The 62,161-nt window shown below is 56.8% G+C and overlaps 6 protein-coding genes across 6 annotated transcripts; 5 read left to right on the top strand and 1 right to left on the bottom strand.

The window, feature by feature from the left end:
- Positions 1–3,861: 3,861 nt before the first annotated feature.
- Positions 3,862–5,503, bottom strand: VOLCADRAFT_47673 (uncharacterized protein; the record flags this gene model as incomplete). Its single annotated transcript, XM_002951562.1, has 4 exons — positions 3,862–3,954; positions 4,166–4,252; positions 4,869–4,982; positions 5,402–5,503. Coding segments are annotated over 4 exons (396 nt in total), but the record flags the coding sequence as incomplete, so codon positions are not given.
- A 4,780-nt stretch (positions 5,504–10,283) lies between these two features.
- VOLCADRAFT_92108 (uncharacterized protein) lies at positions 10,284–31,733 on the top strand (the record flags this gene model as incomplete). The annotated part of the gene is made up of 38 exons (XM_002951476.1): positions 10,284–10,360; positions 11,354–11,544; positions 11,974–12,507; positions 12,812–13,062; positions 13,603–13,848; positions 14,125–14,328; positions 14,632–14,742; positions 14,897–15,622; positions 16,311–16,363; positions 16,770–16,945; positions 17,264–17,400; positions 17,743–17,850; positions 18,439–18,522; positions 19,057–19,176; positions 19,452–19,673; positions 20,195–20,247; positions 20,555–20,771; positions 20,943–21,110; positions 21,328–21,370; positions 21,710–21,854; positions 22,194–22,329; positions 22,985–23,040; positions 23,511–23,724; positions 24,049–24,115; positions 24,569–24,959; positions 25,282–25,568; positions 26,207–26,345; positions 26,736–26,885; positions 27,331–27,507; positions 27,948–28,075; positions 28,367–28,431; positions 28,908–28,972; positions 29,075–29,147; positions 29,619–29,739; positions 30,111–30,236; positions 30,734–30,798; positions 31,227–31,315; positions 31,601–31,733. 38 exons carry the CDS (start codon positions 10,284–10,286, stop codon positions 31,731–31,733), a joined length of 6,348 nt encoding a protein of 2,115 aa, XP_002951522.1.
- Positions 31,734–34,065: 2,332 nt separating this feature from the next.
- Positions 34,066–37,961, top strand: VOLCADRAFT_92109 (uncharacterized protein; the record flags this gene model as incomplete). Its single annotated transcript, XM_002951477.1, has 11 exons — positions 34,066–34,375; positions 34,454–34,680; positions 34,841–34,958; positions 35,163–35,485; positions 35,594–35,803; positions 36,001–36,262; positions 36,450–36,598; positions 36,710–36,978; positions 37,125–37,191; positions 37,306–37,464; positions 37,632–37,961. The coding sequence occupies 11 exons, from the start codon at positions 34,066–34,068 to the stop codon at positions 37,959–37,961; spliced, it is 2,424 nt and encodes an 807-aa protein (XP_002951523.1).
- Positions 37,962–42,872: 4,911 nt separating this feature from the next.
- On the top strand, positions 42,873–46,800 carry VOLCADRAFT_92110 (uncharacterized protein; the record flags this gene model as incomplete). Its single annotated transcript, XM_002951478.1, has 10 exons — positions 42,873–43,281; positions 43,539–43,648; positions 43,783–43,900; positions 44,060–44,382; positions 44,491–44,700; positions 44,890–45,151; positions 45,339–45,816; positions 45,963–46,029; positions 46,144–46,302; positions 46,471–46,800. The coding sequence occupies 10 exons, from the start codon at positions 42,873–42,875 to the stop codon at positions 46,798–46,800; spliced, it is 2,466 nt and encodes an 821-aa protein (XP_002951524.1).
- A 2,230-nt stretch (positions 46,801–49,030) lies between these two features.
- On the top strand, positions 49,031–56,362 carry VOLCADRAFT_105142 (uncharacterized protein; the record flags this gene model as incomplete). The annotated part of the gene is made up of 14 exons (XM_002951479.1): positions 49,031–49,049; positions 49,154–49,224; positions 49,311–49,567; positions 49,776–49,982; positions 50,101–50,305; positions 50,472–50,614; positions 51,300–51,349; positions 53,425–53,515; positions 53,652–53,691; positions 53,829–53,882; positions 54,448–54,494; positions 54,837–54,966; positions 55,472–55,602; positions 56,263–56,362. The coding sequence occupies 14 exons, from the start codon at positions 49,031–49,033 to the stop codon at positions 56,360–56,362; spliced, it is 1,545 nt and encodes a 514-aa protein (XP_002951525.1).
- Positions 56,363–57,440: 1,078 nt separating this feature from the next.
- Positions 57,441–60,259, top strand: VOLCADRAFT_92112 (uncharacterized protein; the record flags this gene model as incomplete). Its single annotated transcript, XM_002951480.1, has 5 exons — positions 57,441–57,596; positions 57,663–58,355; positions 58,817–58,990; positions 59,302–59,374; positions 59,664–60,259. The coding sequence occupies 5 exons, from the start codon at positions 57,441–57,443 to the stop codon at positions 60,257–60,259; spliced, it is 1,692 nt and encodes a 563-aa protein (XP_002951526.1).
- Between the last annotated feature and the right edge of the window lie 1,902 nt (positions 60,260–62,161).

Raw genomic sequence — 62,161 nt, forward strand, 5'->3', positions numbered from 1 at the left:
AGTGGCCTTGACTACAGTGGCCTTCGCGGCCTTGACTTCCTAGGTGTATAAACACCTCGTCAAGACAGCACCTCGGCGGGCTTTTCTCTAGCCGCTTGAGATCAGCACGGCAATTATTCTACGGAAGTCCCATCGAGATTCCAATGTGATGGGGGCATGGGGCGCAACCCTGACCTGCTCCTCCACGGTCCTGCACAAATATTCGTGGCCTTCAGGGTAAAAGCTACAGCCAGCGGTCCTGTAGACCAGTCCATGCTGTGTAGTGCTCTACCACCAACCCCGACAGCCCAGTCCGTCAGTAAACGATTAGGATGCACGGACTAAAGGCGCATGCACAAGCTACATCAGGTCGCAAGGGCCTAAGAAAGCCGCTCGTCCCAGCACAGCTGCACAGCTCGCGAGGAAACACGTCGCAGCAAGTAAAAATGTGGCCCTATCCAAGCATCCCACACGCCACAGCATGAGATCCTTCGCAGGCAATGCTGGATTCGCCCAAGGTGCCCAGACAGCTGCTCAGACATGATATGCATCAAGAGCCAGGCCCCCAGCGGCAAATTGCACCCTTCACATGACATCCTCCTGCCATACCACCAGATAACAGCCGTCAAGATGCGCATGGCAGGCGCCGTAACACGTGCATCCAAACCATGTGTCATATCCTCCCCAAGGCACCTGCGCATGGCGCCAGCGCCTTCCCTCAGTCAGGCCCGGGATGCAGCGCGCCAGAACCTCGCCACATTTCCCTAACGTAATGAAACCCCATCCCTAACTCCCATCTCTAGCGCAGCACCGACTTCCACAACACCACAGCCAACGGCACTGGATGCGCCCATACCGCTTCTTGCACATGAGGGGCTTAGGGAAATAAATCCGCCGACTTATGATCCAACCGTGAGGGGTTGTTTAAATCGGGGAAGAGGGAACACCGGCGCTGCAAGACGACGGGACGGATGCGCAGAGCGCACGGTGCCCTCCGGGACGCGGCGCAAGGACGGGAGGGCCCGGTAGATGGAGCGAGGTAAGGCAGCCGCGGGTGATTTAGCACACACAGCACCTGTCTCCTGACGAGAGGTGTGTCCCGAGCACTAGCATCGGAGCCCTCCACGGAACACACAAGCAGATCGTTCGCATCGCGAGTCCCCTGGGCCTGCTTCAACTTCGACCATGAAGCTCGCAACTAAAGTATCAGCATCATCATCTGCACCATCAGCACACCACCACCACCATCCACAGTACGATCACCAACATCATCGCCGCGTGCACCGCATCGATACACCCACAACCGCATGCCAACCTGGCAAAATGTATAGCAGCACAGAAAATAAAAGGCAAAGTGAGGTGAGGGCCGACATAGTCTTTGCCCGGGGCAATTACTGAGCAATGCCTAACCCCAAGCAGGAACTGCCCTATGAGGCACACAGGCCGCGGCCATTTCGCGTAAGGACCGATCGTAGCAGGGGATGCCGAATGGATGAAAAACGCTGCTCAAGCAGTAGGCTGAGCGCAGGATGCACCCTCGGGGGAGGCGTACAGAATGCGCTCAGCCGCCTGCCGGCCAGGCTAGGTTGCGGTCTGCCAGCACATCCGCTGGTTGGTATCTCCCCTTACAACACCTTTCCGAACCCCCCTCACAGTCCCCGCCACAACTGCGATTGCAATGCTAGCCACTACCTTCCGACTCCGATTGCAGTCCATTGAGCACGTCAGTCTCGTTAAAAATATGTTTGAATGCCGTACTGCCGCCGTCGGACCACGAAATGGGACATCGCACAAGCCGCGGCACCTAGCGGGAGAAGCTCTGTTCCGGTACCACGGCACTGCCCGGTGTTGCGCAGCCGCAGCCCCTTGCTTGCATAAGCCACTGGATGCATCAGTGTTAGGCGCGAAAACAAGGTACGGCGGGAAAAAAGGATGCGGCAGGCACGGAAGAACAGAGGAGAGGAGCCTGGAGGTATGCCATACCCTGCCGTTTTGCGTGCACGAGGCCGGGTGGTGGCGGCTAGGGGCTCACAATGCCCAGTGAAGTGCCTTCTCCCCAGTTGTGTCACAAGGCGTGGCACTCCTGAACGCACCCCTTTTGAAATAAACATTTTGCAGTACTACGGGGGTACTGACCTAGTACAACATATACACGGCGTACCACACACTAAGGCGCACGTAAGGATGAAGTGAAGTCTCAGACGGCCGGAAGCCAAAAAATGTCCGTACTTTGTGTGTTGTAGTAGGATTAGTTAAGCCCCGCCCCTTCTTTCACAACGGGGGCACCTGCCAGAGAGGAACGCTGTATGGAGCATGTGATGCGAAGCGGCAGGCCGCCTACACACTCATGCACCACGCCAGCGCGCGCCTCTTTTTTCGCTTTTCTACGGTCGTCCACCGAATGCAAGCCTGCAAGCCCCTGCGCGCGTACACCACGGTACTCAAAACACCAAACATCGATGCTCTACACGATCGCGCGGAGCCTGCACCCTTGAGAAATGAGGGGCCGCCTCCTCCATAATATCGCGACGCGTCCCTCTCCGTATTATGCAAAACCTCTCTCCAGCAAACGACAAAAACACGCGAGCCTGCTGCTCAAGCCACGCAGCCAACTCTGCAACGCAGGGCTCCCAAACCAAGCAAGCAAAATGCGCTCTCCATCACATGTCCATACGCGCGCTATCGCTCAATTCGCTCGCGATACGATCTCATCCACATCACAGAAGCAGCGACCCACGCCGGCCCCCAAAGCTCCAGCGAGCGGACCTGATCGGCTAATGATGACGGGTACCCTCGGCGGGAACCAGGACATGCCCCTTTCCGCCCCTGCCTATGGCTGCAACATGCAGAAACAAGCTCAATGCACACCATGCGCCCTAAAAAGACGTTCACCTGCGCATACTCATCGCCAGCTGCCTCATTGAGCCCCACCCTCCAGCTGACATCATGTGGCCGCATGGCCTAGCCTTCCTCCTGATGCACCACCACTGCTACTCACCGCTTCTTTTTCTTTCACACCATATACAGGCTTAATATTGTGCACCCCAAAGCCTCAGGCCAGGCCAAAACCTCCTCTCGATCATTACTCACGCTCTGCTCGTGCCATCATAGCCCCGCATTGCCGCACAATTTGTGTCGCCTTGCGCAGATAACGCCACAGCCGTGAGTGACGGACAGCGGCACGTGATAGACGCACGCGAAAAAATGGCTGAAAACTTGCTCTCTTCGTCGCAAGCGACGTGCGCGCGTGCGCGTGCGTGAACAAAACACCCTTCGGTTTCATTATATTCCAAACAATCATCCCACGAAGTAGAAACGCTGGCATTCGATCGGGCCATCCGCACCTTCCTACAAGCCGGCGCGCACCCTTCGAACTGACCACAAATACGCGCCAAGCCAAACCCAGCAAAACACTCGCACAGACAGCAACCAACCGGCAACGGCTCCTACACCCGTCCAATCTTCCATTTGCACACGGCCGCACGACGCCTAACCATCAACATCACCGGATGCAGCACCATCCCCCGAAGTCGAGCTCCGAGGACCCGCCGACTCCGCCTCCATCTCAACCTCTGCATCCACTGCCATGTCCGATGCGTCCCATTGGACCGCCCCGCGGGGCTGCGCATTCCCAGACCAGTCGTCGCCGTCCGAGCCGTCCAGCTCCTGACTGCTCCTTCCAACTGCCACACCGTCCTCAGATCCTGCTGCGGCCACTGAGCCGTCAGCGCCGCCGCCGTCGCCGCAACCAGCAGCGCCATCGAGGCTTCCATCCCCAGCCGCGGCCGCGGCTGCCGCCGCAGCTGCGAGCTTCTCCTTCGCCCGCTCCTTGTCTTTGGATGCCTTCCTGCGGCTCTGCAGCGCCGCAGCCACGGCGGCCTCCTCCTCGGGTGTCAAGGGAGCCAACAACTCCGACAGGGGATCCGGGTTGGATGCGAAAATACGAGCTGCGCGTTCAAATTCGCGCCGCAGAACCTGCGATGATGTTTAAACCATCGGTTGCGATTAAACAGTTCGTAAGGGCGGCTCTCGGCTCTTGCAACGGGGAAGTCGATGATGGCAGTTGTTGGGATATTAGAGGAGGAAAGACGCATAGCCAACGGGCAGAGGGTGGCCCCATGTTCCTTGTAACACCCCAAGCCACCCGCAAGCGAGGCTGCGGAGTCACAGCGGGACACTGACTGACCTGCACGGCCGCCTTGTCGATGGTGCGGCCCAGGTCGTGGCTGAGCTCAAAGGGGTCCTCAATGCACATCAGGTGCCGCTCGTTACCCTGCAGCGGTTATGAGTAGAAGATTTTACACGTGAGCTTGCGCGAGGAAGTTTGCCGTGGCATGTTAGCGGAGGATTACGGTGGCAGTGGCTGACACAATTACATAGAAAACGGAAGGCCCTGGTGGTGCTCGCATTCCCTTCCTCGTAAAGAAGGCTTAGCGCACCCAAAGTAGGCCGGCCCCTTCTGCATCTGAGGGTGCTCGCACGCACAATCCCTTGCCACCTTACCAGGGCACAACACAATATAGCGGTTTTTCTTTCCGATAACGCCCTCGTCCTGAGGCTGATCTGAGCCCGCGATATGTACACATGCTGAGGGGGGTCAGAACCACCGTCCCATGGCGGGGTGCAGGCCAGCTGTACCATTTCCGTTACTTCCCAACACCCAATAACACTCACCAACACGGTCGCCTAGGTTGACACCACCAGTGTACCAATTCCAACCACGAGTTGGTCTTAACCTTTACGCCGCCACGAGTGCACACACAAGCACAGAAGGCACATCTATGGTATACAGGCGGAAAGACGCAGCAATACGCACGCACCTACTCGCTGTGCATCCTGACCAAAACAGTGTCCCGCCCCCGTAGAGTCGCTGATGACTAAAAACATACCTGCCGCTTGGTCCAATCCTTGGCAGCCTTGGGCATCGTGCCACCCGTGCGCACACACACCACGGAACCGTTGTAGTCGTGGCGCCAAGCCCAATGGTCGAAAAATGCCACCAACTGCGCAGCGTGTGTGTTGGGAGCATAACAGGTGTGCCATGAAGGCCAACACCGCCGATGGTTACACCGATAAAAACACCGGAAGCACAAGCAAAGTGCGGTCCCAGGGGATGGAACAACAAAGCTCTGTGGATGCCCACCACACGCCGAGTGCGAACGAACGAACCGCAAGACGAGGGAAGGCAATCAGAAGGATGACTGTATAAATAAAATTGGAAGGCTGGAAAGCTGCGCACGCGTGCGTTACGAGCTATAGCTGTGGCCGAGGGCCTTCCGCAAGGGGTCATTGACATTTGTCACATCTTACCGTTGTGCGCATGTCGGGTGCAGATTCCTGGGTGCAGGTTCCTGTCCGTTTCTGGCTCTCCATTTCCAACCATACCCAATCTTAGCCAATCCTGAATACCCAACCCACGCACCAGCTCTGCGAGAGTCTCCTTGTTGCTTGCACCAAAATTCTTGACATCCTCGATGCGGTCGTTGTACGAGCAGCGCCAGGGTCCAACCGTCGTGTCGTAAGTATGGGGCTCGCGCTGCTGCAGCACTGGTAGGATGGCTGGCTGTCGCTGCTGCAGTAGCCATATGCACAACAACACGTAGGCATACGACGACAGGGAGCCCCTGCAGGCAATGAGCAGCAACAGCAATGACAACCACAAATCGACCCCAGCTACGCTAAAACGGCAACACAAGCGGCTGCTGCAGCATCGACAACAGCAGTAACACACGTAGCCCAGCAGCGAGGGTAAGATTAGCTGATGAGGCTACGAAAGCACAGTAGGTTTAGGAATCCTCCAAACCCCGGGGGACTCCGGGTTTGGCTGCTGCACTGCACCTGTAGGCGTCGTTGACGCTTCGTGTCCTGGCCCAGTGCTTCACCAGGCGGACCAGTTGGCGCAGCCGGGGGTCGATGTCGCAGTAGAGGCCCAGCAGGCGTGTATTGGAGATCCCCAGCAGGTTGTTTACAGTCACATCCACGCGGATCTGGGGGCAGAGAGACGGTTAGGAAACAGGCAGAACACGGAAGGAAGCGAGCATAGTGAATGAGAACAAAGCCATTCCTCCTGCAGAACGTTTCAGCGGTGATGGTTGACCGCTGGGTCACGGTGACAGAACATCAGGTGCTTTTCTGTATGTGGGGACGACACGCCCGCGCAATTTCACGTGGAAAAGCCTTTAGCCAGCGGGCCGTGCGGCTCCAGGACCCCACCCCCAGCCAGATGAAATCCGGCCTTTTGTTCGTGTGGCCCCAGCACACAATACCACAGGGTTACAATGACGCCGGTCAGCGACGAGTCGCATGCGCTCGCCCTGACTTCTCTGCTGCTCAAGGTGGAGCACAAGACAACATTTTGGCAATTGTGTACTTCACATACGCATCCACAAGATGTCCACCTGCGTGCTGGTCACCGTCATCTTCACAATGGGCGTCCGCGCCTTGGGCAGCGCAGACACCGCAGTCATCGCCCGTTGAGGCGGCGCAGCCGCCATATCTGCGTCCGCCTCCGTCATGGCCAGCAGGCCTGCTGCTGCCCGCCCCGCAGACCCCGTAGTGCCGCCCACTGCGCCGCCGCCGCCCCGAGCGGCTGCTGCGGCCACGCCTCCTGAGGCCGCGTCCGCAGGGCCCTCACCAGCCGCCGCCCCGGCCGCGACTGTATCCAGTTGGGATGCAGGAGCTGCAGTGGGCGACGCGGCGCTTGCTGCCGGCACCCCCGAGGCGAGCTCGCCAAGCTCTGAAACCATGGCAGCCTTGGCAGCGTGATCGTCCCAGGCCATATCCGGCACTTCGATGGTGATGTCAATCTCGTCGCTACCGGCGATGCTCAGGCCGTTGGCAGCCGAGCCTAGGACGGTTTTTAAGGTTGTGGCGATGGCAGCGGTATAACAATGTAGGCAAGGAGCCCAGGCAAGGAACCCGAACGAAGACGCGAAACGGAAACAACAACATTAGTGACGCGAACCTGCGAACCTATGTGCTGGAGGCGGCGCGATGGCCATAATCCACGACGGATGACAACCACGCACGCCAACCGCACAACCCTCACATCGCCACTCTTAAGCAATGCGACGAACTTTAGAAAAATGAAAGCGAACCAACGTCTGGCATGGCTAGGGGAAATCCTCATGAGAAGACCAAAACAGGTTCAAAAAGACGAGAATGAAGCTTACAGAACGAGGTAGCTGAAGCACACGAGGCAAGACATATCGACGAAGGATCAGCGCAGGGGGCTCACCAATCAGGTGCACCTTGACATGAGGCCAGCGCGTCTCCACCAGCTCCTGAACAGCCAACACAGCCACCCGATGCGCCGCCAGCTCATCCTCCCCTGGAGTCAGCTGCCGTACGAGGTCCTGCAGGTGCATCTCCAGGAACGACATCTCCGCGACGCAATGCGCAATGATGGCAGGCGCCCGCGAATTGCCAGGCCTGCAGAGCAGGGGGTCGTACCAGAACTTTGCACGATGTGACAGGATTGCTCCTGATTGATTGGCAACTTTAAGCTATCACGACGTATTTCACTTTTAATTCAGTCCACCAGCCTGACACCAAGAACAGCAAGACACCAATTTCGCATTTGTGCAGCACAGGGGGTGGTCAGCTGCCACCAGCAGACGCAAGCGTTTCGCGGCGGCTCATCCTCATCGCTGAGGCGTAGTTACCTACTTGCGCTCGCGTTGCTCTGCCGACCGGCCCTTGCCCTCCGTCTTTTCCCGGCCACCCGGTCGCACGCGCACAGCTACTGGGCTGTCCCGGTTAGAACCCGCAGTGCCGGATGTCCCGCCGCTGCCAGCTTCACCGCCCCCGGCGGCACCGGTTGCTACCGGCGCCCCGCCGCGAGGCGCTTTGCCTGACATCTGTACCGCTCCAACTCCGACTCCAGCTGCGGCGCCTGTGGCCTTGGCACCGGCGCCCCGAATCCCACCATAAGGGGCCCCAGAAGGGTGCATGCCCGGCCCACCGGAATGGCCGTACGGTTGTTGTGCATGGCCGTACCCGGCAGTCCCGCCTCCGTGGTAATGGGCTCCGTGGGGGTGCGAGAAGGTGCCATGGGCATGCGCTGCCATATGGGGGTGCGCATGCATGCCCATATGCGGGCCACCCATGTGTCCATGTGGGGCAAACGTGTGTAAGTGGGGATGCCCTATTCCCATGCCCATGGGCATGGATGGGCCGTGGGGCATCATCATTGGGCCCATGTGGACTGGCTGGTGCGGGAGTGCCCCGTGGGCTTCCATGCTGTGTGGAGAGCTCACAAGGGGCGTCATCACCTACGGGCAGCGGTTGGGACGGGAAAAGGGAAGCCACCGATAGCATGAAAGTTCGCAAGTGCCATGGGCATACATGTTAGCAGGTAGTCGGGGATTAGAGATATAGGTTATAAGGACGCAAGTACGGCGAGAAAAAAATTATGGGTCGGGCCGTTGGATTTAGAAGGCAGGCAATGACAACCGATGACCTGGCCATAAGGGGCGGGTTGTTGAGGACCGACAGGTGTGCGCTATGACGAACGCCGTGGGCGTTTCCTTCTCATGGAACATGAAACGGCAGTCGAAGTTTCATCTGGTTGAAGTAAAAGACGTGTGCAGCAACCTTGTGCCGAGCTACGACCAGGACCGAACAAGCATGGCAAGCAACGACAAGCAGTAGCATGGTAGCGCACCACTAGCGGACGGCGTGTGTCAACAAGTAAGACAACAGGTGCCACCTAGCCTCCCCTGCCAGGGCAAACCGCTTTCGTGCAGATCCACAGATGCGGACCCGGACCCTAACCTACCTGTGACATGACAAGCCCAGGGGCCATTATGCCGTATACCGCGTACGGCACTTGCGGCATGCTGTAAGGACCTGTGGCACCCTCGTGGACCATGGGACCCTGCATTATCTGCTGTGCCGTACCGTACGGGCTTGGATGTTTGGGGCCTTGACTGGCACCGCCACCTGCACCTCCGGAGTGGGCTCCGGAACCGCCGGCGCTACGGCTGCCACGCCAGCCGCTGCCGCCGCTGCCCTCCCGTGATGTCCCCGACACACCGCTCCCGCCGACACTGGGCCGACTCTTTAGGGCGCTGGTATTGCTGCCGCCGCTGCCTGCGCTACTACTGGTGGCGTGATGCACCCCCAATACCACGGCTCCAGGAGGCACCTGCGCCATGTAATACGGTTGGGCCGAGTAGGCCACCGGTGGAGAGGTGGGCGGCTGCTGTACAGCCCCAGCGGGCGCGCTCGCAGCCAGCGTGGGCGGTGGGTGCTGTGGCACCTGAAAGTTGGAACCCGCGGCGGGTTGCATACCGTGATTGTGCTGGAATGGCACACCACCATAACCAGCTTGGTGTCCGCCGGTGACGGGCGGTTGCGGGTTACGAGATCCTGCTTGCTGGGGGACGCTGGCACCTACGGAAGACGAAAAGCCGTCAACGGCCCGAGTATGGACCACTGCACCGCTGCCGTTGCTGACAGTCCCGCTTCTTGGGAGGCTTTGCTGCGATGCTGCTTCAGCTCGCCGGTTCGAAGAATTCGACTGCGGCCGCGTGCCTTGGCTTGAACCCTTGACCGAGCCGCTGGGCTCCGTGCTCACGCCAGGTATGGAGTCCTTGCTGGACGCAGTTTCAAGTGGCGACCCCCGCGATCCATACCCATCGATGGGCTTGAGAGGCTGCGAAGAGGTTGAGGTTGGGGTGGGTAAGCTGTGGACGCCCCCAGGCAGAAGCGATGGCGACGGAAGGACGAGACTGTCGAGTTGACGAATTCCCGGGCCGCTTGAATTTGCTGGAGAATCTGCCAACTGACTCATTGCAGAACCGTAACATGTGTCCTGGCCGGGAATAATAAGCCGATTGCTCACAACTACTTTGAGGAGCTGTGTCGCCGGTGTCGATGGCTGTGGCGTGGCAAGCAAGCCGTTAGGTATTAAATCACTTGGCGCATGGACGATGCTGCTTGTTGGATTTATAGTAGACAGAGAGGGCATTGATGGACCATCCGGCAGAGATGTTGTTCCAATAACCCATGCGGCTGGAAAGGTAGAGAAAGGCGTGGGATTAGATGTAGAATGCTGAAAGGCACTAACTGCTACATGTTGGACAGGGATTTCGGGGGTTGCCTTCCTGCTTGCGGAACTGCCACCAGACGGCGCTCCAGGGTCCTGCTCCGACCGCCACATTCAGATAATTACAAGCTTAATACGCCTCAAAGCTGGTGTAAGCCGAACGGGAGTCCCGTGCCCCAATGTTGATTGGACAGACTCGAAGACATAAAAGGATGGCGCCTATGCACTATTTCTTGCAGGATAAATCATTCCCATGCTTCAAAACTGCATCGATTCAGACATGAAACAGGCTGGACAGGGCGACAATGGAAGGGTGCTCCCTCGTCGCAGGTGAGCATCATGGCCCCTGCCGCAACATGATGCATCCCATGTAGAAGCTTACGCAATAAATGTATGTCTTGCATAGAACAACATGCAGGACACCGGAAGCAGTTTGACCTTTCCGTAAATTTTGTACAGCACAATTAACCGCCTGAGACTCGTCTTTGCTCGCCCATGTCATTACATCTGATGCTTACTATGATAAGGCTAAACGGAAGACATTTTTATTAATTAATACATAGAGAGTTCGCGTTGCGGATTTTTGCGGCTACACGGCTTGAAACCCGAGGCAATTATTCATTAGTGTTGGCCACGAGAAGTGAGCCTTCGCAAGCGGCATGTCAGCCGTTGATACTCTTTTAGAAGTCATAGGTGGTGCGCTCCCACGGGCAGAGGCCCAGCGACTTTTGCAACAATTCAACGGAGACATATCTGCAGCGATTACAGCTTACTTTTCAGCTTCCCACAACCACCGGGGAAAGCCATCAGCGGAGGCTCACAATGCAAACCCATCTTTGGCTACGTTACGTGATGTTCTTGGATCCTGCGTCCCCGAGGCACAGCTTGTGGAACTACTGCGCATGTAAGTCCGTAGTCATGTGCAGGTGCTATGATACCCAATATTTTCTCTGAGGATAGGGATAAAAAAATTGAACGATTTGCGCAGCACGTGCGGTGCCTGCTATGGCCACAAATTACGAATCTCATTTTCCGTGATCGAGGCAAGTTTAGAGGTGCTGAGCACGGTCCTACTTCCTTAAGGCGCATATAATTTTAAGTACGAACATGGTTGTTCTTGGGCTGTCCACAACCTTGCTCTTCCTATCCGTGCACTTACAAACGTATAAAGATGCCTAGATAGATTGCTTTTGATGGGCAAAGTGATAGTAAGTGCTTGCCGCATCTTGCTGACCGCCTTTTACACTTACGACCGCCGCTGCGGCTCTTTCCCACCTTCATCCGGGCCACGTGAAAGCTGCTACGGACGGCGCCGCTGTGCAGGTCAGGAGGTCTGGTCGAGGCGGCCGTAAATCTCTATATGGAGAACCCAAACTCTGGTAGGGCGTCGGTGGATGCTGGAGGCAGTGCAGGCGCAGCAGCCGGCAGCGCCAACGCTGCGGCAGGTGCTAGAGGTAGCGGCTCGGGACACAAACGAGCTGCGGGTCGCGAAGGCCGCACAACAGCACAACATGGTGAGAGGCGCTCCTGTGAGTGGCACCATCGGGATGACACGGTGTCAGGGCAGGGAAGGTCCGGGTACGTGGCCATTTCCTGGAGTCTGTCAAGCGGAGCTGGGGTCCTGTCTACTGCACACGAGAACGGCATCGCCCACATCGTCAAGGCGTATATCAAAACGCATCATTCTTGAACCGCATAATCGCAGTGCTGAGCTCTGATGGCAACACTGCCCATTAGGTGTCAACCGCTCCGTCCTGCAAAAGGCGGGGCACCGGTGAGAGGTATAGCAGAGAAGGATGGGCTTGTTGAATTGGGACGCAGCCCAAACCAGGCGCAGACATGAACACCCTGATTGTGTTCCCACGAAAGATCATTGGGACTCCATAGAATGCATCCATAAGGTTCATGTGGGTTATCTCTTGACTGGCGACATCGCCATGCAGGTCCCGAGGTTATTGTCCTCGCTGAGAGCGACGGCGAGGGACAGGAGCCTCAAAGGGGATGTAGGCGCATCACGTTGGGTGGTGGGGCCCACAGCACCGGGCACAATGGAAATCCTATGATTGGCATTAGAGCACCTGTTGTTGGAGCTTCCGCCGCGGCCGGTGGCAGTGCAGAAGTGGCCCGTGCAGCCGGTGGTTCAGGTGCCGCGCCTGGAGCTCGGAATTCAAGCGTAGGCCCTACAACCTCGGCAGGCAACGGGGCTGGCCACGCGGTGGCGGGCGGCTCGCAGCCAGCACAGGGCAACCCTGTTGGAAATGGCGGAGCAGCCCTGAACCCAAGGTCCTCGCAAATCCGGCTTATGCCTGTGCCCTCCAAGCCGAAGATATCTGCCGGCGGCAGCAATGCCAGCGACAACCAAGGGACTCCGAACGGTTTGCCGCCACTGCCGCCAACGGCGACGGCGGCTCCATCACAACAGCACCAGCAGCAGGAGGGGCCACAGCGGGTGTCGCGAGTTCCTGCACAAGCTGCAGGTGCGTTTCTACGGGGTTTGGGTGTCGTTAAACAGCGCCGTGGATCGCCCTCCACGCAGGGGTGACAGCTGAACAGTGATGTGAGCCATGCGTCTTATTAGGTCGTTAGGTGCAGCCAGGCTCTCGTAAGTCAGTTGACATATGCCAGTGTCCTATGGCTTTGCACTCGATGCGATACTCTGATGTCGGCTTTTCCGCTTAAGTCATGACGAGGCATAGATGCGGTGGCAGCGGCCCTTCTTGCAGCTACGTGTCCATGGGATGACTTGCGTCGGCTGGCTTAGCTGACTCTTTTGCATAACAGGTGCAACTTTGACTGGCACGGTGTCTATAGGCGCAGGAGGATCGAATGCGGCCGGGGCGGCTGCAGCAGGGGCAGGGCCATCTGGTGCGGCAGCTGGCGCGCCTGCTGGTGGGTCGGCGGCTGCTGGGGCGGCCGGCACAGCGACGGCGGCTGGAGGGGCCGCGATGGGCAGGGTGGAGGCAAGCAGGCAGGCCACCAGGCCCGACCCAAATCAGCCGCTGCTTCTGGGCAACCTCATTGCAGACGTGAAGGTATGGAATAGCGACGCCCATTCTATCACACCACCGCAACCGGGGCCGCAGGAGAGTGGTCTAGGGTTATTTTCGCGATGGCGATTGCATGGTGCTGTCAAATAGCCTTGCCGCTGCTCCACCATGCCATTGCGTCCTCCTCTCCTTCCGCCGAAATTCTACGCACTAGGCTTCCGGGGATTTAGACTTACAGTGGCGTCGGGTGTGGGGAGGGCTGCAGCTCCTGAAATGCCTTTTTCGGACATAGTCCAGGCGTTCACACAGGCGGCCTGGATAAGACAGCCTTGGCACCTTCTATCCTGGCAACAGGCAGTGGCCGTGCAACCTGCGTTGCTGCTGCTGCTGCAGGCGGCCTTGTCCTGTGCGTGCTTTTTCTCCTCGCCCAAGCCTAAGCCCCGATGCAACGTGCGCGCATGCTCCTTGCACAAATCCTATGGATTGGCCCACGGCCCGCTTTCGGCTGGTATATCCTTCCCTTCCATGACCCCTATCCCTGCTACCTGGCCTTGCCGCGCCCTCCTTGTCCGCTTCCGTCTTCAGCGGACGCAGGGGCCCTATCCGGTAGCGCCCCTCCTGCCGCTGCCGGAGCATAGGCGGCCAGATGGGTCGCTCTTCCTAGCGGATCAAGATGCGGTACCAGACCGCTCGCCGCCAGTACAGCAGCTCAACTCGTTGAAGTGGCCCATGCTTCTGGGCAAGGTGGTCACGCCGCTGGAGTTGGGCATGTGCAAAACCGTTGAGGGCCGGGAGAGCGTGCTGAATATGGCCTTGGACTGGCTCAAGGAGGTACGTCGTGCCTGGTGGGTAGTCCTTAGGAGTGGCAAAAATGCGGGCATCGGGCTGAGGAAGGCATTGGACCCATAACACGTGGCCTTTTAAGGGCCGCAAGGGCCCCGGGGATACAAAGGGCTAAAGGCCAGATTGACATGGCCCAAGTTGTAGAGGGGGGAAGGATGAACCGTCCCTGTGCGGGATGAAGCGCAGTGCAGAGTGCAGAACCTGTTGAGTCTGCGCTTTGCGTGTATTGTGAAATTTGCCTGTCAATACCCCGTGCGGCCACAGGGGAAGTTGGTGTATGGTTCAACCTCGTTGGGCCAAAGATGTGACGAACACGCTGACTTGTTTTGGAAGCTGGAGTTCCCCCATCCCATCATGGTGTCGCCTGGGCCATGGCTGGAAAGGCCTCAGGAACAGCCTGACGGATGGCGCCTGGCTCTGTTTGTCGACAATAGAGACTTCTGGAGTGCTGCCATGGCGAAGTTTCCGGTATGTAGATGTACATGGTGTTGATGTACATGGTGTTGAAAGGCTTGCATGCTTGCGGAGAGGTAGCGCTCTGCTGGGTCCCGAACGGGCAGTAATGGTCGTGGGGAAGGTCTGCCGTGTGATGTCGTGCTTTGCAGCGGAACTAGTAGTACTATAGTCAACTGCAGTAGCGGCCCGTTTTGGTTGTGTAGGAATGGTGCTTGGTGCCGTGTGCCATCAAAAGCGGTGAGACACCTTCCCTGTCCGCAAGGGAACACGCGGCCTGATCGCCCCGCTCTCACTACTCTTTTACCATGTCTGCAGGGTTTAAGCCCCAACCGTGAAATTCGGCTGGCCACCACCGTGGTGGGGTGCAACGTGCAGAGGCTGGTGAATTTCTACCTGCTACGAAAATACCCCCTTGAACTTAACAGGGTGAGCTAGTTGCGTTGTTGTGCGGCCTGTGGCTCTAGTGAAGCTCAACGGCGTCAGTGAGAGGTTTGAGTGAGGCCCTGTCGATCTGTAGCCGCCATGGGAACCGATTAACTGTCATGCCGCTCCATCGTCTTTCGCGTCCCCGTTCATGTAGGCACAGAGCTCGTCTGTTATCCCGGTTAACATCAGGATCCTAGGCCCTGGGCTGGACCCTGAAAAGGGTGTCATGCTCCGGGTCGACGTGCCGGAGTCTGATCTGGGTCGGGAGCTGGAGGGCACTGCCGCGCGCCCCGGGATTGCCACCACGAAGGCGGCAGCTCAGGAGGGTTTCGGGTCCGCGCACGACGCGGATTCCGACGGAAGCAGTGGCGACGGAGACGCTCGCGAAGGGCCCAGTGACAGCGACCAAGAGAGCGATGTGGAAGACGGCGCCGCTGCTGCGGGTTCTAAGCGCAAGCGCCCCCTCCGCGGCTCCGGCGGCGGCAATGGTGCTGATGGGGCAGGTATGGCGAGAGGCGCCAGCAGGAAGAAGGGGAGCCGCGGGTCCACGCGCGGCGCGGAGCCGAAGCGGCCGAGCAGGGCAGCCAAGGAGCGAGGCGCAGGGCGAGCGGCGGCGGCGGGTGAAGTTGAGGGTTCCATGGACAGTCAGAGGCCTCGCAAACGTGTTCGGCGGCTGGCCGAAACGTCTGGGGCAGGCTGCCTGGGCGGTGCGCTCCCCGCGCCCGCGATGATAGTCGGTGCTGGGAGTAGCATGGGAATGGCTGGGGGCTCCGCGACAGGCGGACAGCAACCCAATCGCAGCGGCGAGGCACCAGCGGCGATGGCAGACGGCACCTTCCGGCTTTCACTAGAGTTCTACATCACGGAGGAGACGCTGAAGGTGAGCGCTCGGCAGCTTGCAGGGTGCCACTTGTGCCTTGCAGTGGTCAGACTGCAAGCACGTTCGGTCCTCAGAATTAAGCCATCCGCACGACATGACACTTATGCATAAGTGTGGCTGATACGGTGTACGGTATAGCGCAGCAACGAATCATGAAGCTAACGCCTGAGCGCCGGTCGCTGCGCCAACGGACGAATGTTATGACGGGGTAGCAGAGTTGACGGTTTGGTTCTTTGTTTGGGTAGGTATGCAGGCATGCAGCCACCATCACGTGCTTCCCCTCCGGTCCGGTCCGGAGGCAGAACATGCAGTTAACACGGCGTTGGCATGCTGACGTACCCTCCCCGGGGCCCGGCGTAGACCCTGATGCTGCGTTTGCCTAAAATGTCTGACTCCGAAAATCCGATTATCATGATTGCACAACAATCACAACAAGTCGCGGCAGTCGCGGCGGTCGCACCGTAATGACTGTGCGCAAGTTTGCATTGGGACCCGCGTTTCCCAAGCCAAGACAGTGATTGGCAGTTAACATTGTATTTGTGCTTTTGTGCATGTGTATCCCAGCCCGCCTGCATTGCGCTTGGTATCACGGCTCGATATAACCTTTTGAAGTGGGTTGTATGCGTCACTATGATGAATTTAAGCCTTGCGATTCTGCCGCCCTGCCACTCTCCTTTTGTGGCCCCAGGCCACAACGCCGCCTACCAACTGGAGCCCGGTGGACATTCAACATGGCAAATGGTCAGTGAGGGAGCTACCTGCCGAGCTGTACTTCTTTTCGCTGCACCTCGGCGAGGCGCGCAATTGAATGGTCTTGGTTTGGTGCACTCTCACCCTATGCTTCCCGGGTTTCATGCGCCTCCGCCTCGCCCTCGGACCTGTACGGTCATTGGTCTAGTCACACGACGACGACACCCTGACTGCCGAATCGTATATCGTATGACCAATCAATCCCTGATCCAACTGTAGCGCTGACCGCGCGGCTGACGTGCTTACCTTACCATGTGCGATGCCACCCGCTGGCCGCCATGCCGTGCTGGCGATTACAGCGCCACCACAATCATCTGCTTTTTCCCCTTTCGTATTTCCGTCAATAGAGATCTTCACACGTGCGTTGTTCCCCACATGTCCTCCTCCGATCCTCCAGCACCGGCCGGGGCAACAAGTACAACCGCGATGGCGCTGAGCACCTGGCCAACATCATCCATGTGTTATTGGAGCACGGCACCGGACTGTACGTTGGGCCCGACTGTGACGGGGTCATCAACACCATGGACGTGTTACAGCAGGCGGCGCAGAGAGCCTCGAAGGCGGGCGGCGCAGGTACAATGACGTGCGACGGAAAATGAGACTGCGTAGCGGGGATTTTTAAGTGGGCGCTCTTTGTTCCCGACTGGATGCATCCAACTGGGGGCGCTAGGAGGGCTCGCTTAGCATAGAGACGCCTCCCTGATAAGCCTACCAATTTTCATATCACAAAGTCGTGTCACCTATAAATCCTTAGTCCTAGCGATCTTCCGGACTTCTGCGATGGATCTCTGCATTTGCTAACGTGCTCTTTTGGACTATTAACCTACCTGCTTGTTGCGTTGCGTTGGATAGTGTTACACCTCATTGGTAATGTCCTTGCGGCGACAGCAGGTAGTGACCGCTGCAGTCTGAACCGCGGCGGGAGTGTTGACGGCAGTACGGCTGGGGCGGCTGGGGCCCCAGGTTCTGGAGCCAACGCCGCCAAGCACGTCATCAACGATGAGGGCAGCAACGGGCCGGCTGATGAGGTACGTGTGAGGATGCCTGGCTCGCCGACTTGCGGCTTTCACCTCACCCCACCACCACCAGCACAACCAGCACACATTCACATTCACAGTCGCGACTTGCGCTGCGTAGGCAATATTCTCTCCTAACCGACGCCCACACACAAGCTGGGTCGTTGCGGCTTCGCCCATCTCCCCCAATTCATCTATTTTTTGGCTAGTCATTTCCCTTAGCGCTTCGCGTCTAGGTTCCGTTCGGATCTGCAGTGCTTGATCCTTAAGCCCCACGCGCCTTCATGACCTCTTCCCCATTATGTATTCTTTCCTCCTAACTCCGTACCCGGTCCGCCTGCATCCCAACTGCAGCTCCGGGACCTTGACGCTCTATTGGACAGCATTCAGCCGCCTAACGACCTGCCGCAGGCGGCGGTGCCGCCGCCCGTGGTGGCCCGTCCCAAGCCCTTCCAGCTGCAGGTAAGGACTTGAGCCGAATGCACTGGGCTCCTCAACCCTGGGCGGTAGGTGCCAGAGGTGGCCTCGTTTCACTGCATCCATCGCCGCCCCTTGGCCCGGCACCGGTTCCGTGGTTAAGAAGAAGCGACTAAATAACTCACAACTCATTCTGGCCCGGCGAAGTTTTCGGGCCTGGGCTAGGAAATGGAAAACGTCTTCGGGAGTCCAGAGCCTGGCTGGCAACCTGACCACGGCAGCGCGCCGTGCGGAGCTGGTGGTTGGATTGCGCAACATGGTGGGCCTCTTGAAGGCCGGCCGGCTGATGGCGTACTGCGTGGTGGTGAACCATGAGGAAAAGCGCCATCGCCACGGCCGCTGTAAACGTCATTTCATGAGGGATTGGTGCCTTCGGTGGGCTTGCAGATAGCGTGCGTCTTCACACACTGCTATAGTCCCTTGTCATAAGGTTCACGACCTAGATTTTCCACGAGTGGTCTTCGCCGAGACTCAACCGATGATGCCTTAACTTGAAGCTACACCGCTGCTGCTCTGCTCTGCTCTGCTCTGTCGTTTGCTCCCTGCGGCGATGCTCTGCGGCGGCTGTGCCAGGGCCTGGAGTGGATGATGCGCCGGGAACAGCGGGGCGATGCTTTGGGCCGGTCGCTGCTGCTTCTCCACCCCGCCTGGGCGCAGGTCAGGAGGCGTGCAGCGCGTACCGCTTTGGTAAAAATGCCGAAGTGGATGAAACATAGACTTAGATGCTACAGCGGATGCGTCCGGATCACCGATGCTGTCCCCGCGCCAAAATACTACATAAGCATCGAAAGGTCCGAAGAGGATGGCGGTCCCCCGTACCATGGCCCGGACTGCCGCACACAACCACAGTCGCTCCCCCACTCTGCCCACTTGAAGAGTGTGTAACGCAAGGACGCAAGGACAGAAAGGCAGTTGTGTGCTGGAATGCGCTGCCTCCTCCCGGGAAACAGGGCTCATGGGAACTGCAGTAGGATTATGGTTTTATGGTCAGCTATTTATGGTCAGCATTATGGTCAGCTCTTAACGAGGACTTGTTTTGGGATGTAAAGCTCGGGCTGACGTTGGTAGATAAGGTGGTGGGATGGGCGCTCCAGTCACCTGTCAGCTGACCATAACCCTCGAGGCGATTTAGGCGCCACCACTGACGCCCGCCGCCGCTCCTGCTGATCCCCACTGACCCACGGTTCACAGGTAGTCCTCGGCAGCACGGGCCTGGTGCTTCAAGTGCATCGCCTGTCACCATGGTTCATAACTGCAGATTTCTTCCCGGCGCCAGTCGGCGGAACCTGCGGCGGTTTCCTTTGTGACGAAGTAAGCCCGGTGGATGCACCGCAGAGCGGCCGGGCGGGGGGGGTAGCGCGGGATGGGCGGTCACAGTGGTAAGCTGGCTTCTTCACGTCGCGGAAGTGACGAACCCACACCTACAAAGGGCTCGGTGTTAGGTAAAGCTTCAAGCTTCATTCGATAGCTCGGCCCAGAAGCCCCTCGCGGATTCCTGCCTGGGTTCTCTGCCGCAACGGTTATCCTGCATTACGCTGCCCGGGCCCCCCCAGCTGCTGTCCCCCTCTCCCACTCCCGTTTTGCAGATGGGCCTGGGCAAGTCGGTACAGACCCTCATGCTGATCGTATCCAATCCGTCGCCGCCGGGCTGGGCCGCTAAGCCGGTGCCCCTCGCTTCAGGGAATGGCAGCGGTGCCGGCAGCAGCAGGTGTAATGCGGTGGTTCCCATGACGGCTCTGGCAGACACGGGCGACAACGAGCCCATCCCTATTCCGACCACCTTGCTTGTAACGCCGTTAAACCTGCAGGTGCGGGGGTGAAGTCGGCCATGTTCGTGTGTTGCCATAACAACAACCAACAGTGCAGAATCGCACCCTTATCCGACCTGCATTGCACATAACGGCATAAACAAATCCAATGGCGCTCAGCGGCTATGTACATTTTGATGTGCTGGGCGTCAGGGCCGCTTGGGGGAGGTGACGAAGGCCGAAGGTTCCGACGCCGGTTCTGGTACATGTCGCATACGGGTCCCATCGCTTTGATCTATAATCTTTATTATACATCAGCTTTGAGCATCATGTGCCAAAAAAGGCGACGCATCTGTAGTTGTTGTCTTCCTCTGTTAATTCGTGGCTGGCTGGCGGGCTGCTTTCCACTTACCAGGGGGTTTCGCTCAACGTCCGGGTCCGTGGCGGATTTCTGATTTCCGGCAAATCATGTGTCGTGGTTCTCGGTCCGTCGCTGCCTATAGGTTGGCCCTGGTACACCGTTACACCTGTACATTTGCTCAGCCGCTCACCTACTCGCGCCTGCCTGCTCTCCTCTGCAGAGACAATGGGTAGAGGAGATTGAACGACATCTACGGCCCGGATCACTCAAATGGTGCGGATTGGACAGTACAGGACGCCGCCTCCCACTTCGCTGTATGCTCTAGCCTTTTTTAATGCCTGAGCGGTGCAGGATAGCCCTTCTTATACACGGCGAGTGCCCAAGTAGGCAAAAATATGAAGCAGGAAATATAAAATGGATGAATGGAAGCAAACGACGCCATTCAGTATTTAAACTGTCCAAACTGTTCTCAGTAAGAATGTTGGAAGCCCTCGCGCGTTTACTAGCACTGTCTTACTCGCTCGGCGCGTGTCGGGGTCGCGTGGGCCGCCTTGTTACCGCGTCTGCCTATCGGCCTCAGGGCAATCTACCACGGCCGCGGGGACAGTCACCGCCCCCATTCCCTGGAGTCCGACCCCCCCTTGGGTACCAGCGCTGAATCTGGGGAGGATGGGAAGCGGGCTGGCGCCCGCCCTTCGCGGAGGACGCGGCAACTGGCGGCGGCAACTGATCCCGGCAAAACCCTTTCTGGGCGCTTGCTGCCGCCGGCCATGGCGTACGACGGCAATGGCAACAAGGTGGGGGAATATACAGGAAAATACTTGTCCGCGGCCTCATTGCGCTCACCGTTCCGCCTTCCTCCTCGCCCACCCATTTGCTGCCCGTATCATGCGCCCATCCTTCCTCTTCGCCATACCTCCCTCTCTCCCCCTCCCTCCCTCCCTTCCCTTGGGCCACCCCATCTTCAGGTGCCCGTCCATGGTTGCGATGTCGTACTGGTGTCGTACGAGGTACTCCGCAAGGAACTGACGGCCGTGGGCGATAAGACCAGTCAGTCACTGCCACGGTTGGGCTTTTGGCGGATTGTACTGGACGAGGCACAGCTTGTGGCGAACAGCAACTGCGTCGCGGCCGAGGTGCGTATGGGAACGGCGGGTGTGTCCTGGAAAGGAATTACGGCCGGTCGGCTCCGACGGCATGCAACCGTATGAGACAGGCATGAGGCCCGGGCGGGATGGATGCATTAGGGAGTTGAACAGGGAGCATGTCGGACAAGCCACCACTGCTGCCGGAAAACATCGACACGCACCATCGGTACGGTTCCGTGCGGTGTTCCTTTCCCTTTCCCTGTAGGTGGCCAGCTCGCTGTACCGTCGCCACGCTTGGGTTGTGACAGGTGAGCGCGCCTCCCGTGCGCTACATGTTAGAGAGGACATCCTCCTGGTGGAGCTTCTTGCCAATCCAGCATATAGTCCTCCGAAACCCCACCGGCACCACTGCATTGCCACAAACAGCACCGCCGTAGTGGCTGGCTGCTACCGCTACACGGCTCTGCCACCATCCTTGCCACAACCACCTTAATCGACACGGTCCACCATGTATCTTCCACGCGCTCCCGCTTCACCCCCATATCCCACCTCCCGCGAATAGTCCTGTCCTACACCACCCGTCCATAGCCGCCACTGCCGCTACAACCCCCGCGATTGCGGCCACCTCCCACATTCCCCCCCACCAGGCACTCCCATCAGCAGCTGCTTCAACGAGGTGAAGGGTCTGTGCCAATTCCTGTCGTACGAACCCTTCTACCACAGCGTCCTTTGGCGAAAGCTCATCGAGGAGCCCCTCACCCAGCGCGGCTTGGTGGGCCTTACGGCCATCCGGTGGGTGGGTGAGAGGGTGAACCTTAAGGCGCGTGTGGTGTGGCGTGAACGGGATAGGTTAGTGTGTGGGTGAAAAGGGCGCTTTGCGTACAGAGGGTGTGCTTGCCGCGTACATTACACGGGCATAACCTTTTGGGTTCCCAATACTACACGTTTGTAAGGGACGGGGGCCTAATGCATATTCCTTAAGCTGACTTAGCCACAATCTCCCCCTCTTTGCCACCCGGGCTGCTACCTCACTCACGTTGCCTCTCTTTCCTTTGTTATTTCCCGCCATTGTCCATCCGTCCTTCCTTTTCTCCTCTCCTTCCTCCTCTGCGTCTGCGTCCGCCTCCGCAGCGCTCTGCTTCGTGGAGTGATGCTACGGCGCAGCAAGGCGGCAGTGGCGGACCAGTTGGCCCTGCCGCCGTGTGTGCGGGAGGACCTGACGGTGGAGCTGAGTGGCGTGGAGAGGGCATTTTACGACGTGCTCAAGGTGCACAGGGGTGGGGTTACTTTGGGGTATGAGTTGCTATAGGGGATGTGGGTGGGTGCTCTGGGGGGGGCTGGGGACGCGACGTGTAGCCGCGAAGGAGATAAAGGATGTAGCCAGGGGACCGGGGAAAGATACCTGAGGTGCAAGTAATGCGAGCAGTGGGGAAGGGGATCTGGTGGAGAGGGCAGTAGATCAGGATATAGGAACTGAGGGAAGGGGCCGAGTCGGGGGCACCGAACGAGCCCCGGCGGCGGATAGTGGTGCCGGTCTGAGGTAGGGCCGAGTGGGCGATGGGCCACGCCGAGCCACGTGCGCTCCGCCGCCTGCGAAGGGAGAACCGACAGTCGCGGCTTTTCTTCGGCGCCGGATGATGGGCATGGGTACTTGGGGCAGGTTGTTGAGCATATGCCGCATGGTCCAGGTGAAGACTTCTATCCAGTTCAATCATATGGGCTTCGCTGGTTTGGGCACACCTGTGCATGTACCTCCATGCACCTCCATGCACCTCCATGCACCTCCATGCACCTCCATGCACCTCCATGCACCTCCATGCACCTCCATGCACCTCCATGCACCTGGGTCCGCCTGCCGGGTTCCGCATACCGCCGCAACCGCCGTCAATCGGTCCTCCTACACCCTTCACAACACCCAACAGGCCCGCTTCAATACCTCGTTGGCAGCGATGAGGTCTGCGGGCTCAGCAGCCAACACGTGAGTGTTCCTCTGGGGTTCTGGCGGGGGGCCAATCCCTGGGATGTTTGTCTTCAAGCTGCCTCCGCCATAGGCGATAGTGCTGCCACCGGTTCCGTTCTTGTTCCCTCGGACCTTCGCGAGTTTTCCCCGCAGCCCTGAGGGATGGGAACTGCATCGAGACAGCTTCGCGGCCCCTAACTGTCGATGCGGTGCCGTGTGTGAAAAGCGGTATCTGATATCTGAACACGGCTCCAACACCGGGCGCCACCGGGCGGAATGACGCACACAACGGTACATCTACTTCACAACCTAACACGACAGCAGCCCTTGGCCTCCAGGGAAGGTTTGTGGTAGGCCATGGACCGCCGGTACGCTATACGTATGCAGTTGATCGGCTCCTTGCGAACGCCGTACATGATATTGTACATATCGCCGTACATGACACCACTGCTCTGACACGCTTACGCTCTAACTCCCCCGCTTCGCAGGGCGTATCAGCGCGCGTCGACACAGCTAGTGGAACTCCGGCAGTCTTGCTGCCACCCGCAGATCGTACGGCGGGAGGCGCAGGCGGGTGGAGGACTCCGCGGCTCTGGTGGCGACGGTGCTGGGGCCGCCGGCAGCAAGGGCCAGGGGAGTAGGCGGAGCATGCGGCAAATCATGTCCAAAATGGTCACAGACGCGTACACCGCATATGACCAGGTGTGCGTGTCTTGTGGCACTGCGCCACCGGGGGTGTGATTATCGGTGGACCAAGATTCGCTCTCGCACGCGTGTGTGCGTGCGCGCATGCGTACGCAACAGCTTAAGCGTGTTCGTTGCGCGGGCTTGTACGTTCCGTTGCCATGCTCGCCTGGATAGCTAGGTGAAAAACACGGCGCGCCTTCCCGCTTGTTACCTGCTTGCTGTCATCTCGCCGGCTCCCTGCTTCCTAGCAAAGCACGTCCCCGGCTGCGCGCGTCCTAATTTCCCAGCATCTCTTTCTTCACCCGTTTCGTCGTGTTTCTCGTGTGCCTGTACGGGCAGGCCGTCGCGTACCTGTACGGCAGCAGGCTACAGCAAGCGGCTCTGGACGATTGCAGGAGAGCTGGAGGTGCGTTGGGAAGGAATGAGGGAGTAGGTCTGAGGGGAGCAGTTCATTGGATTTGGTGCATGTTGGGAAGAGGCGGCGCTAGGGGGAGCGGCCTAGCCTGCCGCAGCCGGCGAAGGCCATGTTTGGTATGGTCAACTGGGTACCCCGCTGTGGGAGCATGTAAAACAGCATCGCGCCCACCTCCGAGCAGCAGTAAATATAGCCACAGTCGCCACCGGCACTTGGAGCGAGGAAGATGGCATCACCTTGGGGTTTTCTCTTATAGGCAGAAGGTCAGGTGTCTCATCCCTTGCATCTGTCGTAACGTCTCATCGGAACAGATGAGGCTCCTTTCAATGTTCTGATCGTTGTGGACAGCAGCAGCCGCTGTCCTCTTGCTGTATGCCCTACGTGTATTTCTGTGACGGCATATTTTTAAAAAAAGGCCCCGACATATCCTCAACCCCGTTACAGTTGTGACGGACGCCGGCAGCGCAGCCGGCACACATACGTGTGCACCTGCCGACGGCGGCGGCGAGCGCACCGCGGGCTCCAGTGTCGGCGCTATGGGTACCGGTGCCGCGGGGGGCCGCCGCATCCGCAGCGGATCGGCTCATGCTGCCGTCGGTGCTGCCGGTCCGACATCATCGCCATCGCTATCGTCGCTGGAAGACCTGCTCGAGTCGATTCGCAAGATGACGAAGCTGGTTTCGGAGCCCGATATTCTGCATCAGGCCAAAATCCGCGAGCGTGACGGTGCGGTTAAGTGGGAGCGGGCGCACGAGACGGCCGCATTCGGTGGCGTGCCAGGGGGTCTGGCGGCAGTGGCGCTGCCGCTAGCGACGGAGCAAGCCCGGGAGCGCAAGTGAGTGGGAGAACCCGACAACCCGTGGATCGGATGGGGGAAGAGCCGGAGAGGGACGGTCAAATAATCGTGGGTGCCTGCAGCTGGGGTAGGCTAGGTGCGCATGTGAAGGGCGGGAATGCAGAGGGGAGAGTACGACACAGGGGGCCCCTAGCTCTGTATTGTCATCATAAGAGGAAAGTGCGGCGGGACAAATGGGGGCGACTAACCCCGTCTCCGTCGCGGCGTCGAGTCTCCTTCCGCCCTCGCCCGCTCCCTTTCGCTGCTCTTCTGCCTTGACCCCGTCATCCCTGCGGGCCTCGCCCCGCTGCTTCGCCCGCAGGCGCCGCTGGATGCGGTTGGAGCTGGACGGGCTTATGCTAACCTGCTATGTCGCCTGTCTGTTGGCGCCACGCGGCACACTGCAGCTGCTGGCAGCCCGGGCCAACGCGCGATTCCTGGCAGAGGCGCAGCGAGCTGCGGAGGCGAAGGCCGAGAGTATGACGGATACGGTGAGTTACCGTCAGGCATTGCTTATGGAGGCGCAGACAAGTTACGAGGCGGCCAAGACAGAGGCAAAGGAGGCAGCTTCCACCGGGGCTGGAGAGATGGAGGAGCAGGCGGCGCGGGGTGGGGCAAAGCCACGGGTAGGGAAGAAGCGGCGCGGCGCCGCCGCGGCAGCGGAGGACGATGAGCGTACTCCAGCGGAGAAGGAGAAGAAAGCCAAAGACAGGATGAACGCGGCCATGCGTGCAGTGGCGGACGCGGTGACGAGTGCTGAGGCAGCGAGGGGGGCGGCGGAGGAGGCGGCGATGACGGCGGTGGCAGCCGACACTGCGGCGGCGGCGGCAATGGCAAAGGCGCCGCCGGGGGTGGTGGCGGCGGCGGACAAGATTGACGCTGATCATATTAAAATGAACGATATTCGCCAGAGGCTGGGTCTGGTGCACGTGGACTTGTTGCTAGCTGTGGTGGAACTGAGGCGTAGCCACCGGCAGCATCAGGATGGGCCATCGGGGGGAGCGGCAGGTGTGGCGGTTGGCGTACGGGTGTAGATGCTGTCACTGTGGCGCCAGCGACGCCGGCGGGTGCGCTGAGTGTAACTAAAGCCCAGCCCGGCAAGGCCGGATTCATAAGGCGCACTCCGCGAAGCGTCACTCGGGTTGGAGTAGTCTGGATTGGCCTGGGTTGCGCACTGGGTCACGTGGGGCAAGGCCAGGCCTGACGGGGGTTTGTGATTGTCGTTTCTTTCCCTTTGAATGCCACAGGACTCGGCAGCGGAGCCTCCGCAGCCGCCGCTGGCGCCGACTTCCTGCTTTATGACTCTGATGACGAGGAGGACGGGTCGCATGGGGGCGACAGTGACAGCGACGAGGGCGACAGACGCCGACGCCAGAGTGGCAAGCGGTGCGCGTGTGTGTGGTGGGGGGTAAGAGGAGAGATTATGGCTGGATGAGGTGGCCTCTGCTGGTGAGGTGGCCTCTGTTCCGCGGGGCGTATCTGCGCTGCGTTTCGCTCGGGCACCCGTGCGCGTCCTTACAGCAAACAGATGGAAAAGAAACATCTTGCCCTCTGCCGTATGGCTTCCATGTCACGACTTACTCCGGGCTGCCCATGGGTGCCTCAGCCATCTCCCCAATCCGTTTCTTATCTCGTCATGGATGAAATGACCTTAACGACGTTACGCTTGCCAAATGCCGTCTTGCGTGCTTTCAGATCAATTGTGGTGATGTTGACACTGCCGTGCTGCTGCTGTTGATGCCGCTGCTTCCGCTGCCGCTGCTGCTTCCCGTGCAGGAGGTATTCTGGCGGCTTTAGGGACAGGAACAAGTCGGCTCAAAAAAAACGTCGGATTGCCGCGGTTGACGGTGGTGGAGGCGGTGACATTAGAACGGTGGACCTGCTGCTCGCACGCGGCGGCACGAGGTATCAGGAGGCCATGTTCAGGTACCCGTGTGGGCTTTCCCGGAAGGGGAAATAAACGGGAGGGCAGGGGCGGGGCGCAGGTCGGCCATAAGGACCTGGGCAGGCGGTGAAGCAGGGGCTGCGGGGAAGGGAAAGGACGCTTGATGCAGAACGAGGAGTGTGCCGGTCTTTTCTCATGTCGCATGTCAGGGGACTCTCAGGCCCGCCACCGCGCCGGATGTCATCATGGTCATGTCAGTGGGTTAGTTTGGGGAGGAACGCCGTATTGCCAATATCGTTTGCCATGTCATTACATAGTCATCAGCACAAACACCGTCATCGCCTCGTCCTCAACCTCGACCTCGACCTCAACCCTCGGCGCCACCGTACTGCAGCCGCACTTCACCAGTCACTGTCGCTGTCGCCACAAGCGTCGCGCCAACCGCTAACCGCGAACTGTCAAACACTGCCACCGGTCCCTCACCAGGTCCGAAGCCGCCGTCAGGGCATTCCAATCAGTCACCTTGAAGCGCTGGCTGGCCGCGGAGGGTTCTGGTAAGACTCCGGGCCCGGCGGCTGATGACCCGCGGCACCTGCAGGTGGTGGGGGAGAAGTGGCACGACCTGCAGCACATGATCAACGAGTTGAGTCCTTCCAGGGAGGGGTAGGGACGAAAGATGCGTGGCGGGCCGTTTTGGGGGTGTAGGGGTGTAGGCGTGGGTGTGTGTTGGGTATGTAAGGGGGAGGGCCCGGGGTATTTAAAGGTGCGGCCTACTCAGAACGAGGAGACGGGTTTTGAGGACCTTAAAATGCACAGGGGCTTCGGGAAAGGCTTCGGAGGGGGGCCGAATCCGTTGGTCGGGAAAGGAGTTTTACCCTGGTCGCCGGACTGAGTCCTCACAACAAAGCGATACGAAAAAAACTGCGGAAATGTGCCGTTCCTGTCTGCCCGGTTGACCAACGCAAGCGCAACCAACCAACCTGGCTGCAGCCTAGCCCTGCTCCTTCCGGTGGTCGCCTCCTACCGGCGGTTACTCCCTCTGTTCGCTGCCTTACTTCCGCCCTTCGTGTGCACCTGCGCCCGTCTCCTTCTGGAACCCCAAGGCAAGCGGAGCAGGGCATGGCTGGGGATTGTGGCAAATCCGACGCGGCTGCCGTCGCGACTGAAGGTGGCATCGCTGGTGATGCCGTTGCCAACGCGGCGGCAGGCCCCTCCGGCGGCTATGCCGGCGGTAGCGCCGCGACAGCCCATGCGGGGCCATTCCGAGGCAGCACCCCCGCCGCTGCCACGGCGGCGCCGCCTAGCAGCAACGCCGACGCCGCCACCACCTCTGCGGCACTGACGCTTCAGACGCAGCAACCGCAGCAGCAGGGGCTCATGCTGCAGCAGCTGCAGCAATTGCTGCAGCAGCAGGCGCAGCAGCTGTCCTCGGGACAGGGCAAGGGCCTGGGTTGCGGCAGTGGGGCCGGCGCCGGCCCGCCCAAGGAGGAGTTCTCCTGCCCCATCTGCCTGGACGCCGTAGAGTGTCGCACCATTACAAAATGCGGTCACACATTCTGCACGGACTGCATACATGACATCGTGCAGGTACGCGCATCTGTCGGAATGGTGTGCAAATGCTGAAAACGCCGTTCGCGTTGCCAGTGCCAGTGGGACGTGCGCATGTGTGCGTTACGTGGTCGGGGAGTGGTCGGTAAATTCCGCACTTGCAAACCTGTAGCTGCCCTGTACGAGCTGAGCGAACTATACTATACTGTACTGTACTGTACTGTACTGTACTGTACTGTACTGTACTGTACTGTACTGTACTGTACTGTACTGTACTGTACTGTACTGTACTGTAAGCGGCTCCGCGATGTGGAGCCATTCTGCGCGGGTCATTTCCCCACCTGGGACAAAACCTTAAAGCACCGCTCGCGACGTTGATGTTTCGTTGCGTGTACGTTAGCAGTTGAATTGGTGTTTACATTTCCCCCCACACATTTGCCCACGGCCACTACCACTGCCTCATCAACCACGGCGTCCAACGTCAATGCTATCCATTGTCATGCATATATCCGCAGGACACGGGCGCGGCGCCGTGCCCCATCTGCCGGCGGCAACTCACGCGGGACGACCTCTTTGACAGGTAATCCATTTCCGGACCTTTCTTCAAGTGTTCAAGAGGCGCTCTGACCGCCTCTGCCGTGGTTGCTACTGCTGACCGGCACCCTGTGTTTTCGTGCTGCAGTGTGCCCGAGGAGGAGGCGGAGGAGGACGATGCCACGGATCCGGGGCTTGGGAACGGCGAGTTCGGCGCAAAGGTATGTACTATCCACTTTCCAAAAAACACTGAACTCTGAACTGTCGCACAACAAGCACAGCGGCGCTCCACGTCTCATGCTTCTCGCACCCTCTCCAGTCTAACCCCATCTCCCCCTTAGAAACCCCAGGGTGTACATTACATGTATTGTACATACGTATGGTAAGCTACTGTATGCACAGCGCATCGGTGATTAGTCAATGGGTAGGGTCTGGCAGGCTCGCAACTAAGCCATGCAGGGGAGGAACCCATGAGGGCTCATACTCCGACTTCTACCATCCAAGATGTCCTCCTCTGTTTCGAGTGGAGTGGCTAATGAGTGATGGACACCGGGGTCCTGACTCCTGGGAATTCCCTTCTGGCCTTCATGCCCAAGTCCCACCTTAAGCCGCACTGCGACATTACACCCCTACGCCCCTGGCCTCCGGGGCCCCCCGGCCTGCTTCTGGTCTGCGGTTCTGTGCGTTTCTAGGTTTCGGCGCTTCTGGAAGAGTTGGACCGCATGGCCACGTCTGATCCCTGCAGCAAGGCCCTGGTGTTCAGCAGCTGGGGCCGACTACTACGGCTTGTGCAGGAGGCGCTGCTGGCGAACAGTGAGTTGGGTAATTAGGTTCATGGCTGCTTGGGTGGTTCTGCTCGGTTCGGTACTTGGGTATTTGCCCGCGTATGCGCTGCTTGTGTTTGTTTGTTTGTTTGTTTGTTTAGAGCTCTCATGGGTTATCGTTTTGTTTCTGACTGCATGGTGCTTGCGATGGCTTGCTGGGAGCGGTAGGCGGTACGGGCTGAAGGGGCTCAGTGGACTCGGTGGGAAGGGGACGGCTCTGAGGTGTGTGTTGACCCGTGTTTCATTTCACATTTCCACATTTGTGGGAGAGCCTTTCCCCTCCCGGGATGCTACTGCGCGCTATGGGAGGGGGCAGGGCTGAGACCATTCCGCCCTTCATCCGCCCTTCATCCGCCTCAGATGTCCGGTGCGCCAGCATGGTCGGAGGCAACCCCGCTGCGCGCCAGGCGGCGTTGCAGAGCTTCCTGCACGACCCCACATGCCGCGTGCTGCTTCTGCTCAAGAGCCATAGCGGCGGAGCGGCGGGTGAGTGACGATGGCGTGGCGTTGCGAAAAAGGGGACAGAGGGCGGCCGCCGGATGGAGATGGGGACGGGGATGGAGGTAGAGGCGGAGTTGGGGAATGGGGATTGAGGGTTTGTACTAACTTAAGCCAGGCCGGTGCCATAACAAGGCCAAGATCGTCATTTTTCGGCTGGCATGTGGGAGGCGTGCTTTCCCGCGCGCCTCTATGGCTGAGAGCATGCTTGCATGTTGCCTCGCTCCTTCCTCAGGTCCTCAGTTCCCCTTAACTACACCCTCTTACTGCATATCCGACTGTTAACATCCGCCTTACCTTCAGTTCACCTTCAGCAACCCTACAACTCTTTCCCACTCTGCCCTCCTACAACCGCCAGGTTCCTTCTTCCCGACCTGTCTTCATTTTCCTTGGAACTGAACCCCCAACCGACCACTGAACTTTCGAGTTGGTTGTTCGTTCTGGCTGTTTCCCGTTCCCACCCCACATCCGTCCGCCCTGGCTAGGTCTGTCCCTGACGGTGGCGCACACCGCCTTTATGCTGGAGCCCGCCGTCAACCCGGGACTCGAGGTGCGAACACTGCAACCCTGCTTTCCTTCCAGAACAGAAGAAGCAGGAACGGCATGGGGCAGGAAGGAAAGCAGTCGGAAAGAACGACGCGAAGGGAACAGGACGAGCAACAGCCCACGCACATGCGTACATGCGTACGCATCCACACAACAACACCATTGTCCAGGTCCCCGCGCTGCCGCGTCGCGGACGGTGTGTGCTAGGATCTCTGCTGGTAATCGTGATCGTGGACATGGTGATGGCGTATGTGGGGGAATAGGGAAGTGTGTCGATGTTTCTGATCGGCGTGAACTGCTTCGAGAGCCTCCCTAAGCCCTTGCCGTCTTCCAACTCCACCTAATATCTCAATTTCGCTGTTGCTGTCGGGTTCCCAACGGTCCCGCTACTGCTGCTACTGCTGCTGCTGCTACGGCCGCTGGCGATTGCAGGCCCAGGCCGCCGCGCGCATCTGCCGCCTAGGTCAGGACCGGCCAACGCGTGTCATACGAATCATTGCCAAACATACAGTGGAGGACAGGTTCGTCAGTGGGTTCTGAGGGCTCCGGACAAGTTATAATGGGGCCGGGACGGTGGGATGCGGCGGGGCATTATAGCGTTGGCTAGCGGGTAAGGTAGGTAGGTAGGTAGGGAGCTTTTAGTCAGAACTCACCTCGGGGACACTGAGCACGAGATCTCTACTCCATGAACCGTATTCCCAACCGTCTCCTGCCGTATGTCCGTTTTGGTGCCCTATTGCAGCAAAGCCACCTACCCACCTACCTACCTATCAGCCTGCCCCGCCGGCTTATATATTACCATGCAGGGTGCTGGCCATGCAGCAGTACAAACAGCAGCTAGGGTTTGACTTGGCAGGGAGAGGGTCCGCGGCCGGGGGTGAAGCTGTCACGGAGTCCGTGGACGGCGGCATGCTACTGCGCTTCTTTGACAAGCTGTAGCTTTCCACTTGGGTCAGGTAAAGCGGCGGCAGCACGCAGCACATTCGCGACATACCCGCGTGATCAACACGGCCGTTACTATTTCCAAAAGGGCTAAGCAGCAACAGCAGCAGCATCGGCAGCTTGTGCAGTAGGTCCTGGTTGAGCGGAGTACAGATGCCATCGATACAAGGCAGAATATGTCTTACAGCAACTTGAGCACGCATTTATGGCGTGGCGAGATCCACCAATGCGCTTCTCATTCGGCCGTGTTAGCACTGCTGCCCGCGATGGACTGTGGCTTGCCGCGGTATTAAGAAGCTACGCAGCTAGACGCCAAGCAGCTGGGCAATGCAGCGGCGGCATTGTCACAGCGTACGGGTCCTGCGGAAGAACCGTCTGCTGCTGCGGTACCTGCTGTAGCCGACACCACGACAACCGTACAACCAAAGCCTAGAATGCGGGTTGCAGGACTGCAAAGCAGGCATGGGAGAAGGGATGTCTTTGTCTTCAAGGTCTTCAAGGTCTTCTTATGGAACCGGCAGCCCAAGGGCCCTGCGAAGAGCGAGGTAACGGCGTGTAACATATTACTGGGCCCGGCAAGACATCTGCTTGGCTTGTAGCTGCGTGTCCTTATGCTGGGCAGGGGAACTTGCTTCCGACTCAGAGTTCGATTTTCTGTGTGCATCTAATTATAATATTTTGTGAATCTACGGTTACATTGGGACAATATGTGGCTGAAGTTCGTACTAACCGCATGCGTTTGTGCTGGAAGAGAATAGAGAGAAAGCATGGCGGACGTCGAGGATAAACTGCGTCTGCTCAAACCCGGGGCTCAAATGGGACGACAAGCACGCGGAGTTTGGTTCATTGCAGCTATTAGGACTTGTTGCACGTGTAGTTATTGGTAATTGTTGTTGTGTTACGTGGTCGTGGGTGCGTTCCCTAATACGAGCCGAGGGCTCAAGGGTTGCGGTGGGACCATATACGTTCCAGCATCCTTGCCAGGCGTTCAGGTTCCCACTTCATAGCGTCCTTCATGTGCTCGAAGCGTGGGAAATCCTATTGGTAATGGCAGGGCACACCACGCGCGAATTAGTCCCTACGATGCAGAGCGGCTTTTGCATGTGGCTGTCGTCTTATCCCTGAGATAGGGAGAGGAGCTAGGCCTCCAATAGGCACACATTACCTTGAAAGATGAGCTGTACAGGCGCAGTAATGTTTTTTACTAGTGCATTTTGAGCCGCTGCCAAAGAACTGGCAACTTGAAACCCCTGCTATTACTGCTGGCTGCTGTTGTTGCTACTCCCGCCAGCTCCCGCTCCAATGCGTTTTTCCTGTCTTGCGGCAGAGGGCGGCTGTGACTGCTGATGGGACGATGGGAAGAGCTTTGATTACGATTTTGTAAATTGAGTGCTGTCGAAATGTGAGTTCAGACCAGCCGTTTATCTAACGGCAAACGCATTGTTGAGCGTCGTCGAGCCCCACGAAATTTACAAAGCTATAGCAAATCCTATAGGTAACATCACGTCCTTGGTAAAAAAGTAAGCAAAAGTCCTTTGTATAAGCCAATAAGACGGCGACTGGGAGGCAGAAAGTCGAGGTTGAAGTGGCTAAAATAAAGCGGCAGAGTTCTAACATGGCTGCGCACCGCATGATACCTACTTTCCTTGCTTTGCCCTTTAAATGCAGATTTACTTCCAAATGTTACAAATGACCACGATGCATTTCGCCGTCAGACATGTTCGGGGCAATTAAAACGTAAGCCGATAGGAACGGATAGCCAGGCGGTGACACGTCCGGATGTTTGTCAGTCTCCCGTAGATTTGACTTAAGCGCGTTCCAACACGACTCAGTGAAGATATCTTTCCGCCATGCAAAGTGTATTGCAGCGTACCAACCAACATGCCGTGGGTTTGCGGGTTTAGTATTGCACGACATGTATGTGCGTCGTCTGGTTTTAGAGGGTTTTGAGACGGCGACAGAGACTGACATGCATGTTGCGTGCAGATGTCCGCCCGCCCCGGGTTTCTGCGTGTGAAGCATACAATAAATGGCTTGGCCAAGCCAATGTCTTCCAACCCCTGCCTTCTTCCATTTGGCTTGGGTGGATCTCGATTTAGCCAGCGCTCTCACACGTCCTCCTGAGGTCCCCGAGCACTATCCACGCTCACATTTCCTTCCAACAGCTTGGCACTTCAAGTGTTGTGATTGCCCACCATCGCAATCAAAAATTGCACCGGTCATCCATTCAATGGCCTGGTGCCTGGGTGCCTTGCTTTTACATATCGCGCTGTTGACAATATGCCCATGTTTGGCAGCCCAACATGGCACGACTCGTGTAGCTTTATATATGGATGCCACAAGTGACGTCCTCGATTTCGATTGGAATGACGGCCCAAACAACCTGCTAGTGCAATTCCAGCAGCTTGGCTTCAATGTTCAGGTTTCCCATGCTCATCAGCCAAATCTTCTTGGCTCTGACAAGCCATCAGCCTACGTTGTGCCTGTGCAGAACGGGCACCTGTTTTACAGCTCAGTTGAGGATATGAGCGCTGTGGCTGCTTACGTCCAATCGGGCGGCTTGGTTATCATCTTGGACGCAAACCATGGCGAAGGCGAAGCCCTCCGCAATTTCGTTAGCTCTTGCCTGGGCTATGAGGGTGAGCTTATTTAAAATTAAACAGCAGATACTTGTTTCTTGGACGTGCGCGACCTTTTCGTCCTCTACATACTTATAGGCACCTGGAGCCACTGCAAGCAATTAAAAGCAAATTCCAGGGGCTTGGCGGTGCTGAACGGCTATGCGTCAAAATCCTTCCTTTCTGACGCTGCCGATCCATGGCCACAAGCCTTAGAGAATGCAAGCACCATAACTTACTTAACCTGGTGTCGTCACGAGGATATATCTGCGGTGACCTTGCCGCTTTATGAATTGCAAGATGACTCCACAAGGGTCGCAGTTCAGGTGTGTTCGATAATGTCGAACGAATCTATTGATATTAATAATAAATTCGGGATATTAATACAACTTCTATGCGCAAAATGGCTTTCCAATTACATTGAGTAGGTTTCGTCTGACAGTTAATTGCCACCTGCTTGGGATCCTATGCCTGCGCGTATTGCAGGCTTTCAGCAAGGTCAATAACCCCGGAGCTGTCGTCTGGTTAGGTTATGACTGGACGGATGGCCCACAAGACCAGTGGGGCGCTCTTCTAAAGAAGCTCGTCACAGATTTCGCGCAAGGTGAGCAATCCGGCATCATTTGGCATCTGGTTGCCGTAGGCTGCTGTTGCAAATACACATAGCGCACAACCTGGGATTCAAAGCACCTGGTAACCGTTTTGTTCCACCGTTCCACCGTTTTGTCCCACCGTTTTGTTTTCAAAGTGAGCCACCGCCAAATCTGTACCGCCCCTTCACGGGCCTTCGCTACCCGCCTTTGCCCAGGAGCTTACTACGCGCCTTTGTTCGGAAACGCCGACGCACATCCCTTGTTTGCTGTGGACACCGTCTTGGAGACCGCATCGGATGTCGTTGCGGATGTAGCTGAGATTGTGCGGCGCTTCCTGGCGGTTTCCGGAACGTACCCCTCCCCGCCGGCAAACCCCCCTCCCTCTTCGCCCCCCGAGCTTACGGGCTTTCCCCCATTGCCACTTGGCAAGGCCATGGAAGTTGCAAAGTATACGGCAGTGTACGAAGAACCAGCTGGGGAGGAGTTTGACTTCACGGGGCTCATCAATCGCCTGAAAATCTCGGTGGCTGCTGCAAACGTAGGTCGATGACGTTCATCGGATACGTTGTCTCGCATGCCACAAATGTGGAACAGAATTTGTTTTGTGCTTACGAATACCATTTGTTCCACGTTGCCGTGTTTGCAGGACGTGCCGACTGGCAACGTGATTGTCAACTTTATGATTTTCCCCAACGGAACCGGATTGCGCGGACATTGGCGTCGTCGCGCAATTGAGACTTCCGAGCGCATCCTTACCGATACAGAGATTGCTGAGATGTATGCGAAGACAGATATGCGGCCCCTTGAGCTTTACCTTGTCAGCAAGGCCCCCATCACGGATGAGATGATGCTTCAGGTCTGTGCGGTGCAGCTTTGTGCACGGTTCACTGTGCATAAGCCAGCGCCGGTACTCGGAATGTTTGTTGTTGTGCAGTGCAATACGTTTTCCTCACTAAGTCCTGTGTGATTCCAGTCATTTTTGGTCGTTTTTAAATGACTGTTGCTGTTTCTTATTTCACCCTGGCCTTGCTGATTTCATTGGTTGCAATGCAGCTTGCGCAAGAGGAGACGGAGTTTATCCGTCGTGCGATGCTGGACGGCACGGCGGATAACGCAGCACAAGGCGGCCTTCTTCAGATTGGTTACCTTGTTATCAAAATTATCAGTGTGGCCTATCCTCCATCGCCACCGCCCTCGCCGCCGTTGGAGCCTGGACAGATTGCCCCGCCTATGATGCCCCCTTCGCCGCCCGAGCGACCCTCCTTCCCCCCACCTTCGCCTCCTGTCAACTTCACCCGTATTGAGCTTGAGACTGGTAAGCAATAGTGTGGGGCCTAGTTAATGCCACATTTGCTGTGTCAGTCAATGCGTATTACAAACATTCCGCCAGCACCCTTTGACACCGAAGCCGCGATTAATGAAAATGGTTCCCGTGCTTTGTAAACCTTTGAAGGACTCTTTCCCTAGGCGGTCATTCGATACACGTCGTGCCATGGTCGCAGGTGCATTTGGCGTCAAAGATGGCTGGTCGCCGCCATCGCCGTCGCCGCCGCAACAACCGTCGCCGCCGCCAATGCCGCCGTCGTCCCCGTTATCCCCATCCCACCCGAGCCCGTCGGCTCTTCCATCGCAGCCTCCACCAGTATTTCCTGTGCAGTCAATTCCTTTGCCGTCGATGCCGTTGGAACTTCCGCCTGTTCCATCACCGCCATCGCCATCTCGGCCCTCCCTTTCGCCGCCGTCTCCATCTCCTCCGTCACAGTCGCCGCCTGCACCGCCATCCCAGGTGTCTTTATCGCCGCCTCTGCCTTCACCATCGTTGCCGTCACCCAAGCCGTCATCACCCAAGCCTTCATCACCCAAGCCGCCATCACCCAAGCCGCCAGCGCCGTCACCATTGCCAAAGCCGAGGTCGCCTAAGGCGCCACGGAAGCCACCGTCACCAAAGCCCCCATCCCCAGCGGCTCCTCCTCCCTCGCTTTTTATCAAGGTCACGAACGTCTCTGCTCACGGCGCGCGTGGCAGTAGCAGGTACGTCAGCTGGCCGTTTCGTACGCTGAGGCATATGACGTTGATCATAGCGATTTATGGTAGCTAGGCTGGGTTACTGCAAGCTACTTCGAACGTGGCTTGTTGAGGAAATGAATGTTGAGGCCAATTTGCGCAATTTCCCGCAGGTCTCTTGTTTGGAATGATGACGGGGACTTCAAGTCACAGCTGACAAAGCAATCTCCTCTCCAACTGGTGAGTCGCATTCGTCCTGCCCTGTGTTCGGTGTGCGGCCCATTAACAGAGAAAGCGGTTCTATCGCGACATGACGCCCTGCACCCTTTGCTTTGTCAACATCAATAACCGCAGGTCTACCCGGCAAAGCCGTCATGTCCGACAACCTGCACGGCCTGTCAGTACGCGTGGAAAGCGACCGCGGACCAGCTCAGTGTTGCGGTATTTTTCAAGGAGCCCATTCAGATTTCGCGCATATACCTCAAGCAGATTAGGAATTCCGGAGTTATTACCGTAAGCAAGCTGTGGCTTGGGTCGGGGTTATCAACCCTTTTCAGACTGCATGGGCTTCTGTTGTGCGTCTGTACGTGCTGTTGGACTGGATTGGCTGCTGATTACCATGTCCCTTGATCTTTCCCGCCTAACATCTTTATGCCCTTGCCGCCGTTACGTGTATGTAGGTCCAATTCATTAGATGGGTGTACCCTCCTCGGGGCGTGGTTGAGGGCAACCTTGGCCGCACCGTCTGGAATGTTACTGACGACACGAGCATGTGCCAGTCGGTGTTGGCGATCAACGTTGGGCCCGCAAAGAGCGGCATGAACCTGGCTGTGCCAGCGGGCGGCAGCCCGGCAAACTTGCCTACCAAGCTGCAGGCCACTGCCATTGGCGGCGTTTTGGTGACCATGGAGCGGCCTCGCAATGCGGGGCTAAACTACGGTCCCTTCCTTGAGTGGATTCGCTTCAGTGGCCGTGCCTTGTACCCTTCAGGATTGGTTCCGTACAACTAGGGGTAAGGGAGCTCGGAACACTCTGGGCAGGAATGGTTCGATGGAGGATGCGGTGGCGTGCTGCGTTGTTGAAGATCAATCATTGTGCGCCGGTTGAGTCTGCTGAAATGGTGGTGGGGATTGCTGGCTTTGGTAGTGGACCTGGAGCTTTATTTTTTTTCAGGATGTTTCATTTCCTATGTCTCTGCAGGAGTGACATATTACTGGGCCCGGCAGGACATCTGCTTGGCTCGTAGCTGCGTGTCCTTATGCTGGGCAAGGGAACTCGCTTCATTCCGGCGCAATGCTCGGTTATTCGTGTGTGCACGATAGGTTATATGTGTGTTATTCCTCTTGTCCACATGCCTGTATTGCAAGGCATAATAAAATAAGAGAGGCATAGTATGAGGTTGGGGCTAAGCCCGAAGCGGCTTTTGCACGTGGCTGTCGTTGTGTGCCCTCGTATCTCCGAGATAGGGATAGGGGTTAGAGAGGGGAACAATAGGCACACATTAGCTTGTTTTCTTGTGTGTTTACATTACCTTGGTTATTTATAACAGAAACCTATGTGGTGGCGGCGGCCATGTCTCAAGCGTTCCTCTCTCGTTATTAAATTGCCAGGCGTGAGCCAACGGCGGTCTTACCTAGGCCGGCGGCGGAAGAAGAGCTGTACAGGCGCAGTAATGTTTTTTACTAGTGCATTTTGAGCCGCTGCCAAAGAACTGGCAACTTGAACCCCCTGCTATTACTGCTGGCTGCTGTTGTTGCTACTCCCGCTCCAGTGCGTCGTTTCCTGCCTTGGGGCAGAGGGCGGCTGTGACTGCTGATGGGACGATGCGAAGAGCTTTGATTATGATTTTGTAAATTGAGTGCTGTCGATATGTGAGTTCAGACCAGCCGTTTATCTAACGGCAAGCGCATTGTTGAGCGTCGTCGAGCCCCGCAGAGGGGTGCAAAGATTAGGGATTGGGTTCGGGTACCGGTCAGGCAAAAATTAGGATTCTGAAAGAGGGGCAGGATTAGGATACAAAGTTGGGGGCAGGTTTAGGATGAGGACCCTAGTGTAGGATTAGGATTGGGACCTCACCCACAGGATTAGGATTGGGACGACTTTGGGACCCGGCCACAGGATTAGGATTAGAACCCCGACCCTAGGATATGGATAAATACCCCAAATCCAGGATCAGGATTAGTACACTGGTGCTGTATTAAGATTAATGCACTGCAATGATTGGCGATTAGGATACTGCTGTATGTGTAGGAGGAGGAGGATGAGCAATTCCCAGCTCCTCCAGCTACCGTTCAGACTGGGTTAGAAAGTTGTTATGCCATGCCATACTTAGTTATGTGACTAGATCCTGTTTCTTACAAGGTGAACTGCATCTGCATAACTGAAATGGTCCAAGTCGTCCCCTCCCGTCCGTTTGAGCTTGACGGAGAGAGTGGCAGGAGGGAAGTTGCTTTCGATGGATACATGGGTAAACCATAGGAAATAGCAAGACGAGCAAGTAACACCTAGGAAAAGGAAATTACATGTAAACGAGGATTGGGCGCACTAGGGCACACAGGGCCCACGTAGGCATGCACTGACCCATGGGTCAGGTCATGTATCCACTGTTCTCCCAGCCGAATACAGGAACCTACATTATCAGCATGAGCCCCGCGGAATTTGCAGAGCCATAGCAAATCATGTTTTCTCTCTCTGCTGAATTAGTGCATCGCCACGACTTACATGTTTTCACTCTTTGCCTAGGTTTTGCCCTCGGACATGAAGTCCGGGAGGTTACGTGTCGCTAGATCTTATCAGGGTGGGTGCGGAAGAAGGAAGAGCAACCTCTTGAGACCGCACCATGAGCCATACCTCGAGGGTAAGGTAGCTGACCTCCCAGATGGTAGATACCCTCCAAAGACCATGCTCGAGGCCGAGGTGACGAGCACAACTAACAAAACTTACTCAACATGCAATTGCACAACTTGCTCAACATGCAAGGCCGCAATGAAGTCTTCGCTTCCTGAACCCACGATGACTGTGACTTCGACGCCACGCACGCGCGAACAGGAGACACTAAAGTGATGTGACAGCGCCCATAATAAGGAACTTCATCCCCAGTATGGCCTATACAGTCGCACATTCATCCAAGATGCTGTTCAAGCCCTCGACCAAGCATGCATGCCTGCGACCTAGGTGTGACCCAATTTCCGTATGCAAGCAAAGCCCAAGACCAACCGAGCAGCTTTAGGTGATACACTCGCAAGGCCACGTGCGGAACCTCAGCAGCGCGGTAAACGAGATGAGTTCAAGAGTGTGATCTACCACTTTAAGACAATTGTCCCCCCATGGGAACCCGTGGAGATAAATCTTTTTGGGTGGGATTACGAGTCATGCACAGCCAAGCCAAGCAAACTTGCCCTACAACAGTTCCGTCGCCTTGTACACAATATGATGCCTCGAGGCGGATAAATGGGGTGGCATGACAGGCGCAAACACGTGCGACAATTGTGTGAATGAGTCGGGAAGTTCTTGGTAGCTATCCAAGGGTTCTGATAATTTGAAAAGTAATGTTGCAATGTAAAGCGGGAAGGGGTGGGATAGTTCTAATCGGTCTTCGATAACGTGGCTGCACAGTTCCCGGTGTTCTGTTCTTTGAAAAGGAGGACATGTGAGAACATGTGTATCCGTGGTCTGTTAATAGAAGTGACGAGAAGTCTATTGGCCGCCCAGACTCATTTGCGGCAAGAAACACTCTCTCTTAGTTAGCTCTCCTTTGTGTTAAATAACTTCTTGACGCCGTCTGAACGTTGCACCGCTCAGACTGCCACAGGAAAGTTCAGGCAGCCTAGATTAACAACAAAACAACATTCAAACTCAAAGTTCCATCAGCAGCATCAAGACCACAACCCCGAGAACGCGGGGCGTACCGCACCAACCTCGCCAACGATGGCGTTGACGACGACCATAGTACAATGATGGTCCAGACAACTTGCTTCGCCAGCACAAGCAAGCGTGTATTAATGAAGTTGTTGGCGTGCGATTGTAGGGCCTTGTGTACAGGATTCGCTCGCACTCACAAAGTTTACGTTTCCATCCGCGTCTGACTGTCTTGCCAGAGGAGTACCCATCAGATGGGAAGCAACCGGGAGTGCAAATGGCGAAGTATAAGCACTGGATGGGCCTGCCCTTTTCGGGAGCCGCGGTCGTCATGTGGCCAACACATGCTAAGGTTTTCATTTGTCGTTTAGCACATCGTAAGCTAATGCAGTTTCGTTTATGTTGCTGGGCTTTGGAGGCAAACAGAGCACGAAGGGGCAAGTACCATGTCCCCAGGGGGCAGCGGTTTTGCCACTGTTGTGGTCCTAATAGCCGAATCGAGGATGAAAAACACGTGTTATTGGATTGCCCAGCCTATAATGATATTCGTGCTGAAGAGAGATTCGATCATCAACAGAGCATGTTGGAGGCCATGAAATGGGAACCCGCACGTCTTGCGAGGATGTTGGAACGTATGTGGGCTCACCGAAACTCAATTACCCCCTTTGGACGCTAGTCTGGGCTGATGTGCGGTGTTTTCCTTTCCTCCGTGGCTTTTAGGCGTTGTAGTATTGCCCTTGGGCCTTCGGCTCGTATGGGTAGTCTTACAGGTATGGGGTCACGCACCCCCAACCATGTAACACACACACACACACACAAATACTCCCTTCCACTTCCAAGTGTGATTGGCTTACGTACATCATACCATTTGGCTTGAGCCATGGCATTGATCCGGTCGATGACCAGCATCTTGTAGTTTTGAAGGAGCGCAGCAATATCTTAACAGTTCAACAGAGACGCCTTATCCTCCACGCCAAGTGTATTGCAGCGGGCCAACCAGCAAGCCCCGTGAGCTTGCGGGTTTGGGACTGCACTGCACGTATGTGCGGTTTTGGGGGAACCGACGATGCCAATGGACCACCGAAGACGCTGCCGACCACGTTTTCGCTCACACATAATGTTAGAGTTGCATTGTTGCTGTTGTTGCTTGCATAACGTAATGTTTACTTCCTGTGCAAGAAAGGAAAGGTAAGCCAGACCTAGTCTTGGGTTTTAAAACCCGCTTTTTGAAAGACTTACAGGAAAGCCCTAAGCAAGTGGAATAAACACACACAGGTTCTTGCAAGATCCGCATGAGGGGTGTGTCATAAAGCAAGATTTTTCGCAGAATAGTTCAGGCGGTTCGCTTGCGGTAGGCCTATTATCCTCGTAATAGGCCTTTCGTTTGCTGACAAACAGTGGGCAAGACGCGCGCAAAGAGTTGTTGCGAGTTGCAATCCTCGTGGAATGTCATTAAACGAGATGTAGGTAGAAACACCGATCTGTTTACCTACCTAGTATGCAGCGGGACGATGCGTGACCAGGGTTCCCTATGAGATGTTGCAGCATGACTGCCATCTGGGTATATGTAGTCCTGTATGATTGCTGCCGTTTGCCACAGGACCATTTGAAAATCATATTGACACCACAGGTAGCGAGCTTGGACGAGTTCTTCGACCGGATGGTGCGCGGGAAACTAAGATCAACAAGGTTAAGATCCATCGGGGTTCTCCCGCTGACTTGCCATGAAAAGACCCGATAGCGCCACATTTATGCCCTTCTAACAACTCGCTGTCGTTAAAACCGATTTTCAAAGACCGTCATGCATGTCATGTACGGAAGTCCGCCCGCCCACGGATTCCTGCGCGTTAAGCATACATAAACTGCGTGGGCACAGAGCATGCCTTAATCCCCTTGCCTAAACTATCTGGCTTGGGTGGATCTCGATTTAGCCAGCGCTCTCATCCGCCCTCCTGACGTCCCGGAGCACTATCCACGCTCACATTTCCTTCCATCAGCTTGGCACTTCAAGTGTTGCGATTATCCACCAACGCAGTCAAAAATAGCACCGGTGATCCATATCAATGGCCTGGTGCCTGGGTGCCTTGCTTTTACATCTCGCGCTGTTGACAATATGCCCATGTTTGGCAGACCAACATGGCACGACTCGTGTAGCTTTATACATGGATGCCACAAGTGACGTCCTTGACTTCAATTGGAATGATGGCCCAAACAACCTGCTAGAGCAGCTTGAGCAGCTTGGCTTCCATGTTCAGGCTTCGCATGCTCATCAGCCAAACCTTCTTGGCACTGACAAGCCATCAGCCTACGTTGTGCCTGTACAAAACGGACACCTGTTTTACAGCTCAGTTGAGGATATGGGCGCTGTGGCTGCTTATGTCCATTCGGGCGGCTTGGTTATCATCTTGGACGCAAACCACGGCGAAGGCGAAGCCCTCCGCAATTTCGTCGGCTCTTCTCTGGGCTATGAGGGTGAGACATGCAATTTGTTGGTCTTGCTTTGTTACCGTCGTAAAGGCATTCAGTTGCCTTGGCTAATTTCAAATTTGACAACAGCTACATTTTGTCTACCTGAGCCCTTTACAATCTGCCTTCCCCGCCTATAATACTAGGCACATGGAGCCACTGCAAGCAATTACAAGGAAATTCCAGGGGTTTGGCAGTGCTGAACGGCTACGTATCATCATCCTTCCTTTCCGACGCTGCTGATTCCTGGCCGCAAACCCTAGAGGATGCACGCGCAATCACATATACAACTTGGTGCCGTCACGAGGATGAATTTGCAGTGACCTTGCCGCTTTATACGTCTCAACTTGACTCCACAAGGGTGGCAGTTCAGGTGGGATTGTTTGTGGTGAACTGCACGAAATATGTATTGAATAGTGGCATTTTTAATACTTCTGTCGGCATAGCATTTTCTGCAGCAGCAAATACACAGATCGTCTGCGGATCCCATACCTACGATTATTGCAGGCTTTCAGCAAGGTTAATAACCCTGGAGCTGTCGTCTGGTTAGGATATGACTGGACGGATGGCCCACAAGACCAGTGGGGCGCTCTTCTAAAGAAGCTCGTCACAGATTTCGCGCAAGGTGAGCAATCCGGCATCATTTGGCATCTGGGTTTAGGCTGGTTTACGTACACGCACTGTGCATCGTTTTACCGTCTTTTCCTAAGCCACCCGTTTTATAAACTGTAGGCCTCAGCCAAAACAATATTTCAACGGCCCTTCGCTACCCGCCTTTGTCCAGGAGCTTACTACGCGCCTTTGTTCGGAAACGCCGACGCACATCCCTTGTTTGCTGTGGACGCCGTCTTGGAGACCGCATCGGATGTCGTTGCGGATGCAGCTGAGATTGTGCGGCGCTTCCTGGCGGTTCCCGGAATGTATCCCTCCACGCCGGCAAACCCCCCTCCCTCTTCGCCCCCCGAGCTTACGGGCTTTCCCCCACTGCCACTTGGCAAGGCCATGGAAGTTGCAAAGTATACGGCAGTGTACCAAGAACCAGCTGGGGAGGAGTTTGACTTCATGGGGCTCATCAATCGCCTGAAAATCTCGGTGGCTGCTGCAAACGTAGGTCGATGACGTTGTTCGGATACGTTGTCTCGCATGCCACAAATGTGGAACAGAATTTGTTTTGTGCTTACGAATACCATTTGTTTCACGTTGCCGTGTTTGCAGGACGTGCCGACTGGCAACGTGATTGTCAACTTTATCATTTTCCCCAACGGAACCGGCTTGCGCGGACATTGGCGTCGTCGCGCAATTGAGACTTCCGAGCGCATCTTCACCGATACAGAGATTGCTGAGATGTATGCGAAGACGGATGTGCGGCCCCTTGAGCTTTACCTTGTCAACAAGGCCCCCATCACGGATGAGATGATGCTTCAGGTATGTGAGGGGCAACTTTGTGCACGGTTCGCTGTATGTAAGACAGCACCTGTGATCGGAGTAATGCGGTGCAATACGTCTTCCTAACTTAGTCCTGTGTGATTCCAGTCATTTTTGGTCGTTTTTAAATGACTGTTGCTGTTTCCTATTTTACCCTGGCCTTGCTTGGTTTCATTGGTTGCAATACAGCTTGCGCAAGAGGAGACGGAGTTTATCCGTCGTGCGATGCTGGACGGCACGGCGGATAACGCAGCACAAGGCGGCCTTCTTCAGATTGGTTACCTTGTTATCAAAATTATCAGTGTGGCCTATCCTCCATCGCCACCGCCCTCGCCGCCGTTGGAGCCTGGACAGATTGCCCCGCCTATGATGCCCCCTTCGCCGCCCGAGCGACCCTCCTTCCCCCCACCTTCGCCTCCTGTCAACTTCACCCGTATTGAGCTTGAGACTGGTAAGCAATAGTGTGGGGCCTAGTTAATGCCACATTTGCTGTGTCAGTCAATGCGTATTACAAACATTCCGCCAGCACCCTTTGACACCGAAGCCGCGATTAATGAAAATGGTTCCCGTGCTTTGTAAACCTTTGAAGGACTCTTTCCCTAGGCGGTCATTCGATACACGTCGTGCCATGGTCGCAGGTGCATTTGGCGTCAAAGATGGCTGGTCGCCGCCATCGCCGTCGCCGCCGCAACAACCGTCGCCGCCGCCAATGCCGCCGTCGTCCCCGTTATCCCCATCCCACCCGAGCCCGTCGGCTCTTCCATCGCAGCCTCCACCAGTATTTCCTGTGCAGTCGATTCCATCACCGCCATCGCCATCTCGGCCCTCCCTTTCGCCGCCGTCTCCATCTCCTCCGTCACAGTCGCCGCCTGCACCGCCATCCCAGGTGTCTTTATCGCCGCCTCTGCCTTCACCATCGTTGCCGTCACCGCTGCTTCCATCACCCAAGCCGCCGTCACCCAAGCCGCCAGCGCCGTCACCATTGCCAAAGCCGAGGTCGCCTAAGGCGCCACGGAAGCCACCGTCACCAAAGCCCCCATCCCCAGCGGCTCCTCCTCCCTCGCTTTTTATCAAGGTCACGAACGTCTCTGCTCACGGCGCGCGTGGCAGTAGCAGGTACGTCAGCTGGCCGTTTCGTACGCTGAGGCATGTGACGTTGATCATAGCGATTTATGGTAGCTAGGCTGGGTTACTGCAAGCTACTTCGAACGTGGCTTGTTGAGGAAATGAATGTTGAGGCCAATTTGCGCAATTTCCCGCAGGTCTCTTGTTTGGAATGATGACGGGGACTTCAAGTCACAGCTGACAAAGCAATCTCCTCTCCAACTGGTGAGTCGCATTCGTCCTGCCCTGTGTTCGGTGTGCGGCCCATTAACAGAGAAAGCGGTTCTATCGCGACATGACGCCCTGCACCCTTTGCTTTGTCAACATCAATAACCGCAGGTCTACCCGGCAAAGCCGTCATGTCCGACAACCTGCACGGCCTGTCAGTACGCGTGGAAAGCGACCGCGGACCAGCTCAGTGTTGCGGTATTTTTCAAGGAGCCCATGCAGATTTCGCGCATATACCTCAAGCAGATTAGGAATTCCGGAGTTATTACCGTAAGCAAGCTGTGGCTTTGGGTCGGGGTTATCAACCCTTTTCAGACCGCATGGGCTCCTGTTATGCGTCTGTACGTGCTGTTGGACTGGATTGGCTGCTGATTACCATGTCCCTTGATCTTTCCCGCCTAACATCTTTATGCCCTTGCCGCCGTTACGTGTATGTAGGTCCAATTCATTAGATGGGTGTACCCTCCGCGGGGCGTGGTTGAGGGCAACCTTGGCCGCACCGTCTGGAATGTTACTGACGACACGAGCATGTGCCAGTCGGTGTTGGCGATCAACGTTAGGCCCGCAAAGAGCGGCATGAACCTGGCTGTGCCAGCGGGCGGCAGCCCGGCAAACTTGCCTACCAAGCTGCAGGCCACTGCCATTGGCGGCGTTTTGGTGACCATGGAGCGGCCTCGCAATGCGGGGCTAAACTACGGTCCCTTCCTTGAGTGGATTCGCTTCAGTGGCCGTGCCTTGTACCCTTCGGGATTGGTTCCGTACAACTAGGGGTAAGGGAGCTCGGAACACTCTGGGCAGGGATGGTTCGATGGAGGATGCGGTGGCGTGCTGCGTTCAGCAGGAATGACCATGTATTGCGCGCCGGTCAATATGATTGATTTTCGTACGCAGGTGTTTCGCTTGCTTGGGGCAGGAAGGCTTGAGTAGAGAAGACGGGCTGGGGTGCTACAGTGAAAGGGGCCTGCGGCAATCGCTGGAACTGGCTTTGGAAAGCTTCCTCTGGTGCCACCTGTTACGACGGTGGTGGAGGTTGCAGGCTCAAGCTGTGGGCCAGGATGTCTTTTGCAGGATGTGTTTTTTATTATCTGCAGGATGCTACGGCCACGTTTATTTCTTCGTCGGCTTCCTCGCGAGCTTTACTATAGTAGCTAGTCCACTAGCTAGTGGATATGCAGCGGGCGTCTATGTGGTGTAGTTGCTGGTAGTTTGTTCTTATTAATATGGTGCTATTAATATATTCGTCACAATGACCGTTGGGATAAGCAGGTGGTGAGGAAGGAGCATTTATACTTGTTTGTGCATAACAAGGCTGGGTTCTGATGCGCCGGACATGATGTTGAGGATCGTGGAACAACAGTGTTCGACCTTTGCCAGGATGCTGCGTAACGGCAATCTAGGGTCGCTGAAGGACCTATTGCCTACATCGTTTCCCTCGTGTTTGGGACTTTAATGTTTCCGCTCCCGGTTGCAACACCCGTGCTACAGATCAAATCGTAGTCTGTAAGGGTAGGCCTTGCCAAACCCTGCCGTCGCCTCGACAAGCGTAACCAGACAATAACTTATAGCACGGTTACAGCACTTGCTTAAGAGAAACGAATTCTATGGTACGGGAAACCGGGCCCGTTCACCCAAGACGAACTTTGCCATGCGGTATTTACGTGGCATGGACAGCAGTGAGCTTGTGCGTCCCCTTTGGCACGTACCCTAAGGTTTGAGGGTTGCTCGTTGAGCATCCAGAGAAGATCCCTCGGTCATACGCAACGGATCCCTTGAGCGAGGGGTTGCTTATCTGAAGGTCCCCATGCCTGGCATACAACTCGGGCTTCCAGGCCTTGCGCAGAAACTGGGCACGGTTCCCAAAGCGCTGAGTAATCTGCAAGTGTCCGTTGTTATCCCTTCCGTGGACCCTGGAATGAGAATCCCTGGGGCAGCGGGTGTTTTGATCTGTCCAGGGTTTGCACCATCTGGGGAGCCTCGCCTTGCTCCAGACTTCACCTGCTGCCTCCTGCTCCGAGCCGGAGCCGTTTAACAGTGCGGATGTGCCCAGCAAGGACGCCTCTACATGGCGTGGATACCCTTCCCAGGAAGCAGCTGATCTCCAGAGAAAGTTGTATCATGTTCGTGAAGCTCGTCAAATGGGCTACCAGGTGCCCCAACAGGCATAGCAAGGAGTTTTCTGAACATCCCAGGCAGGGGTAGCAGTGATGCTGCATCTCCACTTTGGCATCTCCATTGAGTGCGCTTCATGCTCCATCTCCAGATGTTGAGACATCACTGACATTAATTGCGGGGATAGGCCCGGAGATGGGTTCCCAGTAAAGGGCCGCTAGCTCCAGCTTTGTTTGTCCATCTTGGGGGCTGCATGTCCAAAGTGGCAGCCGCGCAGGTCCAGTTGGAGCTGCTGCCATGCCGGCATGCTGCTGCCCTCCTCCGTAGCCCTGGTCCACTCTGCTGGCGGTATGGTGGGATGGGACATGGTGCTGGGACCGGCCTTACCTGAGCCCCGTACCATGGAGATGGGTGGGGCCGCACGTGGATTCTCCCACGTTGCCCCTGGGTTGGTGTAGCTGCCACTCGCCGGCATGGAAGACTGTAGGATAGTCCGAGTAGACCTCCACAAGGTCGGGGAGGGTCATTATCCTAGTAGGTTAAGGGCGTAAGAACTGAATCCGGGGCTACAACTGGAGCGGCAGACACGCCTAATGCTTCGTCAGAACAACTATCGAGACCGATTCTACAGCAGCAGACGTGGCATGCACAGCTGAAGGGTGAGCAGCCTCGGGGCCGCGCCGCCTATTGCCGAGGGCCTCAAAACGGCGCGGGCTGAATCCTGGTCCAAAATGACAGTGCCGAGATTAACCCCCTGACAGGAGTGATGGCGGTCGTCTCACCATGGATGAAGTCCTTCATTGGATCTGGCTATGGCCAGGGATTTGGGTACAAATTCCTCGGGTTGCTGATGCCGTGACGGGTTCTCCCGATATACATACATGCCGCCATGGACGGCTTGATCCAAGGTGCGTCGGCAGCAGGAGTGAAAGACCTCATCGCGGACTGGTGGCCGCAAGCCATGGATGACGCTATGCATGTGGATCGCATCCATCGGGTCGTTGAACCGCAGCTGCACTAGCAGGCCACGGTCACGGCCTGCATAAGCACCTATGGAAAGAAGCACTCCAGGAATCCAGCCTGGTCAGCCTGGAAGTCCTGTGTGGTATGTATTAGAAAGTTTCTCGGTGTAATACATTGATCGGCGGCACAAATTCCGATACCCACAGCGCTACGGCCAGAAAGTGGTGTCCATTGACAAGGACGCTAAGGTGCTAACGCTGGAGAACGGGCACCAGTACCAGTACGACGCGCTGGTGTCCACCACTCCGCTGGACCTGACGCTGACATGGCTGGGCAAGGAGGAGTGGGCCAAGGGGTTGCAGCACAGCTCCTCTCACATCATCGGCATTGGCATCCGTGGGGAGTGCCCGCATGGAACCAAGTGCTGGCTGTACTTCCCGGAGAGCAACTGCCCGTTCTACCGGTGGGTGTTCTCAAGGTTTATCGTCTTGAGCGGCCAGGACCAGCCGATGGCCGGCCTTCCGAAATGTATGTCCAACGTTTTAGTCCGTTTCTTTGTTAGCCTGGACTAAACTCAATTAGACCGCAATGCGTCAGGACGCTGACGGCTCATGGAGCCTTTCGGCCTTCATGGTTGACACCTTTGCCTACTTTGCATGCGATCTCCTCAGGTGCACGGTGTTCTCCAACTACGCGAAGTTGAACTGCCCGGCGGACGACGCAAAGCTGCCGACCCTGTGCCTGGGCGACGGCAGCGCGCCAGCCAGCAGCGATCCTAAGGAGGGCCCCTACTGGTCGCTGATGTTTGAGGTTAGCGAATCCAGCTACAAGCCGGTCAACCAGGAGCCGGTCACACTGGGCGGCACTGCGGGCACTTGGTCAGTGGGAAGCGGGTGGGGACCGCTACAGAGTATTGCGTTGTGCGGCCGCATCCTGGCGAATCGGCTAGCAGTATTGGGGTGCTCTGTTAACTTGTGGGTCGCACCGTCCTGGCAGGTCCGACGTCGTCCGTGACACGCTTATCGGCGCTATCAACACCCAGCTCATGAAGCCAGGTGACGAGGTAGTGTCGCTGTACCACCGCCGAATCGAGCACGGCTATCCCACCCCGTCTTTGGGCCGCGACGAGGTGCTAGAGAAGGCGCTGCCCTGGTTGCAGCAGTTCGGGATCTGGAGCCGCGGCCGCTTTGGCAGCTACAAGGTAGGCCACGGCCGTATTGAGAGGGCATGACCTTGCCGCATGGCCTGAAGCCCAGCGTATTTGTCGCAGCCTGAACTTCCCAGTATAACCCAAACGGATATCCCTACACGAGTCGTACTGCACCCTTATCACCCTTATCGCCCTGATCTGTTCCTGCCGTACGCAGTACGAAGTAGCCAACCAGGACCACAGCCTGATGTTGGGTGTGGAGTGCGTTGACAACATCCTGTACGGCACAAAGGAGCTCACACTTGCGTACCCGGACATTGTGAACGCCAAGAAGAACAGCGAGTTGCTGTACCTCAGGAAGTGAAGCAGGCGGGCTGTGTGTGTTGTAGCGGTTGCGGATGTCGGCTTTGGTCAGCCGTCCGTGATTAGGGTCAGCTTTGATGTAGGTAAATGTGCTGGCGACCTGTATGTGTTCCATGCGATTATATGGGGAACGGGCATTTAGTGGGCAGTGACGTGTGGATTTTCTACCCTACAGTACGTGACTGGGCGATATTAATAGCAATCGTTGCATGGTCACTGTCATACCACTCGTGTACTTCGTTGTGATGGTTCACGTGTACGGTTAGGACCTTTGACACCCCTGATGTGTGCGATCAAGTGCGATGTGCGTGTATTCATCTAGATGTGCAGGGAAGGGTCCGCTATTCATATGCCGTCAAAGCTGGAACGTGCCGTAACCCTCCGGAACCTGTACGGCACCTCTCTGCATGTGGCTGATTGTACATATCTGGGCTTCGGTGAACTGCGTGGCTTGAAACACATGCATATCTTCTGGGTGTGTGGATCAGTGTAGATAGTGCGGATGCATCCTGGGTTTTCTCAAGTTACAAGTTACAGTTACAAGTTACAAGTTACAAGTTACAAGTTACAAGTTCCGCACGTGTGCGGGGGTGTCCATGGAGGCCGGGGGGCCCATGGGCGGTAAATCGTTGTTAGTGCGGTTACGTGGTGGATCTACATCATCCTCCCTCGTCCGCTTCAGCATGCAGCTGCATGCAGCTCCGGATCTCCCAAATGTCCGACAGGAGCCCGGTTAGTGCCAGGGGTGGGGCCTCTGTCCTAATCGTGTGCAAGTCGTGCCCTTGAAACACAAGGTCACGTTCATATTTAGCCCCTGTACTTGTGTAAGCCGGGCATTCAGTAAAAACGTACGTTTCATCCTCGACTGCCCCACATTCACATCTGTAGGTGCTTGAATCAAGGTGGTTGGACGTGATGTCCTGTTTAAACACTTCCTGGCGTGTCATACGGCACGGTACTGCAGAAATGGTCAGGTTGTGCAGCTTCGTCAGCCTGTTTTCTTATGTTTCCAATTTTACTTCATTTCATCATGTACCCGCTGTAATATTGTATTTTATTGGCACTTGCATTGCCATCGCCTCGCGCCTGTATCGCAGTGTGTGTGTTTCCGTGTCATGGCACCCTTGAATTAGGATTGGGGCCCCAAGCCTAAATTAAGGTTAACGAACCAGCCACACGATTTCGGTTGCAATACAGCTCCATGACAAGGATTACGACACGGCCAACAGGATTAGGATTTGGGCCCCCGCCGGGCAGAATTAGGATTGCGGTCCGGCCACAGGATTAGGGCCCCTTTGCAGACCTCTGGCAGAAGCAGCTGGGTGGGGGATTTAGGCATCATCTTCATTGGTGTAAATGACGGACAGAGACCAGGCGCAATCCTATCATGTGCTTCAGGGACAATGACGATCATGGTAACAAAATCGAGGCTGGAAGACAGCACCAGTCTCGAGAGGCGCCTCCAGCTTACATTGCCCCACCACTGGCAGGGCCCGCTTGTTGTGAAACACCATCCGAACCACCACTGCTGCGGGCCTTCTCGGGTGGATATGATCCTCGCAAGCTAGCTGCCAACAGCGAATACAGCCGTCCTTGTCTGGATCTCATAGCGCTCGCACGGCGTTTGGAAGGATCGCGGAGCGAATTCCTGGCTTTGGCACGACGCATTATGTAAGGGGTTGGCTTTAGTCCGGTAGTCCAACCACTATCAGCCAAGGCCGCTCAAGTTTATTTCAGTTCGACCTACGTAAACGTATGTTTCAGCTAATTCGATAAGAGACTTTGCTCTGAACTGCAAAGGGGTTTGCAGAGAATGACCCGCGGTACCATGCAAGCGACATCCGAGTCACAAAGGAAGAGCTGGTGTGATGATAACTGGAACTATGTCTGTAAGCCAGGCACACTGTAAGCCAGGCACGCATAAAGTCCCGCGCATTGAAGGCTCCACGATCCCTAACGTATACGTAACCAGTGTGCAACGCATACATCCGTCATTAGCCAACGGTGCTGACTTGGTTTAGATATAGAATTTGCCGGCTTTTCGTCACAAGTATTTGGGATGCTTCTGCCACGCGTTTCGCCACAACGCTACCTTACTCGTGCAACTACTTACAAACATCTGCGGTCAGTCAGCGTTGCAGCGATGGCTAATACGGTTATCTACGTTAAGGGAGACCCTGCAAACAAAACGCTTGGTGATTGTAAGTCTTTCGCGAAGATGTCTACTCGAGAGTGGAGACTGTTTGGGCCATCCTTGGACAACCTCGATTCCGTATCCCTTCCCAAATTACAATCATCAGCGTTTAATGGAAAGACTACATCCTTATTCATTATCTTAGCTGCCTTTGCTGCGGACTTCTCATGTCGGCGAAGTGTTGTCCTTCCCGCTGCTTCGCGCACCTCACCTCCTTCCAAGGCCCTCGGCATCTTGGCTTTCCCTGTCCCCCAATATACTCCTGTGTGGCTTCTCTCGTGCGTATGAAATACGCGTGCTACAAGCCATTATCAAACCATCTGTTGCCCTCGCCCCTTCAGGAAAGGCCATTGCCTTGTCCCCTCGCCATGCATGATCCACGAAAAGTAATCCCATACGCTGAGCGCATATCATTCAACCCACACCGCCTTAAGCTCAGATCACCGTTCGCGGCACCTGCTGCCACCAAAGGTTCCCGTTCCGGACTGTGTCAGACCGCCGACCCGCTGCACGCACCTTCACCCCGCCCAACCCACACAAACACTCTGCTTTGCGGCTCCGCCTCCATTCCTCAAACCTCTTGACTGCCCATTTGCGCGTCACCGGCGTGCAGGCCCCTTCTGTCACCGCGCCCTGCTTACCTTTGAGCGGAAAAAGGTGCCGTACACCCTGGATTACATCGACTTCGCCAATAAGCCTTCATGGTGCGATGAGCGTGTGGGGGGGGGCATGCGTGGTGTTTTCTTCATTGAAGGTGTACTCTCTCTCTCTTGTAAACTGCATTAAAGCGCTGCGGTCTCTTCACTCTGCTGATCTGCGGCTGCCCGGGGTCTGTCGCAGGCTCCAAGACGTCAGCGGCGGCAAGGTGCCCGTTATCAAGGTGGGTGAACGCGTGCACCACCCGTACCTCTACACCTACCCTGGATCCAACGAGGATAAAGGCATGCAACAAAGGATGCACAAGGGGAGTGCGACGACGGCCTTGTTGTGTACATCGCGGCCGATTACTGCCTGCAGGAGGACGGCCAGCCATACATGCCGGACAGTGACGTCATTGTCGTACATCTAGAGGTACATCCTACGCATCGGCTTATGTGTACGCGGGCTTCGTAAAAGGGCTTTGTACAGGTTTTACACTGTGTGTTAAACAGAGATATGATGATTTCAAATGATGATTGTGAATTGAAGCGCGCGGCGGACCGACCAGAGCTCCGGCACAAGTGAAGCTCCAGTGCAACGGTGGAGGGGCGAAATCGAGAAGCGATAAGCCAGGTTGTTATTGCGAAGCAGGATGGGCGGAGATGGAACGATCTGAATGAGAGGGTTACCATAGGAGCCTCTGTATTCCGGTGAACCCACCAGCGACCGCGAGTGGACGCAGGCGAGCTTCAGGTCGGAGCCAAGTTAGCTTCACAGTTTAACCTGACAAATTAGCTTCTCACGAGGGCTAGCCAAGCAAGGCCGCTCCCTCTCGCTCTCCATTCGTCGCCCCTTCGGTCGGGGCCAACGACGACGTGGGTCCCCATGGATCTATTTTGACACGATGACAAGTTAGGAGCACGCCCGCGCAGACCCGCATCCGCATACCTCATGACGTCGTTCTGTCTCCGTTCCACAATGTTTATTTTAACTGCAGGAGAAGTATCCGGAGCCCTCCATGAAGTCCTCCGTGCCGCCTGAGATGTGAGTAGGCAATCCCGGGGTTCAGGCTACCAGGGTTGCTGTTGCGGCTGGAACCACCTGTCGCCCTGCATGATGTGTCCTCCAGGCGCCCCCCCGCTTGCTCTCCCTTTCGCTTCCATACTTCGCTGCGGCCATGCAGCCCTCGCGCGCCGTGCGTGCCATACCCATTACCCATCGCTTTAATTGTCATTCCCGGCCTGTAACGTACTTTTCTCCGGTATCGTTTACCACTAATTCACCACACCACGGAAAAAGAGAAACGTAAGGACATTACACTCCCCCACAGCCCTGAAACACAACACCGCCTCGATTACCTCACACCGCCATTTTCACGATGCACAGCGGCGCCAAGCTCTTCCCCGCCTTCCGCGGTGTGCTAATGGGCCCGCCGGAGGAGCTGGCTGACAAGCAGGCGCTGCTGATTTCGGAGCTGAAGGCAATGAATGACTACCTAGAGGCCCACCAGGCTGAGGTACGACAATGCAATACAGTACGGCAGTGTGATGACTGATTCCTGTTGAAAGGGTTAAGAATAGTCACGAACTCCGAGCTAAAAGCGCAAAGCGAGGAGTATATGCTATGTAGAGTGCGTCAATACACTGGAGCCGGAAGATGCATGGATGTGGCATCATTCCGTAGGTTACGTTTGAACACCAACTAGTGTACGGCAAGTGTTTGTGTGCCTCTACCGTCGCCTCATGATTGCCTTTCGACAATACAAGGTTTTGTACTGCTCGGGTTTATGGGGGATGCATGCAAATGAAAGTACTCTTACGACGTGAAAGAAGTTCGTCAGGAAACGTGATTAGGAATTTGCATCGTTTTTAGATTGATTCGTTTCCGTTGGCCCTCCCTGTTCTCTGCGTCGGGCAACATCTGGGTTCTCTTTCTCGTCTTTTTCCTTTCCACGGGCGGCTTTATTCCCCGAAAGAAGTACTGCTCAGGCCGTCTTATAGGCGTTTTTGCTTTCACGCCAGGGTCCCCTCTTTGGAGGTCATCAAATCAACGCCACGGACGCGGCAGTGGCTCCCAAGCTGTACCACGCCGTTGTGGCCCTCAAGCACTTCAAGGGCTGGGAGCTGCCCCCGGAGTTCGCCGCCGTTAGGAGGTGAGATGATGTTGAGGCGGAGCGGGGGGGAGGTGCGGCGGCTTCTCATGGAGGCAAGCGGGATGTCGGTGATGTGGGGGGACTAGGGAACGACAAATCGCCTCATGGCTCGGGAGAGATCCGAGCGTAAATGGCCCTAGTGAGTACGTGCCGGAGGAAAAGGTCCAGATTTGGTGGTCCATGCTATGCTGCCGAGAGCGCAGCTGCTATTGCTTTTGCGGTGGCCAGGCTTTCTGGCTACGCACTTGAAGTTGCGGTGGAATAGGCTGGGAAGGGCTGGGCGAGCTGGGAATGGTGTGTATGGATAGCAGTGCTTTTGCATGTTGTCTGCAGGACCCTTGTGTCGCGTATCTGAGCCATGTGCGCATATGTTTAAGAATGAAAGAAGCGTGAGCGAGTGTGGCCCACATGGCTGGTCTACCAGTCGGTCATTGTCACGTGCCAGTCTGTTGCGGCTTTGTATGGTGCTGGTGGTGTCCTCTTTCTTCGCTGGGGAGTTCTCTGCCACTCTGGAAAGCAACGCCCCAGATGGGCAGCACCCTCCCCTCCGGTCGCCCTTCCTTCACCTCGATCCCGCCGCCTCCACTTTGTCCCGGCGCGGATCATTGTTTTGTGTGTGCCGTGTACTGCCGCTTCTCCGACCACCTCGTGGTCCCCTAGGTACATGGCGGCCATTCAGCAGCTGCCCGAGTGGAAGAAAACCGACTACGGGGAAGCCATGATCATCAAGGGATGGGAGCGCCACATGGCGCACCATTGAGTCCCCGAGGGACTGCGGTAGGCTAAGGCGGGGCGCAATAGGCCCGTTGTATGCATGGATTTATCATTCGAGTTCGCGATGACCGCGTCTTTACTGAGCATGAAGCAAAGCGGGCAAAGGGACAGGTCCGGGAAGGAGGACGAGGAAGAGGGTTTGTTAGTAGCTTCTTACTTTCGTGCTGGTCCGTTCTGGCTGTGCTTTCCTCTGCTGCGTCGGTGTGCTGAGGCAGACGAACACTTTCTTTGTTGGGTCCGTTGGGGCCATGATTTCTGTCAAACGGCCCTAAGCCTGCAGTTGGAAATCGGCTGTTGCCGCGAAGGACGCCCCAGATGCAGGATGTTGACTTGCTGTTGACGAAGTGCTGAAATACAAGGATTGCTTGTCGCTGCTGCAAGGCATGCGCGTGGTTGCTCAAGCGTTGGGTGTTTGTGCAGGGAACGCATTAGGTCGAGCGCATGGTTTCAACGCGGTGTCATTTGTGCACGAATAACGTTGTCACTCTTTAATGTACCTTTACGGAAATCGGCGCAATCAAGCAGGACAGCTGCTGTCCAGGATCCAAGCATACGGCACTCTGTAGTTCCATACATACTTACATCGGAAATTTGTATATTTTTTACCTTTGGATGCCTGCTGATATCACCAAGTGAGCGCGTAAATATTACATCGATAACATTTTGTACCTTACAGTGCTGCGCAAAACGAAAATGCTGGGCATGTCGATTCGCGCTGAGAAGCAACCACTTTACGCGTGGCAGCGGCATACAATAAAGTTTTCCGCTTTATCGCAAACCAGCGCTGCAGTGCGTGAGGGTTGCGGTCCAACGGTGGATTCCCGCAAGGTATGTATCCTGAAGCACCAAGTCATGGCATCCCGCCTGCAACTAGTAACGTTTACCTTTAGACCGGGTTTCGCTCGTAGCCTTTCAAGTTCCGCCACTTTGTCGTGTACCAGGACCGCTGCGCTATGAAAGTAGGTACGGAAATGTCCAAGCCAAGCCACAGCCGCAGTAGCAGTAGCAGTAGGGTCACAGCACGTCCTCGCTGTTATGAAAGCTTCCTGCGTCCTGACCCAAGCATGTCGCGCCAGCCAAGAGCACGCCCATTACCATCGCCGTCCCAGCCCCCAACAAGCCCAACGCCTGTCAGGTTCATGCGCCAGCGAGGCTTCTACAAACGGGACCTCGCCTTCGTTGTGTATCTCTCTGTGAGCTGCGCACTCTGTACGGCGCAGGTGGGCACCGACGCCATGCTCTTAGGCAGCTGGGCATCCCCACCAGCGCCCCCGCTACCCCACCAGCATTCCGGGCGCGGATGCAAGATCCTGGATGTGGGCACCGGCACCGGCGTGCTAGCTCTCATGATGGCGCAGAAGACTACAGCAGTGGCAGCAGCGGCGGCGCCGGCAGCATCTGCCTTTCTCGCAGCCGATGCAACTGCCGGCATCGGGCCGCCAATGGCAGCCGCCGCAGGAGATTGTCAGCTGAGCGGTGACTACAGCCAAAGCGGCTGTAGCAGTGGCGATGGCAGCAGCAGCAATAAACGCGGCGATGGGAACGCCGGTAGCGTGCGCATCGTCGCGATTGATGTGGACGCGGACGCATGTGCTCAGGCGGCAGAGAACGTGGTGCTGAGTCCCTGGGCGGACCGGATTCGTGTAGTCCACTGCAGTTTGCAACAGCTGGTAGCAGCAGCCGCGGCAGCAGCAGCGGCGCGGCCGCCGCCACAGGCCCCGCCGAAGGGGACGGTGGCTGCAGTGACAACACCCGTGGCGGCGGCGGCAACGTCAGCTCCCCAGTCAATAGAGAGTACGGCTGCGAGGAGCTGCGGAAACCTGTTTGTAGAAGAGGGGAGAGAAGGAAAGGAGCCGAATGAGCCGGGAGAAGCTTCTTTCCAGCATCAAGCAGAATTCCCTGCCGTAGAGGACTTGGGTCCTTTCGATCTGATCATTACCAATCCTCCGTACTTTGTCGAGAGCAGCAAGCCAGCGGCGGTGTGTTTGTGCGTTTATTTGTGGAGTGGGGGGGGAGGGTGAAGGGGTTCGTCCTACCGGCCACCTTGAGGGCGCCACCATAGTCCACCATCCCCGCAGCAGCGCCATTACTTAACATTTACGATTACCATTAGCGGCGCACGACCCACCACCACCACTATTGCAATCACTTATATGAATACCGTTCGTCGGTGCATTTTAAGCTGCAGCCCCATCCACAAGGACGGCTTCATGGTGAGCGGTGGTAAAATTAAGGCATGGAACACAAACAAACTCCCACGTACACACGCCCACAGACGTACATACACTCGCACACACGGTTACCTGCGCTAGTTCGTGGCGAAGATGCGTCCCACAGGATTCGATCAGAGTACCTTGTTGCGTGTGTGTGTGTGTGTTAAGTGATTCCACCTCGAGCTAATGTGCTGATGCTCGTGCCCCTTCCCCCAATTCCACCGCAGGGTCGGGCCTCCGCTCGTGCTGCCGCGCGACACGCTGACGTGTCACTGCCCTTCAGTGACCTGGCCGCTGGCTGCGCCGCGCTGCTGGCGCCCGGCGGCAGCGTGTGTGTCGTACTGCCGCCGACGGAGGCGCAGCAGTTTGTGTGTGCCGCCGAGCCGTGCGGGCTCCAGCTGGTGGGTGGCTGACGAGGGTTGTCTTAATCTTTGGTTCTCTCTTCATGAACTGGGTTGACCCGGGCAACTGGGTGGCTGTAACGTGGTGGAAAGGTACCGAGGCCCCATTGAAAGCCTGCATACGCGAACGGAAAACCCTGCGGCGGCTGCCGATGCATGCTGTCACCGCCGCTGCCGCCTATTCCTTCCACATTGTAACTACGCTAAATTGCTCCACCTGGCGCACCCGCACCCACCTGCATGGGGCCCCAACCCTGGTGCTCGCCCTCCCTCCCTCCCTCCGGCCGCCACTGCTCCCTGCCCCTGTCCAGGTAGACCTGGTTCGTGTATTCACGGCGCCTGAGGACGCCACGGAGCGGCGGCACTTGATGAGGTTGCAACGAGGTGCGCTGGTGGCGTGATTGTATGTACGTATGTATGTGTAGTCGTGGGCTGGGGAAGGGGGAAGGGGACGGGAGAGGGAGGAGAGGCCGGGAGAGCGAGCGGACGCGGATGGGAAACACACTGGGACGCAGGGGGGGAGAGAGAGAGGGGGGAGCAGAGGCACGCAGGTTGGGTGCTTGGTACCTTTCGTGGTCAGATTCGTTGCTTCATCAACGTATCTGAACCTTGCGTGACTCCGCCGCCGCTTTGCCGCCCCACCCTCTCCACTCCCCAACTTGCGCCGCCGCAGCGGCTGACCTGCGATGCAGTCTTCCCACAGTCTCCGAAACTGGCACACCTTCATCCGGCTTCCCCGCTGCATCCACGTCCACGCTGGTGATCAACGGGCCCAAGCAGCCTTACGTGCTACCACCGCCACCACCACCGCCATCGCCATTGCAAGATCTGGCTGCGCGAAGTGAACTGCTTAACGAGCGGCCACCCTTACAGGCGCGGCAGCAGCAACAGCTCCGGGAGGACCCCCGAGCCCCCGACCACCAGGTGCCTGAGCGGGTACCGGCTGAGGCCACGGAGGAAGTCGGCAGGAGCCGGCGGCGGCGTGCCGCACCGCCTCGCGCCATGACAGGCCCCTCGCGGCGACTGTTCACGGACGCCTACCTAGCCCTCACCGCGGACTTCCACCACCCAGCCTTCCTGCAGCAAATGATGAACCCGGCACAAGCAGTAGGGGCGGAGGTACGGGCGGAGGCAGCGCCCAATGCAGCGGCTACTGCTGCCGACCGTATTGGTGCCACGTTCAGCACCACATCATGCATCAGTACCGGCACACCTACCCACGCCGACGCCAACGTCGGCTTCATCGCGACCGCCGCAGCTTCATCCTAGTATATGGGCAGCTGCCTCGGTTTGGTCTCTGTAAACCAGCAGCCTCTACAACACCAGCCCTTGGGGTTGGGGGTTGGGTTCAGGAAGGAGCGCGGCCTGCACGTGAATCTGAAGAGCTCTGGGCGATTTACGCCCTAAGTCAGTTCGCAGATTGGGAACGGGAGCAGGTACAGCAGCGGCGTTCATTCGGACGCACCCGTAAAGCGACGGGTCGGTGAAGCGATTGGAGCAGCAGGCAGGCAGGGCAGCATGCGGAGAGAGGTGATATGAGATGTTGCAGTGAAGCCGGCTGAGGGTCCCTGCAGCGGCTGCTACTGCTCCGCCTGCTTCTTCTTTTGATCCTGTGTGGCGAGCGTTGAAGGTCTCGTGGAGGGACAAAGGAAGTTAAGGTCTTTGAAGCCCTGTCGACAAACGGCCAGGTGGTTCAAGGTTACCCTTCAGCGGCTTCCACACGGCCGCTAATGGATCTTGTGGGGCTGGTAAGCGTTTTTATGAAGCTCAACCGCTAAGAGGGCAGGAGTAACGTATAGAATGTGCGTATGGATCATTTTAGCAGAAGGCCTATTGGGTGGCTGGATCAAGGTGGTGGTGCTCGGATAGGAGGAGAATAACTGGCAGGGCGGTGCAGGAGCACTGCCGCCACTGCGAGTCAGTGCCCCAGCTACGTGCTGGGTGCAGGCCCCGCTGTCCTCGTTATATGAAAGGCGGAAGGGGGCATTCAGCTGTGGGCCAGAGGCTGATGGCGATGCCCGCAACCTATACTTTTATACTTTATTATGTTGCCAGACGCCTCACTCCTGATTGGTGCGTTACCCCACTTTGCTTGATACTAATTGTCATATTGCTGTTCATGCTAATGCCACTGCTGCAGAGGCGCAGGGGGCGACTGGTGCAGGGGCACGCCGCAGTTGTGATGGTGCTGCCCAGCCTGGTGGAAAGAGGAAAGCGTCTGGACCTGGTCTCGCAGCGCCTCTTCTGTCACGGGCCGCCGTTGACCTCTGTGCCGCCACTGCGGCAGTGCGTACCGGAGTCTGCTACTCGGGAGTCTGCTGCGTCGGTTTCTCAAGGTGTCGCCACGGCTTGCGGCTCGCGGCAGGCAGAATCAAGGGGCTCGGCGGGATCGTGGATACATGCTGCATCCGAGCCTGACCTAGATGATTGGACAAGCGCGCTACGTCCAGGAAGGCGGGAAAGGGGCTACGGGCTGCATCTTGGTTATGCCAGTTGGGTCAGGGGAAGCTGGGCTTTACCAGCCTGACAGCTGTGAATGCTGCAAGACCACCTGCTGCAGCCTTGAAGAGGGCATAGCTGCTCTATGCTCAGATGTGTAGGGGGAGCTGGTAGACGCAAGCTCCCTGGCGGGAACGGGCGAGGAAGAAGAAGGGAAAGCGGGCGCGAAAGACAGGGAGGGGGACGGGGACCCTCCAGCCGGAAAGACTCGCACGGGTGGAGCGGGTTTCGTGAGGAGAAAATCGCTCTTACGGGAGTGTCCGGTTATAGGCTTATGCGCGGTCGTGTAGGCTTTGGGGCTGGCTGGACTGAGATGGTCTGGAAAAGTTTGTGCGGGCACCGCAACCACCTGCATGGGGTTGCCCACCATCCAGGGTCGTGCGTTCGACGATCGTATCCGTGGGGCACCCACGACCTGTGATAGCGAGATGTGCAGCTCATGGTTTTGGCGGACGGGGCCAGGGAGAGACGACACTGTGTGGGGGTCCTGAGGGGTGTTTTGTTTATGATAATGTGCACAGATACACAGATTGTGTATGGAGTCGCGGGAGGAAGTTCTACCATTACATGGCCCCCCAGTGGAGCGACACTAGGACATCTCGAGCTGGGTTGCTAGAAAAGGCCTTGTAAGCTAGCCCTTGCTCGGATACCGAGATCCTACGAGGTTGCTCC

The sequence above is a fragment of the Volvox carteri genome (genome assembly GCF_000143455.1).
Source record: "Volvox carteri f. nagariensis unplaced genomic scaffold VOLCAscaffold_24, whole genome shotgun sequence".
Taxonomy (NCBI): Eukaryota; Viridiplantae; Chlorophyta; class Chlorophyceae; order Chlamydomonadales; family Volvocaceae; genus Volvox; species Volvox carteri.